At 40.0% G+C, this 72089-nt stretch overlaps 3 protein-coding genes across 3 annotated transcripts; all 3 read left to right on the plus strand.

The window, feature by feature from the left end:
* Nucleotides 1-12255: 12255 nt before the first annotated feature.
* On the plus strand, nt 12256-19266 carry LOC115922247. Its single transcript, XM_030980751.1, has 2 exons — nt 12256-14601; nt 14655-19266. The coding sequence occupies exon 2, from the start codon at nt 14888-14890 to the stop codon at nt 18758-18760; it is 3873 nt and encodes a 1290-aa protein (XP_030836611.1). The 5' UTR covers nt 12256-14601; nt 14655-14887; the 3' UTR covers nt 18761-19266.
* Nucleotides 19267-28875: 9609 nt separating this feature from the next.
* Nucleotides 28876-32095, plus strand: LOC115922366. Its single transcript, XM_030981291.1, has 3 exons — nt 28876-28930; nt 30971-31102; nt 31444-32095. Exons 2-3 carry the CDS (start codon nt 31053-31055, stop codon nt 32093-32095), a joined length of 702 nt encoding a protein of 233 aa, XP_030837151.1. The 5' UTR covers nt 28876-28930; nt 30971-31052.
* A 109-nt stretch (nt 32096-32204) lies between these two features.
* Nucleotides 32205-44855, plus strand: LOC100891861. The gene is made up of 3 exons (XM_030981292.1): nt 32205-32284; nt 40845-40991; nt 41357-44855. The coding sequence occupies exons 1-3, from the start codon at nt 32205-32207 to the stop codon at nt 42294-42296; spliced, it is 1167 nt and encodes a 388-aa protein (XP_030837152.1). The 3' UTR covers nt 42297-44855.
* Nucleotides 44856-72089: the final 27234 nt, after the last annotated feature.

Consider the following 72089-nt stretch of genomic DNA (forward strand, 5'->3'; position numbering starts at 1 on the left):
ACTTAATTAATGATAATATAAATAATGTTTTTGTTATGCAAAGAAAAATAACATGTGCGCTTGTAAAATTACTTTAGTATAATTTGTAAAATGTTGTCTGTAATTTTTATATAATTTGTATTTTTCTTGGTGAAAATAGTCCCAAATAAATGTTTAAGATCTTGAATCTTAAAAAAAAAGCTCATATCATACCAGTTTGTAAAATGTTATTTATTTGTTATTAATAACCATGGTTACTGGGATTATAGAACTGTTTTAACCATGGTTACTGGGAATTTTACAGAAATAGTTGAAGTTTATGAATGCAATTTCGACCAATCAAATGGCTGGATTTCTTAAGTGAGGTATATAACAGCTATTATTTTATACCATGTATCCTTTATCAAGGTGTTTGATATCCACAAACTTTCAAAGTTTCATTTTATACTATCTCAATGTAGTTAATTTTTGGAACGACATTTCTGCTGACATTGTTGAGGCATCATCAGTCAATGTTTTGCAATCCAAACTCAATGACCACTGGAAACCGAAGTGTAATACGTTGGAACCTAAAATAAATGTTTGAACTAAATTTTGACCCTGTGTATATAAAGGATTGAATTGATGAGCTTTATTGTATAAACTGGCCCCACATTGTATAAACTGGCCCCATGGAAGACCAGCAGCAACAATATAGTTGCAGCTGAAAATGGGCTACCAGCCGTATACGGTCCCTTTACTCTGTGTGATTACTTTATATGTATTTCTATCTGATTTTATTATACGGAAATAAAGACAACAACAACAACAGTATGCTACCATCAGGAACAGACCTGTTGAATGGCATTTTGCAGGTCTTTAGACTTACTGGGCGTCACCGTAGGTAATTTAAAAATACTCTGCCCTTTCCCTTTCTTACCCCCACCGCCCCAGGGAAGACAAAAAAGCTTTAAAATAATGAGAAAGCCATAAGTATTGGTTTCGTTTTCCCCAGTCAAATATTCAATACAATATTCTTCCCAAAACACAGGCCTCAAACATTAAACATTGTGACTGGTTCGAACTGGAATTTTTGGAACATCGGTAATAGTCTAGCAACCAAGGGCCCTATATTTGTCTTTAAAACTGACTAGCATTTTGGATGGTCGTAATTGGGGCTATAAAACATAAGGACGTCTTCATTTCTTTAAACATGTACTTTAAGTATTTTAACCTAGCCACAACTGCTTGACCTCTGAGAAATGCTCCAATCCGTATAGATCTAGATATTTACTTTGTTCATTTAAAAAAAATAAAATGAGTCTAAAATTGCAGACTAATTGTCTAGACACAAGGGGAATCCCCGTTTGTCATCGAATGTATGCGCAGTTACGAATTACGACTCACGTCATACCCACGTCACGTCATACCAGGAATATGTGAGTTTAAAGCGGAAGCTAGCAGCCAAAGTTGGCAGCCAAACTGATATCGATAACGCATACGGGTAGGTCTATGGTTGAACAATATGAACGCACTCCGTTTGGCTGCTGATCGTAGTCTCCGCAAGGATTTGTTGTTGTTGTTGTTTTAGTTTATAGGCGTTTGTCATTTAGAAGTGAATATTTACGCCTCTTCTCTTAGGATTTTTATTCCTTTAAAATTAGATTTACTTTTTGTAATATATAGACTTGGATAGATGGGACACGGTACATTGTGTCAAGCTTCTCAACTCAGCCTAATGCTGAGCCTAGGCCCTCCGACAATAGGCTAGTCGTCTCCACCGCGTTTCTTCAAAATTTTGTCCGAAAACCAATAAAAAACAGATTATATACATGAAGATTCTAAACGTTAACATAGGCAGTTCTCTCTTCTAATTTCTTTTTTTTCCCCCTTTTTTTCTTTCTCACTCTTCTTCTTCATGTATTACTCACTATAAAAAGCGAAACATATTGGGCTCAAATAATTATGTGCGGTGCAAGGTGGTTAGTAGGAGACACGGATAGGAGTAGTCTCTGGTCTAGTCGTTGTTTTTCTCCTTAAATTATAAGAGATAAAAATTTGTTATTTTGATAATTAAGAGGGATAATATGAGTATTTTAAACAATTTAAATCAAAAATATTCAAATTGTAACAACATTAAAGTGAGAATTAAGCATAAGAAAGGTCAAAATTAGACAAAAGTAATATATTCGTGTTCTTCTCTTGATGAAGACTTTTTTTACTCTTCATCTGATTGGATATGTAATAAATGTACTTTTGATGAATTACCGTTTTATTCAGAAATCACTGCTGAGGAACCTGAAAACATTAATCATGTAAATGATGCAAGAAGTATATTTTGTGAGAAAGGGTTAGTAAATAAAAAAATTGGCAAGGCTTTGTAATATCTCATTTAAACGTTAGAAGTCTCCGAAACAAGTCGGACCATATTTGTCATTATTTATCCGATAATATGATTGATGTTTTTACTGTGTCAGAGAACTGGCTTGATGAAACTATTGAAACACAACAGTTGAATATAGATGGATATGTTTTTGAACGGAAAGATCGAAATGCTAGTGGCGGTGGAATTGGATGTTATATCAAAGGCTCAATTTATTACACTAGAAGGTCTGATCTTGAACAGGGAAATCTAGAAGTGTTATGGATAGAGATCAAATTGAAGCAATCACAACCATGGTTTGTGTGTATTGTATACAGACCTCCAAATAGTACAATGGACTTTTTTGAAACGTTAGAAAATAATATAGAAAGAGCTAATGATATTACATCCAACATCATCGTCCTAGGTGACCTAAATTGTAACATTCTTGTCAAAAACACACTTTCTAGAAGAATACAGAACTTATGTGATTGTTTTAATTTCCGTCAGCTTATTAGCAAACCAACCAGAGTAACGCCCACCAGTCGATCTTGTATTGATCTTATTTTTGTACCGTCCGTTGAGAGTGACTTCCATTCAGATGTAATTTCTTTGGGATTAGTGATCATTCTTTAGAGTATGTTAACCTGAAGAAGGAGTGTATTCCGAAAAAGCCAGCTATTAGTAAGTTTAGATCTTTTCGTAAATTTGACCAAGCTAAGTTTGTGAGTGACGGGGAAAAACTTCCTTGGTCTAACTTTTACAAAGGCAATGATGTTGAATCTTTATGGGAATATTTCAAATCGAGCTTTAATCAGTTGCGTAATAAACATGCTCCTATTGTTAGTGTTCGTAGAAAAATCAATGGATCACCGTGGATAACGGGTGATTATTTGAAATTAGCTCGTGAACGTGACTTTTTAAAGGCGATATTTGATAAATCCGGAAATGAAGATGAGTGGAATAAATATAAAAAGAAGAGAAATGCTGTAAATAATCTTAACAAAAAACTTAAAAGAGAATACTATTTTTCTTAGTTTAATGAGCACCTTGGTGATCCCCGCAAAACTTGGAAAACATTAAAGAAAGTGTCATTTGAGAAGAAATCGGGAGATAGAATCGAGCTGATAAAGGATGGATATGTAATTGATGATTCTGAGTGTATTGCATCAATATTCAATGAATATTTCACTCAAACTTCTAGTCGATATGATACTGAACATACCTTTAATGAATTACATGGGTTAACTGATAACATCTTTTCGTGTGTTTCTATAGGAGAGAATTTTGTTCTCAAAGAGCTTTCCAAATTATCTATTTTTAAATCGAGTGGTATTGACAATCTACATCCACGTCTTTTGAAGCTTGCTTCACCATTCATTACAAAACCACTTACACATTTGTTAAATTGTTCACTCTCCACTGGTTCTGTTCCTGTTGAATGGAAGAGCGCAAGGGTAACGCCTATTTTTAAGGGCGGAGACAAGAAAAGTCCATCCAACTATCGTCCGATTTCGGTTCTTTCACATATTGTTAAAATTTTAGAAAAGGCAGTACACTCCCAATTGTATGATTTTCTCAATGATATTGCTCTTCTCAGTGATAGGCAATCGGGCTTTCGACCGCTTTATTCAACAGGAACGGCGCTAGTTGATGTAAATGATTTCTTACTAAGGGGGATAGACAGGGCCAGGGGTCTTATCTCCGGTGCATTATTTTTGGACTTAAAACGTGCGTTCGATTCGGTGAATCACGATATTTTACTCTACAAATTAGACAAGTATGGTGTAAAAGGAAAAGAATTGGCCTGGTTTAAAAGTTACTTAAGTGATCGATTACAATGTGTCGTGGTTAAAGGTGCTCAGTCTGGATTTAGAGGTGCAAATACTGGAATCCCACAGGGATCAATATTGGGCCCCCTTTTTTTTTTACTGTTTTTATTAATGACCTCTGTAATTTGCCCTATTGTGAAAATACTAAGATATGTTTATACGCCGATGATGTGGCAATATTTTGCCAAGGCAATGAAATTGCCCTTGTTGAGAAAACGCTTAAATGTGAGTTTAAAAAAATAGTTGATCACATTGAAAAAGATGACTTAATGTTGAATATCAAGAAGTGTAAGATCATGTTATTTGGGACAAGAAAACAAATCAAAAATCAAAGTGTACGCTTGATTTACAGAGATAATGTTATAGAAGTTGTAAATGAATTTAAATATCTTGGTGTATTATTTGATAATTGTTTAAAGTGGGATATACATAATATATCGAAAACTGTCTCCAAAATATCTAGGACCATATCATGTATAAAACGAATTAAATATTATTTGCCGAAAAGAATTTTAAAATTGTTATATGATAGTTTAATATTGTCACATATTGACTACGGTATTGTTTTGTGGGGATGTTCAGCAAAGTGTCATTTGGAAAAGTTACAAAAGTTACAAAATCGTTATGCCCGTTTAATACTAAACGTAGATATTTTGACACCTCGTATTATATTATTATCATGTCTAAGATGGCAATCAGTTGTTCAGAGAGTGCAATACCAATTTAGAATATGGATGTATAAGGTGATTAATAATAAAATGCCGAAATATATTAAGGATATCGTGTGCTATCGACCGATAAACGTTTATACCAGATATGCAACTACCTGTCCTCTGTTCATTAAAAAACACAAAACCGAGTATTTCAAAAGATCTTTCTGTTATCAAGGCTCCGTTATATGGAATGCATTACCCCCTTCTTTACGTTTATTAAACTCACTAGATTCATTTAAAAAACACTGCAAACTCCTTTCTCTCACATAGTTTAAAATAGTACTTACATGAATATTTTACCCCCCCCCCCTCCCCATTTATTTCAATATTTTATCTTGTTTAATTTTTGTGTTCATTATAACTTATGTATGTTTATATATTTTGTAAAAATGTTTTTGTTGATACAGGGCCCCTTGGTCGAGCAGTTTTTATAACTGAAAGGGCTACCCTGTCAAAATATAACGACAAATAAATAAATAAATAAATAAAATCCTTATAATTATGTTTATCATTACAATTTAAATTTCATATGACATTGGAGAGTCGACCCCCTCCTAGACAGACACACACACACACACAAAAAAAAAAAAAAAATATGTACAACACATACCTTACGAGTTATGCGTAATACAAAGTTTTGGTATGGGGTCATGAATTTGGTTCAAATGAACATATTATTGGAAGTATATGTGAGCCTACAATATTCAGTGATCGTTGTCGTGGTTGAAATCGAGTCTAAAGTTATGAAATTGTAAATAATAAACATTTTATGTTGAATAGCTCCCTCTCAAGGTCAGGATATTAATTAAGCTATAAAACAATGTTTATTGACTAAAATCGATTTGCTATTCCCGTTTGGAAATTATATATCAGAACTACATATTCTGTAATTTTCATGGTCGCAGCTACCATTGCACGGCCGTAGGCGTTATTTGAAATTTATCAAAATTTACCGGGAGCACCGGTAAATTTTTATATTCAATTTTTCTCAAATAAAGCAGAAGTGTTTTAGGGGCTAATTTTTTTAGTGCCCTTAATACATCCACAGGGCTTCCAAATATATCAAAATTGTAAAGAACCACTATCCACCCAATTTTCGACATTTCCCAAAACTTTGTATTACCTTTAAAGCTTATCTGCCGTAGTTTACAGGAGGGATTAGAGCGCCCTGCGAGGTCACTGGAAAGGTGGTTATCTCATCAACTCAGCTCTCAGTTAACATAAGAAAAAGAGGATCATGGGAGACCAATGGTCACCGATTAGGCATTGTTTGTTATATAGAGGGCACAAGTAGCTACAAGTAGTGCAGTGAGCCTTTAAGCTCAGTTTTGTTCTTGATAATGGCCCAAATTTACTTAAATTAGACCTTTTTAATGTCGACTGCTACAATTTGTGCACCCCGCATTCGATGAGGTATATAATAATCTACATTTCATGTGAGTTTCAACTCATTTAAAGCAAATGGGAATTATCGGCGAATGTATTACCCCCCCCCCCCCCCCCCCCCCCCCCCTTCTATATACTCTACACATTCTATGCGCTGATATTCGCTCAAATTAGACCTTTTTAATGTCGGCTGCTACAATTGAACAGCGTCGATTTTTTTCCCCCTCCTTTTTTCTGCTTCCATATAAAATTATTAAAAAACTTGAATTCGGCGTAAATATTCATAATTGAATGACACACGCCCTTAAGACTAAAACAACAACAACAACAACAATCCTTGCGGAGACTACGATCAGCAGCCAAACGGAGTGCGTTCATATTGTTCAACACAGTGTCCGTATGCGTGATCGATATCAGTTTGGCTGCCAACTTTGGCTGCTAGCTTCCTCTTGGTCACGTACCTGTCCGTACCAGGGGTTGCAAGCCTATAGACTTCGAACAAATCTGCTAAGGAACAGGTAAAAGACATTTTTTTTGCAGCTTATCTTTCTTAGATACTAAAACACGTTATATAATCAGCGACAATCCAATTCTAAAAAACTCTAATCTTGTTCAATTTGATTTATTCATAAAATTAAAAGCTGGTTGGGTGCAATGCAAACATCTTCACTGGCAGTCATTTTTGTGCGTCATGATATGCCATGCCATGGTATGGTGACCATTGTTTACAAACACCGGGGCGTGGCGCATGGCCAGCAATCGTTTATCATTATCCGAATACCATGGTATAACAGTTTGCAATGTGCTATGAAAAATTGAAAGGTCTAAACTATAGACTCGTATTATAAATGTTGCTTTTATACATTCCACCATGTGTTGGGAAAAAAAGAACAGGAAAAAGATAAAAACATGAAAGCTATGCATGATCATGATGATGCTGTCATCTTGTAGTTCTGATGCATGTTGTGAATTTTATGTTCAGTTTTCGTCGACCGACCAGATCGAATGAGTATATATTGGTCAATACTTGTTTCTTTATAGATCGTGTCTGTCTATCAGATTCAAGCTTCAACTGTACTCTGTACTCTACCTTGCAGCATTGCTGTCAAGCAGTACTACTACTAGGTGATGGAAAAGGAACAAGACAGGGAGAGCTCTCTACCCAAATATGAAAGGTATACCGGTAACCTATTTCAAATTCAAAGAGTAATTTTGATGTATTCAGCAAAGACTCATTTATTGTATCATTAACATTTCATCTGCTTTGTACAAACATGTACCAGTTGGCAGTTGTTTATGTAAGAGCTAGAAACCAAAATTCTTTGTAATTTTAAAATCACCCAATATTTTTCAAATAAAATCTTCCCATAGAGTTCTATTCATGATGTTTGATTTTTTTTAATGAACTTTTGAAAATGTCAATTTCTGATTCATAAGGAAAGAATTGTCAGTGAAATTAGCTTTGGTGACTTAATAGTGGTACATGTAAACGATGAGGGTAATCAGAACTAAATTTCATTTTGAAATTTCATCTATTTCTTTGCAGAGATGACAAAGAACATGGGCTAATCACAGGGAAGCCTCCAAACCAAGATCATGGGCAGCCCAAGAACAAGCGACCCCCTCCAGATCCTGCCAAATTCGAGCGCAACTATGATCCTCCACCTTTAGACCACAACAACAATGCTGATGTCGAGGAGAGAGACGTAGGAGTGGAGCAGTTCTCAATGCCCAAGAGCCTGATCTCCTCTCAGCTGGATGAAAAGTTATCTCAGCCTACCAGCCTCTCGTCAAAGGATGGTCGGGTACCACTTCCACCTCTCCCAGATGTTGAGGGGGACATCATGGAAGCAGTGGAAATGCCAAACACACACCTGTCAGAAGGGAACCAGTTCTCGATGCCCAAGAGCCTCTCCTCCCAGCCGGATAAGATTCTACCTCGTCCTTTTGAAGGCAATAGATCAAGTAAAAGAGTCAGCAGGAGGCCTCTGAACCGCAACAAGTTGACAAGAGCAAAGGGAATGCAGTATGGAAGAGAGCTACAGAAGCTGAAACGGGAGGTCGCCTCTTTGAAAGCAAAGAGGGAGAGGAATACATCTGCTGGCCTCGATGGTGGCAATGCTGATAAAAGAGGAACAACCCCCTGGCAGATCTTCATACCGGTATATGACGATCTGAAAATGATGCTCAGAGATTTCACCAGGGTGTATTTGCCCCAGATGACATGTTGGAGTATCACGATAGCAGTAGGGTACATCTGTGGTAGGAGTGACTTCTAACACAACAAACCCGAGCTGCAATGCAGTAGACCCAAAGTGTGAAATCCTATTTGGGTCTATTAAAGAGGGTTTATTAAAGAGGAACTAGGATTTCGGGGTTAATGTTGTCGACCTTCACGTGGTGACCCTGTTAACTGACTACTGTCAAACTAACGACAACCGATAACTATCAAGAACAGAGACTGCTAAACTAATCAGAACCTGGCTTCTAATACAAATCATTGGCCTAGCCTGATTTATGCTGCTTCATACAGAAAATATTCTCTGTGTGAAGGCAAACTTTGTTCAAGATTAAATAAGAATTTTAAAATTCAATGCAGTTGTTCACTTTCCATGTCTCTAAGCATATGTGTCTAGGATAAGAGAAATTATGAAGAGGTGACTCGAGATTTAAAAGGAGGGGAGTAAAAAGAGAGAGGGAAAGTGACAGACAGACAGACAGGGAGAGACTGAGACAGGGAGAGCAATAGAGAGAGAATCAGATAAAGATCGAGAGACAGAGACAGGGAGAAAATGAAATGAAAAGAGAGAGATGTGAGTGGAAGAGAGAAAAAGCGGTGGGAGGGTATGACTCAGATGAAAAAAACAAAGATAGATAGAAAATTGGAGAGAGCGAGGGGAGGGGGGGGGGGGGGGAAGGGAGGGAGGTAAAGTAAAAAAAAGAAAAAATTGGAGATCGCTTTGTTTAACAATGTAAAATCTGAGATGCATGGCCATACATGTTATCAGTGTCTGTGATATGGTGTTATATTGCATGAAGCCCTAAAATTGCACTTCAAAATGATCATGAAGTGCCTCAAAAAATTCAAAATCTTTGGGTGACCGGTTTTACCATACTCATTTTCCCAAATAGACTGTAGTGTTATAAAAGATGTTAGGAAAACCAATTTTTACATTTTGATTTCCAATCATAAATATCTTGGTAATCAGACAGGCAATCAGTCATGGGGTTCCTGACTGACCTAAAGGTTTATAATTATCATTGCAGCATGAGCTAAATCCAGGATTTTGTTTGAGAATCTGAGACAAAGTTACCCAATCCCTTTAAAAATGAAAATAATGACATTTTCCTGATAAACCCATGTCAGTATATTTCCCTTGCAAACAGCTCTCTATTACTCTTGCATTGAAAACAAAATCAGGAATTGTTCTTTTCTTCTAAACCAACTATAAATTAGATAATTCTCAGCAAAATACAGAAAAAGAACTGCTTGCTCGAATGAGAAGTCACAAAGTTATCAATTTGTATGTGATCGATGACCACAGCTTCATATATTTCACACTTTTCTTGCCCTTGATTAGGCTTTCCTCCAAATTTCTTTGATCAGCATCTAATTTTTTCCCTGCTTTTTATACAATTTGATGATATAAGAATAAATTCCACTGTGCAGTCACATTATGTACCATGCAAATGAAGTTATAGGTGTACACTGCAGTACTGCTGTACTGAAAAACAACAAACAAATCAATGTACAATATACACTTTTATATACTATTATCAATTAATGACATGACTAGGTATATCACTCATACAAATTAAATAATGCATGGAAGAGAATTCAATCGCACATAAATTACAACGACAGTAGACAGGATTATACTTATCAATAATAACAATTATCAACAAAAGCTTTTCTTACTATCTGGTGATTAAAATATTTATTGAAGGAAAAAAAAAAGCCTCCATACCGATTTGAATCGTTCGTCATTCACAATCATGTATAGGGGTTGTTTGGATGACTAAAAAATTTAAACAAAATAAAAGAAGCTAGCTGAGATTCATAATTAATGAAAAGTCCCACCATAACTATATCAGTACATGGCAAGAAAGGGAGAGAGAGAGAGAGAGGGGAGGGAGAGAGGGGTGTAAACAAGATGCAATTCTTTCCCTTCCTTATTCCCTCTCTCTCTTTCTCTCTCTCTCTCTCTCTCTTTCTCCTCCCCCTCTCCCCACAGGCCCCACTTTCCTGAAGTTATATTTTGCTTGAAATAAATAAGAGCGCTATGGAAAACTGAAACTAAAAAATGACAAAGCTATCAATGACAATGCAGGTTTCGTTTTCACCATAAGGTACACAATAAAATATTCATACAATATTCTCCCAAACACAGGCCTCAAATTACTGTCCAACGAACTGCAATTTCCTATAGCACGTTCGCCATAGTCTAACAACCAAAACAGTAATGTATTTTCCATTGACAGGCCAACTTAAAACATAAATGGCTGTACGTGGAATATTATTCTGATAAAAAGAGCCGTCATGGAACACAATTAAACGTAATTGAGGCCGTAGTAAACTAAAAAGATACGGATTCTGTCTATATAACATGGCGATTTTGTTTACAAACACCGGGGGCACAGTGCCATTATCCGAATACCGTAGTGATACCAGTCGTGCCATGACAAAAAATCAAAGGCCTTTTAGCGGCATTAAACCAAAACAGTACACCAAGTCTGAAGTTGAAGACTCTCAGGCCAAATAGGAATTATTCATGATTTAGTTCCACGAAAAATGTTATAATTACTGTTTGTTGGTAAGCAGATACTATCTGCCTTAACAACAATTTGTATAATATGAATCAATCTCTGGTTGGTCATTCACGGCGGCTTTCAAGCCCACAAGTACATAGTAACAATCTCCCCATTGGACAATTATTAGACTTGGGGCATATTATATGCAAATTATTCCCAAGTATACTAATTCTAAGAATAATAATGATTTGCCAAGCACTAATCCTACTAGCATCTGAAAGAAAGAAGAAAGTTTCACCGTCAAAAAGTTGTTCATACCGTCTGGATCGAAAAGTTACTGAAGTTGTGGAAATCAGGAGGTCAAAAAACAATATTGGTGAGTTAAAATATCGTTTTATACATGAATAATTATCACTTTAAAGTTTGTAACATATTAATTTAACCCCAAAGGGGATAAAAGTTTCAACATTGCAAGAGTTGCCTCTTTGTGTATCCTGCAGTCAGTGCACTCTGTGTGTGCACAGAGTTTAGTCGAGCATAAGTTAAGATTAAGTTTATTTATTACATGTTATATAATATATGTCAAGTCTCATTTATACTAACAAGATAAGTCGTATTTACGGCAAAAGACAATGAGATTAATATCAATGCTTAATTAGTTATATTAATCACAGTGTTGAAGTATTACACACGTACGTTATACTCTACGTTATCGCTCTTGAATCTGCATATTCGTGTATACGACGTGTTTTACGATTAGTTGATTTCTTGAGCATCTTTACGATCTTATCTGCGATACAGTTTATGGATGCGTGAATAAACGAAATCTTTGAACATTTATACGCAAGTGTGATTGGACAGTTATTACGGAGTGCGTTCCGATGTTTTCCTAATAACCCTCAGCTGTAGCTTAACATGTGCAAAAAGCGACATGCCTAAACTTATTTTCTGTAATTGTCATGTAGATCGACTCGTATTATCAATGTGGCTTTTATATACATTCCTTTTTGTGTTTTCTTAATTCCATCCATAAAGACGAAAAAGAGAAAAAGAGGAAATCCATGGGTCATCTCGGAATGCCGATGGGGATGTTTATGTTCACTTTTCTTCGATCAGAATAAATTATAAAATTGATCAATTCTTCATATATCATGTCTGTGCCTATCAAAATCAGGCTTCAACTGTAGTCTGTACTCTTAGTAGGAGACCAGCCTGCAGGTCCCGTGACCAAACTCGGGGAACAAAGGTTTGAAAGTGTGTTTGTGTTCCCTGATGAATACCGAACAATTTTGACTTGGGCTGCCCCCTTGAAAATGTCAGGCATTTCCGGGAAGGGTCAATTAAGGTCAAACAGGGGTCAAAATTCAAAAATATTCCGATCGTGTCGATATGCATATCAAATTACTCGTCTCAACATGGTGATTCCAAAAATGTACAGTTTGTTAGACCTCCGACCTTAAATGAGGGCGCTGTGGTGAAAAACGTCGAAAGGTCAACGAACTTTTGACTGGTGGTCAAATTCACCAACACAGTTAACATTGTCCGATTCGAATGATTTTAGCGTCTAATAATATGTTTTCTGACATGGCAAATTCAACTATACAACTTTCAAAAGTAAAATTGCTTACCTTGACCATGAAAATTCTAAATGGCTGTTACAAGATTAACATAAATTAGCCCAAAACAACAAATTATTAAATGTTTGTCACCGAAACGTCACAAACAATTGAAACAATCCATTTACAAAAATTAAAAAAAATTTGATTATGTGTATCCTTTTTTCTTTAGAACACTTGTCTGATATAATATTGTACAGTATATCATATAACGTGTATACGGTAGGTAAATGATGATGATGGGCTGTGAATATCTGCAGCAATGTAGCTTCAACAACGTGTTCCCTTATTTGGGTAAAAGTTTGTGGATGCAATGAAACTGACGTTATCCGCTTGGTAAGTACCTCATTGTAAATTTCTTCCTTTTTTCATGTTATTGGACCAAAGATAACAAAAAGTTAATATTTACAAAACAATTGATGGCTTAAATAAGGTTTCAAGCCAGAGACCATATGGCAATATTATTACATTCCTCAAGGTAGTAATATTAATTGAGTATACAGGACACATACTACTCTGAATCATTGCGACCTTGTTTCATGCTTGATGAAAATCGGTTGATTTACTTGGTCTTCTCTGACCTTTGCTTGATGGAATTGTAACAGGCGAATGGACTTGATTTACTTTTCTTTACATTTCCTCATGGAATTAGCAGAGTCTGTATAAGAATTACATGTCATCTTTCACCAATTCTTGGCATAAACATGTATTAGTCATTTTTTTAAAGTCTATTTACCTGAATTCCTGTGTTTCAGTTAAGTGTGCCATACATGATACAGAGATACCAAGTTAAGAGACCAGCTAGGCGTGAGACTCGGTAGGTCTGGGTTGGTATCGCGAGCATCCATATTGATCTACTGAAGATCTTAAGATCGTTTCAAGCAATGCGCGCTTATAGCTAGCTTATGTGCATGCGATATACAATACCATGCTACCGACTCGCGCGGCCGGCGTCCACACTATAGATGATAGAGCGCCGCACGTGTATCATATTCGCTTTTCAGCTAGGCGGCGGCCGGTAGCTTGCCAATGGGCAATGGTTACTCCCCCCCCCCCTTTTTTTTTCCCTCCCGGTCTGGCCCTGAGGCGTGAGAAATTGGTTGCGGCGCGTATGAGCGTGACTCTCGTGCCTAATGCGTGAGACCTCGTAGGTCTCATGATACAACTTCCATCTTGCAAATTGATGCTATCTTAAATATATCTTGGATTTTAATGGTAAGTAATTCACACTTCTTATACTTATGGTAATAACATGCAGTGGAATTACAGGAGAACTGGTAATACAAAATCTTGTTGAGAGAATGCACATTTCTAATTCTTACCACCATAAGCTTGCTGACTTGGACCAAGTTTTATCCACCAGAGAATTGCTAAAATCAGGTCCTGAGATGGTAGTAATTTTTTCTGTATCATGACGTCCACATACTAGTAATTTTTTTACAAACATTTCTTCTGTGCATTGATGTAAAGTGAATATATGATTAAGATCCCTATAGGATCAAGACTAACATCTGCTTTGTATTTTCATATTTTATCTAACCAGCATTAAGATCTGGGAACAATGTCAGCACCAAAGTCGACACCAGTAGTGAAGCCTCAATCAAACAGAAAAAGGAAACGAGAGGAAAAAGCTGGACTATGTGTTTTGTGTAATGAACAATGCCATGAAGATAAAAGCAACATTTCTCCTGAAGCATGGGAACGCATGAAGGGCAAAGCACAAGATTGGAAAGGGTTGCATAAATTTGGAACTGTTTATGATTCAGTCAATTGGGATGCAGGACCGAATGGTGTCTATTTTCATAAGGCATGCAGGACTGCATTGGCAGCTCAACGTGGACTTCAACAAGCAATAAGAAAAAGAGACCAAGAACAGAAACAAACATTGGACACACAAGAAACGCATGCAAAAGACCAGCAGCAAGATGGACGATCTTCACGTAGCACTGGTCTCCTTCATGAAAAGAATCTGTGCATTTGGTGTATGAAACCAGAGGACTTGAAAAATTCCAAAACATTATGTATTATCCAACAGTGGAATGCGTGGAACACCTTCAAGTCACATACAATACACTTGAAAGATGACCAGATGAGAGAAAGAATTTTAACTGTCATAGATTCTACCACTGATCCCTTTGCGTCAGAAATACGCTATCATCGTTCCTGCTGGATGAAGTATGTCAAGCGTCACTACAGACATTCTGATTCATCTGGTGACCGAATGCACTTACAGAACGTGCGACTTACAGAGGTTAGACAGATGTTTTTATGCATGTTCGTACAGTTGTGCTTGAGATGAATGAGCCAAGAACATTACAGGGTCTTCTGGTTGATTATAACCAAATGAGTGCAAACTTTGGTTTTGAAACTGTGATGAAAACCAGCACTATAAAACAAATGCTTCAGAATGAATTCAAAGACAACATTGGATTCCACGATCGTTTCCACAAGAACCAGAGCACAATTGTCTATGATGCATCTGCTGGTGGAAGTTTCATTGAAGCAGCCATTTATTCTTGGGGAATAAGTGATGAACAGTTACTAAACAATGTCGCAAGGCGTCTGAAAAAGAAGTTTACAGAAGAAGTGGGTTTATCTTGGCCTCTCCGTGTTGATGAGCTTGAAGATATTGAAGAACCCCATGAACTTTTGCGCCAACTTCTGACATGGCTCAAGGATCCTGATTCCAATGACTTTACTGAAGCATGCCATGATCCACAGACTGCTGCTTTGGCATCCCTCTTGTTTTCGTTCATCACCGGCAAACGCACGTCCTTCCAAACAAAGTTATCAGTGACTCTTCATGGATTAACTCGGAGTCGTGAAATCATTGACATCTTGAAACAATTTGCTCTTGGAATAAGTTACAAAGATGTTCTTGCTCTATATGAAGCTTGGGCCATGGATGATATCAAAGCAAATGTTGCTTGTCCTGACGAGTTAGCAGATGGTTTTCCAGGAACAGGTATCCTAGATAACGATGATTTCAAAGATGATACATTGACAGGGGCCGATACATCTCATCGGACCAATGTTATGTTTGTACAACCTAATGATGTTACATCATTAGACCCGGAGGAGGGTCGTCCCACACTTCAATTGACCAAGTCTGAAGATTTGACAGATTTAAGTACTTTACAACACAAGATTCATCCTTACAAAACAGTCAAACGCGGCCAGCCAGCAGTTCGTCAGGAAATTGATATCTCACTTCAAACAAGTGATGAGCAAAGAAAGCGAGGTGTTATGCATGTGTTGGCCCGTCTGGATATTGCAGGGAAGAACATACCAGCTGATGAACAGAAAGTTGGAAGTTTCACTGGGTTCCAGGCTAATATCCATGAGTATGTGGTGAAAAGTACAGCATACTATTTTCTAACATTTCCAAAGCCACCTCAGAAGTCAGTGGTTCACGAGGTTATGTGTCGCATGGTCAACGCAGCCGAGTGCAAGTCAATGCCATTTATTCAGCTAGTAGGCGACCAACCAGTCTATGCCCTTATTGTTCAGCTGAAAAATGAGAATCCTGAGAAATTTAAACTTATCCTTCCATTCTTGGGTCCATTCCACGCTCACATTTCCTTCATATCGGCGATAAACAAGCGGTTCCATGGCTCAGGTTTATCCGAAATTCTTGTGGCAGCTGATATAATTTCAGAAGGATCAGTTGACCAAGCACTTCGTGGTAAACACTACAGCAGAGGTATAAGGTGCCTTTCACTTATGTATGAGGTGCTCATTCGCAGGATTATTTTCCGCGGGGTCAGCGAGGGACTGAAGCTATCATCGGAGCTCGAATCAAAGTTGAAAGTTCTTAGAAGTCCACCCAATAGCTCAAAAGAACAACTACAGGCCATCTCAGATGATCTCATGATGGATGCAGAGTTCAAGTCCTTTGTAGAAAGAGCATTTGAGAGTGTTGAGAAATCAGACAGCCCCATGGCAAGGTTCTGGTTGAGCTTCATGGAAATGGTTGAAATACTGATCATGAACATATACGCCCTGAGGACACAGGATTGGGATTCATTCAAATCATCCCTCCGAATGATGATGCCATGGCTGCGGATATATGACAATGATAAATACAGCAGATGGCTTGTAGAATTCTGGCTTGAGATCAGCAGTCTTCCCGAAGAAAAAGAGAGGTATATGCGAGATGGCCTATTCGCACAATCGATGACCGGGAAACCATACTCATGCTTACCCCTGGATCTCTGGATAGAAATGACCATGAATAAAGGGTCGAAGATGAAGGCAGGTTGGAAGCGCATCTTAAAAAATGAAAAGATGTTGTTGACTCACACAAGAACCGTCAATTCTGTGAATAGAGTTAGAAGTTCACTACATGCATTGGCAAACCTCACCAAATCATCTGAAGGTCACAGAGAGAACTCCACAACGAGGTTGTTGCTGGATGAGCGTGGTGTACAAGATCTAGACAATTGCATCACAGAATTTGATTGTGACCCATTCGACCTTACACAGCCTATCTTGAGGTCGCTCCAGTCTGGAATGGTCGCATCAGATGCTCTTGTGAAAGACTTTGACTCAGCACATGAGGATGGGGAGACTCTAGTGCAATCATTCTTCAAAGACCGCATGTTCTCTGGTGATAAACAGTTTGATGCCACCATACACAGAAACAGCAGACACAGCTTCAGCAAACCACCAGTTATCAAAGACGCATCAAAGCAGAAGGTCACAAAAACAGATGCTATGGAAAACAAAGCCATGGCCGAGATCATCACTTTGGCACAAGAGTTAGATGATGGTCTAGTGCTTTCTGAAGTCATGAAATACCGCGTGACAGAAGAGTGTCTCCCAATCTTCAATGTAAATGGAACAATGCGCAAAGGGCAAAAATCTAAACTGGCACAGAAGTTCAACTTTATTGATTTGGAGTTCCGGGATAGATACATTGCCCTAGTAGATATGGGATTCATTTGGAGGCTATCAACCCCATCTGTTGAGGATAGAGAGAAGCGAGACGAAAGTGCTTACACGTGGGGCGATTATGCTGCTAAAATGTTTAACCTTGTTCTCCAACGCCATCCTACGGCGTCCCAGATCATATTTGTAAATGACCCATATGATCTACAACACAGCATCAAAGATAGTGAACATGAAAGGCGAACAGGTGAATTGCCTTTTGTTGGAGGGACCAGGAATATTTTCATCAAGAGAAATGATGAACTGCCATCCCCTAGGCACTTCAACAACATGTTCAAGAACCCAGGAAACAAAATTCGTCTCCAGCAATTTTTGAAGACTGAGTTCAAAACCCTGTTACTCCAACATCCAGATACCAGATTTATTTACTCTGTGAGGGAACGCTGTAGTGATTTGTCCACTGATGAGGAGGTAGTTGAGTTGACATGTCAGCATATGGAAGCAGACACCATTCTTTTGTACATATATTCCCAACTAAGAAAGTCTGGAGTAAAAGATGCCGTTGTCATTGATGCAGAAGACACAGATGTGTTGGTCTTAGTTTCGTATGTGGCACATCAAATTGAAGGTATGCTAGGACTAAAAAGGAAGAAAAGCATAATTGATTGTGCAACACTCCTTGATAAGGATATCAGTGATGTCATTATCCCCTTTCACATCCACACTGGTGCAGATGCTATTTCCAGTTTCTATGGCCGTGGAAAACCATCAGTCTTTGACAGCGCAATGAAGTCAAAAGAGGCACGAGAGCTACTTAGAGGGCTTGGGAAATGTCTCCCAGTGACATCACAAACTCTTAAACAGATGGAGCAGTATACCATCAAATACATATACAAGGACAAATCAAGCAAGACACTTGCAGAAGCTCGGGCCAACAAGTGGGAGGGGATGAAGAAGAAATCGACTCTCAGGATTCCTCCCGATACAGATTCACATAATTTGAAGGTAACACGGGCCAACTATCAGGCATTCATCATGTTAAACTTTATGAATCCAGATGCTCCATCATCTCCCCTTCAGCATGGTTGGAGCTTGAGAGAGGGCAAATGTTTGCCAATACGGTATTCCCAGCCGGCACTACCTAAACGTCTAAGAGATATGACAAACCGCACTGTAGACTACACTGATTCAGATACTAGTGATTGCAACAGTGTTTCTGACTCTGATTCTGATGTATCTGACATTGAGTAGGATGATGAACTGTGCAACAAAGCCAGGTAAGCACAATGGGACAGTGTGTTTAAAAATACTTTTGTTGTTGGCCAAGACTTTTGGTATCCCTTTTGGCAGCCATTTTGAATTTTCATGGTCAAGGTAAGCAATTTTACTTTTGAAAGTTGTATAGTTGAATTTGCCATGTCAGAAAACATATTATTAGACGCTAAAATCATTCGAATCGGACAATGTTAACTGTGTTGGTGAATTTGACCACCAGTCAAAAGTTCGTTGACCTTTCGACGTTTTTCACCACAGCGCCCTCATTTAAGGTCGGAGGTCTAACAAACTGTACATTTTTGGAATCACCATGTTGAGACGAGTAATTTGATATGCATATCGACACGATCGGAATATTTTTGAATTTTGACCCCTGTTTGACCTTAATTGACCCCTCCCGGAAATGCCTGACATTTTCAAGGGGGCAGCCCAAGTCAAAATTGTTCGGTATTCATCAGGGAACACAAAAACACTTTCAAACCTTTGTTCCCCGAGTTTGGTCACGGGACCTACAGGCTGGTCTCCTACTATCTACCTTGCAGCATTGCTGTCAAGCGGTACTATAGATGAAGGAAAAGGAACAGGGCCGGAAGAGCTCTCTTCCCAGGTATGAAAGGTATAAACCGTTTCAAAGAGCATTTTAATGTATTCAGCTAAGCCTCAATGTAGATGTAAACTCGCGGACTGCTATTCGTAAGGACCGCTATTCATAACGTGGAAATTCCTATACGTGAATGACCGCTGTTCATAAAACGGAAAGGGGGTCACTATTCATAAAGGCATAAAGACCGTTATTCATAACCTCTTTTTGTATTATGAATAGCGACCCTCATTTCGTATTATTATTACGAAATGAGGGTCGCTATTCATAATAAAGAGAAGAAGGTATACAGCGGCCCTCTTCTCGTATTATGAATAGGGACCCCTACTGAATAATGGCCCGATTTTGTATTATGAATAGCGTACCTCTTCTCATTATCATGAATAGTGATCCTCTTCTTCGATTATGAATAGCGGGCCTTAATGAATAATGACCCTTTTCTCAAATTATGAATAGCGATCCTTATGAATAGCGGTCCTTACAAATAGCGAGCGGACCAAATGTAGATAACCGCATTTCATTTAATTGTATCATTGACATTTCAGTTGCTTTGTACAAAAAATTACGAGTTGGCAGTTGTTTAAGAAGAGCTAGAAACCAAATGTCTTTGTTACTTTAAAACGTCACCTAATATTTGTTCAAATAAAATCTTCTTATACAGTCGTATTCATGATATTGAACTTGTGTTGTTGGTGAATTTTTGCAAATTTCAATTCCTGACTATGTGACAAGGAAAGAATTGTCAATGAAATTAAACTTGGTGACTTTATAGTTGTACATGACATGATACCTGCAATCAGAGCTGTATTTCATTTTCAAATTTCATCTATCTTTGCAGAGATTATGGAGAGCACGGTCCAATCATGATCATTGAGCAGCCAAGAACAAGCGACCCCCTCCAGATCCTGCAAACTTCGGGCTTAATGGTGATCCTCCACCATTAGACCACACACGAAATGCTGATGTCAAGGTGAGAGGCTGTACTACTTGTCCAGTAGAAGACGTAGGAGTGGGAGACCAATCACAATCTTCAAAGATGGAAGGCATCGCTGGAATGCCTCATGGCCTTCACCCATCTCTTTGGATTGACAACCTGTCTCTATGGGATGATGAGATGGAAGAGGACGAGATGTTATCTCAGCCTACCAGCCTCTCGTCGAAGGATGGTTGGGCACCTCTTCCACCTCTTCCACCCAAGATGTTGAGGGGGGCATCATGCAAGCAGTGGGAATGCCAAACACACACTTGTCAAGAGGGGAGCAGTTCTCAAGGCCCAAGAGCCTCTCCTCCCAGCTGGATGAGAAGTTTTCTCAGCCTACCAGCCTCTCGTCGGAGGATGGTTGGGCACCCCTTCCACTTCAAGATGTTGAGGGGGACATCATGCAAACATTGGAAATACCAACCACAGACCTGTCAAGAGGGGAGCAGTTCTCAAGGCCCAAGAGCCTCTCCTCCCAGCTGGATGAGGAGTTTTCACAGCCTACCAGCCTCTCGTCGGAGGATGGTTGGGCACCCCGTCCACCTCTTAAAGATGTTGAGGGGGACATCATGCAAGCAGTGGAAATACCAACCATACATCTGCCAGGAGGGGAGCAGCTCGCAATGCCCAAGAGCCTCTCCTCCAAGCTGAATAAGATTCTACATAAATGTACTAAATTTTGGAATTCTCTTGAATCTCATTTAATAAACGTACACTCTGCAATGCATTAGACCCCAAAACTAGACAATGTGAAATCCAAATTTGGGTCAAAGAAGAACCAGGATTTAATTCACTTACCGCCGTTTAAATCAAAACTAAACTATGGAATGCTCTTGAATCTCATTTTATAAACGTACACTTCCAAAATACCTTTCAATCTTAGTTCACATAACCTTTGTAAATAATTTATGTACTAGCTTTACGCTTCCATTTTCCCATCGTTGACAATGTATATAAATATTTTGTTGTGTCTACGTTACTTTATTTACTTGTTTACCGTTTGTAATGTGCTGTATATATATTACATCTTTGCATTTGTATGAAATGAATTGATGAATTGATGAATTGAAACTTGTCTCACTGGGGATGATGTGGTGATCCCTGTCAACCGACGGCTTCCAGGCTAACGGACAACCATCAAGAACAAGGACAGCTATAGACTCATCAGAACTAAATAATACAACTCAGTAGCATAGCCTGATTTATGCTGCTTCTTACAAGAATCTTTCTTGTGTGAAGGCTCACTTTATTCAATAATTAAAGATAAGAATTTAAAAATTCAATTCAGTTGTTTATTTTCCATGTCTGTAAAGATATGTATGTTGATAAGAGAAATTGTGAAGAAGTGGCTTGTGATTTAAAGGGAGGGGAGTAAAGAGAGAGAGAGAGAGAGAGAGAGAGAGAGAGCGCGAAAGGGGGACAGTGGAGAGGAGAGAGAGAGAGAGAGAGAGGCAGAGACAGACGAAGAGAGAGTGACCACAATAAATATGTAAATAAATAGAGAATGGGGAGAAAGAGATGGACAAGTTTGAGAGTGTGGAAGGAGAGGGTTATAGAGACGGAAAAATACAGGAACGAGAAGAGGGGACAAAATTGGATTTATCGAAAATTGCATGTATCTTCAGCTAATGCTTTATAGCATGTATCCTTACAATATCAAATCTCAGCTGCAAGCAAATTTATCAAGGTGTTTGACTTTAAAATATCCACTTGACACTATCTGAATGTAGTTAATTCTTGGAACGATCTGTCTGCTGACATTGTTTAGGCATCACCAGTCATTTTTTAGTCCATACTCAACCAATGGAATTGGAAACTGAAGTGTAGGCTAATAAGTTCGAACCTAAATGTTTGAAGAAAAATTTGATCAGTGTGAGGATTGATTTGATGAGCTTGATATTAACAGGAACAGACCTGTTGAATGTCCTTCTACAAATCTCTAGACTTACTGGCCGTTATCATTGGTAATTTAAAGCAAGTCTTCCTTTTCCCTCTCTTACTCCCCCCCCCCCCTCCCTCCCCCCGGGCCCCCTCTCTTCCTAGTGTAAAGAGCTGAAGTTATATTTTGTTTGAAAAAAATGAGAGCGCTTCTGGAAAAACGGAAAACTACTACATGAGAAAGCTTTAAAATATTGGTTTCATTTTCACCAGTAAGGTACACAATAAAGTATTCTTACGATATTCTCCCAAACACTGGCCTCAAATTATTATTCACGTTGACGTTGTGACATAGTCTAACAACCAAGACAGTATTATGTCTTTTCCATTCAAGCCAATGATTAAAGGTGTAATATTAATCTAATAAAAAGAGTCGTCATGAAACACAATAAAACGGAACTGCCTCAGTTAGAGGTAGGCTAGAAAGATACTTACTGATTCTGTCTAAATGCCATGGCGATTTGGAGCCACAAAGGCCCTACATTATGACCTAGTTTGTCTCTAAAACAGACTGCATGGCCCGCATGGGTATTTTGGGTCGTCCTAATTGGGGTTATAAAATTTAGGGTCATTATCATTTCTTTTTACATGTACTTCAAGATACCTAGCCACAACTGCCTGATCTCTGAGAAATGCTCCAATCTGTAAAGATTTAGATATTTACTTTACTTTGTTCATTTAAAATATATAAAAATGAGTCTCGAATTGCAGACTAATTGTCTAGACGCAAGGGGAATCCCCGTTTGTCATTGAATTTGTGCGAAGCCACAATGCACAACCCAGCTTCACGTCATCGTTCGTTCAATTCAAGCCTATACTGCGAACAAATCTGATAAAGAACAGGTAAAAGACATATATTTTGCAGCTTATCATTCTTAGATACTACAACACGTTATATAATAAGCGACAATCCAATTCTAAAGAACTCTGATCTTGTTCAATTTGATTTATTCCTAAAAGCTGGTTGGGTGCAAACACCCTGGCAGCCATTTTTGTGCGTCATGCCATGCCATGGTGACCATGGTGTTTACAAACACCGGGGCGTGGCGAATACTGTGGTATAAGCCGGTATACCAGTTATGCAAAGTGCTATGAAAACTTGAAAGGTCTAAACTTATTATCTGTAATTGTCATGTAGACTCGTATTATAAATGTTGCTTTTATATATTCCACTTTGTGTTGGCTTTATTCCGTCCATAAAGAGGGGGAAAAAGAACAAGAAAAAGATAAAAACATGAAAGCTATGCATTATGCTGTCATCTTGTAGTTCTGATGCATGATGGGAAGTTTATGTTCAGTTTTCGTCGACCGACCAGATCGAATAAGTATAATATATTGGTCAATACTTGTTTCTTTATAGATCGTGTCTGTCTAGCAGATTCAAGCTTCAACTGTACTCTGTAGTCTGTACTCTACCTTGCAGTATATCGCTGTCATGCAGTACTAGATGATGGAAAAGGAACATGACAGGGAGAGCTCTCTACTCAAGTATGAAAGGTATATAAACCTGTTTCAAAGAGTAATTTTTAATGTATTCAGCTAAGACGCATTTATTGTATCATTAACATTTCAGCAAAAAGTACCATTTGGCAGTTAGTAATGAAAGAGCTAGATACCAAATGTTTTTTTATTTTAAAATCACCTAACATTTTAAAAATAAATTCTTCAGTACAGTCATATTTATGATATTGAATTTTTGTTGTTGATGATTTTTTGCAAATTTCAATTTTTTACTGTGAAAAGAAAGGAATTGTAAGAGAAATTTGCTTAGGTGACTTTATAATTGTACAGAATGTTTTATTTTAAGCCATGTTCTATCTCAACCTAATAAGTATCAGCTAAGTTATTTTAGGGACGTTGTGCTCCAAACATTTTTGTTTGTTTATGCACTGTTCCTACTACTTATTATATCTTGATGTAACCCACTAAATTGTATTATCTGTAAACAGTTATTTTACATGTTGAATAAATTAAACAAACAAACCAACAAATATATAAATGAAAACTGCAATTAGAACTAAATTTCATTTTGAAATATTATCTATCTTTGCAGAGATTATGGAGAGCACGGTCCAATCGCAGGGAAGCCTCCCAACCAAGATCGTGGGCAGACCAAGAACAAGCGACCCCCTCCAGATCCTGCCAACGTCGAGCTTAATGATTCTCCACCATTCGACCACGACAACAATGCTGATGTCAAGGAGAGAGGCTATATTAGTCCCCCAGTAGTAGATTTAGAACTGGGGGACCAGCCGCAATCTTCAAAGATGAAAGACATCGCTGGGTTGCCTCATGGCGATGATGGGATGGAGGAGGAAGAGAAGTTATCTCAGCCTACCAGTCTCTCGTCGAAGGATGGTTGGGTACCTCTTACACCTCTTCCAGATGTTGAGGGCTTCATCATGCAAGCAGTGGGAATGCCAAACACACACCTGTCAGGAGGGGAGCAGCTCTCAATGCCCAAGAGCCTCTCCTCCCAGCTGGATGAGAAGTTATCTCAGCCTACCAGCCTCTCATCGGACGATGGTGGGGTACTCCTAGCTCCTCTCTCTGATGATGAGGGGGGCAACATGCAAGCAGTGGAAATGCCAAACAAACACCTGTCAGGAGGGGAGCAGTTCTCAAGGCCCAAGAGCCTCTCCTCCCAGCTGGATGAGAAGTTATCTCAGCCTACCAGCCTCTCATCGGACGATGGTGGGGTACTCCTAGCTCCTCTCCCTGATGATGAAGGGGACATCATGCAAGCTGTGGAAATACCAACCATACACCTGTCAGGAGGGGAGCAGTTCTCAAGGCTCAAGAGCCTCTCCTCCCAGCCGGATGAGATTCTACCTCGTCCTTTTCAAGGCAATAGATCGAGTAAATAGGTCAGCAGGAGGTCTTTAAACTGCTACAAGTTGACCAGAGCAAAGGGAAGGCAGTATGGAAGAGAGCTACAGAAGCTGAGAAGGGAGGTCGCCTCTTTGAAAGCAAAGAGGGAGAGGAATACATCTGCTGGCCTCGATGGTGGCAATGCTGATAAAAGAGGCGCAATCCCCTGGCAGATCTTCAGACCAGTATATGACGATCTGAAAATGATGCTCAGAGATTTCACCAGGGTGTATTTGCCCCAGATGACATGTTGGAGTATCACGATAGCAGTAGGGGTACATCTGTGGTAGGAGTGACTTCTAACATGTCAAACCCGAGCTGCAATGCATTAGACCCAAAATGTGAAATCCGATTTTGGGTCTAAGAGGAACCAGAAACCAGAAACCAGGATTTCAAGGACGGGGTTATGTTGTCGACCTTCACGTGGTGACCCTGTTAACTGACTAATGTCAAACTAACGACAACCGATAACTATCAAGAACAGAGACTGCTTAACTAATCAGAACCTGGCTTCTAATACAAATCATTGGCCTAGCCTGATTTATGCTGCTTCATACAGAAAATATTCTCTGTGTGAAGGCGAACTTTGTTCAAGATTAAATAAGAATTTTAAAATTCAATGCAGTTGTTCACTTTCCATGTCTCTAAGCATATGTGTCTAGGATAAGAGAAATTATGAAGAGGTGACTTGAAATTTAAAAGGAGGGGAGTAAAAAGAGAGAGGGAAAGTGACAGACAGACAGACAGGGAGAGACTGAGACAGGGAGAGCAATAGAGATAGAATCAGATAAAGATCGAGAGACAGAGACAGGGAGAAAGAGAAATGAAAAGAGAGAAAAAGTGGTGGGAGGGTAGGATTCAGAAGAAAAAACAGAGATATATAGAGAATTGGAGAGAGCGAGGGTAGGGGGGGGGGAAGAAAGGGAGGGAGGTAAAGTAAAAAAAGAAAAAATTGGAGATGGCTTTATTAAAGGCATCATTTAACAATGTAAAATCTGAGATGCATGTGTTATCAGTGTCTGTGATATGGTGTAATATTGAAGCCCTAAAATTGCACTTCTAAATGATCATGAAGTGCCTCAAAAATTAGAAATCTTTGGGTGACCGTTTTTACCATACTCATTTTCCCCAATAGACTAGTGTTATAGGAAAACGAATTTTTAAATTTGGGTTTCCAATCATAAATATCTTGATAATCAGACAGGCGATCAGCTTGCAAAAGTCATGGGGTTCCTGACTGACCTAAAGGTTTATTATTATCATTGCAGACTGACCTAAAGGTTTATAATTATCATTGCAGCATGAGCTAAATCCAGGATTTTGTTTGAGAATCTGAGACAAAGTTATCCAATCCCTTTAAAAATGAAAATAATGACATTTTCCTGATAAACCCATGTCAGTATATTTCCCTTGCAAACAGCTCTCTATTACTCTTGCATTGAAAACATAATCAGGAATTTTTCTTTTCTTCTAAACCAACTATTGATTAGATAATTTTCAGCAAAAGACAGAAAAGAGCTGCTTGATTAGGGTTTCCTCAAAATTTCTTTGATCAGCATCTAATTTTCCCCCTGCTTTTATACAATTTGATGAGATAAGAATGAACTTCCACTGTACAGTCACATTGCCTACCATGACAATGAAATTCAATGTACATGCACTGCAGTTCTACAGTATTTCAAATCAAACAAATCAATGTACAGTGTGCCCTTTTATATAATACAACTGTATTTCTTTATTAGACGCGTCGCATAAATGTCAACGAGAGGAGGCAAGATTACATTTATCAATAATAACAGTTATCAACAAAAGGTTTTCATGCGATCTGATGACTAATTCAGTTGTGTGGCCCTGACCTATATATTTGCTTGGTATTGTGTAATATACTATTTTGTTTGGAAAGAAACTGTGTCCATACGAATTTGAATTGTTTGTCACTCACCACAATTTCATAGTGGTTGTTTGGATGAGTATTAAAAATGTAGAAACAGTTACAGAAACTAACTGAAATTCATGAATATAAAAAAAGTCCCAGAATATATTTCAGTACATATGGACAGTCACAAGTCTTAGAACAACTTATAAAATATGTTGAATTAAACCTAAAAACTCATCTTTTCAAAACTGCTTTCCTGTAGATCTATTTGTATCGTCTAACGCATCTTTCTATTGTGTATTTTCATGTTCAAAGGGGGAGGGAGGGAGGGAGGGTGGGAGGGAGGGAGAGAAAGACGAAGCAGTGGGAGAGAGGGGAAGGAGAGAAGGGAAAGGGGAGAGGAGAGGGGGGGGGGGGTTACAAGAAATATGCAAATAAATAGAGAAAGGGGAGTAAGGGAGAAAGAGATGGACACTTTTGAGAGTGTGGAAGGATAGGGTTATGGAGACGGAGAAATACAGGAACGAGAAGAGGGAACAAAATTGGATTCATGGAAAATTGCATGTATCTTCAAATAATACTTTATAGCATGCATCCTTACAATATAAAATCTCAGCTGCAAGCAAATTTATCAAGGTGTCTGACTTTAAAAGTTCCACTTGACACTATCTGAATGTAGTTAATTTTTAGAACGATCTGTCTGCTGACATTGTTTAGGCATCATCAGTCAATTTTTTAGTCCATACTCAAACAATGGAATTGGAAACTGAAGTGTAGGCTAATAAGTTCGAACCTAAATGTTTGAAGAAAAATTTGATCAGTGTGTGAGGATTGATTTGACGAGCTTGATATTAACAGGAACAAATCTAGTGAATGGCCTTCTACAAATCTCTAGACTTACTCACTGGCCGTTATCATACAGGTAATTTAAAGCAAGTCTTCCTTTTCCCTCTCTTACTCCCCCCCCCCCCCACCCGCCCCGGGCCCCTCTCTTCCTTGTGTAAGGAGCTGAAGTTATATTTTGTTTGAAAGAAATGAGAGCGCTTAACCCTTATAAAAAAAAAATCCATGGTAACCATGTTTTTTTTGGTCCAAATTACTATTCACCATGGTAACCATGTTACCATGTTTCCCATGGTTCTGAAAAATGGAAAACTAAAAATAATGAGAAAGCTTTAAAATATTGGTTTCGTTTTCACCAGTAAGGTACACAATAAAATCTTCTTAAAATATTCTCCCAAACACAGGCCTCAAATCATTATCAATGTTGTGACTGGTTTGAACGTTCATAGTCTAACAACCAAGACAGTATTATGTCTCTTCCATTCAAGCCAACTCAAAACACTAATGGTCCCGCTAATGGTCAAACGTGGAATATTAATCTAATAAAAAGAGTCGCCGTGAAACACAATGAAACGGAAGTGCCTCAGAGGTACATGTAGGCTAGAAAGATACTTACTGATTCTGTCTAAATGCGGTCAAATGCGATTTGGAGCCACAAAGGCCCTATAATGACCTAGTTTGTCTCTAAAACAGACTCAATGACTGCATGGGTATTTTGGGGTCGTCCTAAATGGGGTTATAAAATTTAGGGTCGTCATCATTTCTTTATACATGTTATTCAAGTAACCTAGCCAAAACTGCCTGATCTCTGAGAAATGCTCCTATCTGTAAAGATTTAGATATTTATTTTACTTTGTTCATTAAAAATATATAAAATGGGTCTCGAATTGCAGACTAATTGTCTAGACGCAAGGGGAATCCCCGTTTGTCATTGATTTTGTGCGAAGCCACTACCCACGTCCACGTCATCGTTCGTTTCAAAGCCTATACTCCCTATCCTGTACTCCCTATCCTGCGAACAAATCTGATAAAGAACAGGTAAAATACATTTATTTTGCAGCTTATCTATTCTTAGATTCTACAACACATTTAAAGTATGAATTAACGTTTTTTTAATCAGCGATAATCCATATCCCAAGAACCGGCCCTGGCCTGGCCTGCGCCTGGCAGCCATCTTTAATATGCGTCATGCCATTGTGTTTACAAACACCGGGGCAGCTGCAGTGCAGTGCCACTGTATCACTGGCAGTGGTGCAGTGCAGTATGCTGGAGGATATTTTGGATTCAGCAGCATTTAGGTTCAGGCCCAGGGCCAATGTGGCAAGGAAAGTTGGCTCTATAACATAAAAACAGGCAGAGGATGGCAAATCTGGTACTCTGAGCTGACTGCCACATTTCTTGAGATAGATCTAATTCTTATTTCAAATTTTGTATGAAGGTCCATCATGATCATCTAGTCAATGGAGATTGCGATATTTCTAGTTGTATCATTATCCGAATACCGTAGTATAGATATAATAACTGCTACGAGAGGGATAGTTTTTTTTATGGGCTCAAGGGGACGTTAAATCCTGTTATCACCCCGAGGCGTGACTCGATGTTAAAGCAGTCTTTGCATCTTTTACCGAATTCACAAAAAAACCTACAATCAATTCTTACCTTGTCCTTTTCTTGAGTAAAGTCTGGTTAAAACATCACAGAAAATCTGAGACACTCTCTTTAAATCTTCGCTGGAAAGTTGCCTGAATGCTACAATCATTTGGGAATTGCACACACACTGCACTGTATTTTATATCCACGCTCGCGCAAATATACTTTTTACACGTAAACCAATGGCAATCTCACCAATATTTGTTTATGCGGCCCTTTAACTTGGGCATACAAGCATCTTTTAAAAGATTATTGACCGGTAGGCGGGTAGGCGGGCATGCAGGCATCTTTTAAGAGACTACTGACCAGTAGGCGGGCATGGCTAAAATCACGATTCCAATTTCGACCAATCAAATGGCTAGATTTCTAAAGAGAGGTATATAATTATATAATATGGACTGGCCTTGATGACTCTATACGTGTCCGCGCACCTACCCCCTGGACATCAATTCCTGAATAACCACCCCAGTCAACAACATATTATTTCCAAAAACTAGACTCATATTGCCCGTAGTCAAAGGACAAGGGTGATATATAAGGGTCTTGTGAGGGCAATATATGTGGTATCTCCCGAAAGTTAAGCCAGTCAATATTGTTAATGTCAGCCAAATCAGACATCTAGAGCAAATACATAAATCAACCATGACAGTCTCATAGAACTGAACAAACTTTGTCAACCAGCACTGCTTGACGAAATTTTTGATACACTGCAAACAGTGAGCCTTGGTGTGATATTATTACATCACAGTAGAGTGCGCGCAAAGTGCGCAATGAAAATGACAAAATACAGTGCGGTCAATACAAGACACTAGTAGGCGGTGTCACACAGACGCCAAAAATCCGGATTTTAGTTATCCTCTTAATTGCTGTCTGTCATTAATTATCCCATTAAAAATCCTCTAACGAAGCAAGAAAATTCTCTCTTGAAAGGATTTTTCAAGGGAATTTTTAAGGGATTTTTCTGTGTGACACCGCCTTATATTTTCACTCGTCTCTACACGCAAAGTCGCAAAGTCTATACATACAGGGAGACCAGGGAAAATACAAAGAATATACCCCTCTGTTCTCACTCCTAGTGAAAACTAGGGAATACGGTTTTGTAAATGACCAGCTCAGATGTCTGATACAGGTAATATTAACCAATATACCAGTTTTGCAAAGTTTTATGACAAATTCAAAGGCCTAAACTTATTATCTGTAATTGTTATGTAGACTCGTATTATGAATATTTTTTTTATATACATTTCCTCTTTGTGTTTCCTTTATTCCATCCATAAAGAGGAAAAAGAAAAAAGAGGAAAAAGTTCACATGTGGAAAGCCATGCTACTGTGTGTAATAGCTGCATGATGGAAACTCGAAAGTTTCTGTTCAGTTTTCATTGACCAGATCGAATGAATTACAATTGATCAATACTTGTTTCTTTATAGATCGTGTCTGCCCAGCAGATTTAAGCTTCAACTGTAGTCTGTACTCTACCTTGCAGCATCGTTGTCAAGCGGCCGGTACTAGATGAAAGAAAAGGAACAGGATAGGGAGGGCTCTCGTCCCAAGTATGAAAGGTATAACATTTTTCAAAAATTATTTTTAATGTATTCAGCTAAGACTCATTTATTGTATCATTAACGTTTCAGTGGCTTCGTACAAAAATGTACCAGGTGTAATTTACTTAGGAAAGAGCTAGAAACCAAATATCTTTGTTATTTTAAAATCACTTAATATTTTCAAATAATATCTTCCCATACAGTCATATTCATGATATTGAAATTTTGCAAATTTCAATTCCTGACTGAGAAGGAAATAATTGTCAATGAAATTAGCTTTGGTGACTTTATAGTTGTACATGTAAAATGGTAGGCAATCAGAACTAAAATTCATTTTCAAATTTCATCTATCTCTTCAGAGATGACAAAGAACATGGGTTAATCACAGGGAAGCCTCCAAACCAAGATCATGGGCAACCCAAGAACAAGCGACCCCCTCCAGATCCTGCCAACTTCGAGCACAATGGTGATCCTCCACCTTTAGACCACAACAACAATGCAGATGTCGTGGAGAGAGACATAGGAGTGGAGCAGTTCTCAATGCCCAAGAGCCTGATCTCTGAGCTGGATGAGAAGTTATCTCGGCCTACCAGCCTCTCATCGAAGGATGGTCAGGTACCACTTCCAGACGTTGAGGGGGACATCATGCAAGCAGTGGAAATGTCAACCACAGACCTGTCAGGATCGGGAGAGCAGTTCTCAATGCCCAAGAGCCTCACCTCCCAGCTGGATAAGATTCTATTTTGTCCTTTTCAAGCAAGTAGATCAAGTAACAGAGTCAGCAGGAGGTATTTGAGCTGCATCAAATTCACAAGAGCATCTGGAGTGCAGTGTGGAAGAGAGCTACAGAAGCTGAGAATGGAGGTTGATTGCCTGAAGGCCAATGCAGATAAAAGAGGTACAGTCCCCTGGCAAATCTACGTATATGACGATCTGAAGAAGACGCTTGTAGGATTCATGGCATGTTTGATTATCACAATAGTAGTAGGATACGTCATGCAACTGTGGTAGGAATGAGTAGCCTCCAAGATTTGAGCTGGAATTGGTCTCTGAGGTTGCTGTGAGTTGTTTGAGGGCATCGTCATCCTCCTGTGCAGTGTTAAAAGCATTGAAATCAATGATGGAGGTTGATCTGATAGGGTTGACGATGCCTTATTCTAGGATGTGGTGGAATTCAGGTAATGTTGAACCCGGCAGTTTGTAAGTTACAAGGACTGGGTGATGTAGGAGGGCCTCTGGTCTAGCTTGATGTGCTGTGAGACAGAGTGTTTACCCTCTAGTTGTGTTATGTCTGGAAATTGAGAGATTTATATGTAGTATGTATGAGGTTTGTTAGCGGTTTGCCCCAATTGCTGATAGAAGGTCGGACAATGCTTAATTCTAGCAATTCTTCGAGTTCAGGTCAGGTAATGTTGTACCTGTCTGTTGATGAGGACGGGGTGAGTGTTTTCCCTCTAGTACACTGGTTGTGTGATGTCTGGAAATTGGTAAAGAAGAGATTTGTAAGTAGTATGTACGAGGTTTGTTAGCGGTTTGCCCCAATTGCTGATAGAAGGTCGGATGATGCTTAATTCTAGCAATTTTTCGAGTTCAGGTCAGGTAATGTTGTACCTGTCGGTTGATGAGGACGGGGTGATGTAGGGGGGCCTCTGGTCTAGCTTGATGTGCTGTGAGACAGAGTGTTTGCCCCCTAGTTGTGTTATGTCTGGAAATTGAGAGATTTGTAAGTAGTATGTACAAGGTTTGTTAGCGGTTTGCCCCAATTGCTGATAGAAGGTCGGATGATGCTTAATTCTAGCAATTCTTCGAGTTCAGGTCAGGTAATGTTGTACCTGTCAGTTGATGAGGACGGGGTGGTGTAGGGGTGACGTAGGAGGGCCTCTGGTCTAGCTTGATGTGCTGTGAGACAGAGTGTTTGCCCCCTAGTTGTGTTATGTCTGGAAATTGAGAGATTTGTAAGTAGTATGTACAAGGTTTGTTAGCGGTTTGCCCCAATTGCTGATAGAAGGTCGGATGATGCTTAATTCTAGCAATTCTTCGAGTTCAGGTCAGGTAATGTTGTACCTGTCAGTTGATGAGGACGGGGTGGTGTAGGGGTGACGTAGGAGGGCCTCTGGTCTAGCTTGATGTGCTGTGAGACAGAGTGTTTGCCCTCTAGTTGTGTTATGTCTGGAAATTGAGAGATTTGTAAGTAGTATGTACAAGGTTTGTTAGCGGTTTGCCCCAATTGCTGATAGAAGGTCGGATGATGCTTAATTCTAGCAATTCTTCGAGTTCAGGTCAGGTAATGTTGTACCTGTCTGTTGGTAAGTGATGAGGACGGGGCGATGTAGGAGAGCCTCTGGTCTTGATGTGCTGTGAGACAGAGTGTTTTCCTTCTAGTTGTGTTATATGTCTGGAAATTGAGAGATTTGTAAGTAGTATGTACGAGGTTTGTTAGCGGTTCGCCCCAATTGCTGATAGAAGGTCGGATGATGCTTAATTCTAGCAATTCTTCAAGTTCAGGTCAGGTAATGTTGTACCTGTCGGTTGATGAGGACGGGGTGATGTAGGAGGGCCTCTGGTCTAGCTTGATGTGCTGTGAGACAGAGTGTTTGCCCTCTAGTACACTGGTTGTGTGATGTCTGGAAATTGAGAGATTTGTAAGTAGTATGTACAAGGTTTGTTAGCGGTTTGCCCCAATTGCTGATAGAAGGTCGGATGATGCTTAATTCTAGCAATTCTTCGAGTTCAGGTCAGGTAATGTTGTACCTGTCGGTTGATGAGGACGGGGTGATGTCGGAGGGCCTCTGGTCTAGCTTGATGTGCTGTGAGACAGAGTGTTTGCCCTCTAGTACACTGGTTGTGTTATGTCTGGAAATTGAGAGATTTGTAAGTAGTATGTACGAGGTTTGTTAGCGGTTTGCCCCAATTGCGGATAGAAGGTCGGACAATGCTTAATTCTAGCAATTCTTCGAGTTCAGGTCAGGTAATGTTGTACCTGTCGGTTGATGCGGACGGGGTAATGTAGGAAGGCCTCTGGTCTTGATGTTTGCCGTCACGTAGACTGGTTGTGTGATGTCTGCAAATTGGTCAAGATGAGATGTAAGATGAGTTGAATGTAGAGAATTTAGATGTATGAATATTCTCCAAGTGAGACGAAGGAGATTGAGATAGAAGAAATCTGCTCCTAGTGAATGCATGAAACAAATTGAGACGTGTAGAGACGATTGAAGTGTCGATTCAATGAGAAAAGTTTGAGAAGTCTATTTTTGAGCTGCCGTGTAGACCCAAAATGTGAAATCTGATTTTGGGTCTAAGAGGAATCAGGATTTCAATGGGAGGGGTTCATGTTGTCGACCTTCACGTGGTGAGCCCTGTCAACTGACTGCTGTCAGGCTAACAGACAACCATTTACAAAACAGAAAGCAATATGTATTGCTTATGTTGATCTATAATTTATTACCAAATTCATGTGGTGTCTAGCAAGGATCTATTCTTGACGGTCCTTTGTTATTTTTTATTTATGTTAATGATATTTCAAACACATCTAACTTTTTACAGTACATCCTATTTGCCGATGACACTAATGTATTTTATTCTGATTCCAACTTTCATTCCCTCATTGATACCAGGAATAATGAATTACCAACATTTTCTGTATGATTGAATGCAACAATTATCATTAAATTTGAAAAAGACAAACTATTCATTCTCAGAATGTAAAATCTGATGAACCCCCTAAAGTGGATGGTGTGGTTATTGAACAAACTGAAAGTACTAAATTTCTTGGACTTTATCGTAGGCATATACTCTTTAATTTTGTCACTATGTTCCTTTGAATATCTTATTTATTCTGTACAATACTATGATATTACCTTTTATTTCATATTGTAATTCGATATGGGCAAACACTATAAGCACAACAATACGGATATTATTTATTTGTTACAAAAGAAAGCAATCTGTGTTGCACAAATGTTGGTTACCGTGATCACACAATCGGTTATTCTATAGTTTGAAAACATTAACAGTTAGATATCAATTTTCTACAAACTGCCATTTTTATGTTTTATGCCTTCAGAATAAACAGCTCCCTGTGTCATTGTCTATTATGTTCTAATTGAATGAAGATATCCACTCCTATATACGCATACCCTACAATTAAACAATCTACTGATTTCCATTTGTGCAATCCAAAAACCGTTCTAGCCCTTAAATCTATTCGCCACACTGGCCCAGATGTATGGAATTCTTTTCCCATTGATACCCGTAATGCGCTTTCACTGTACTTCTTCAAAAAAATTGGTCAAAGCTTTTCTTCTTTCACAGTACATATATGTTGCATAACAGATATTTCAATTCTATGTTACCGTAATGAATATGTATTATCATGTAAACCAGTTATCAATGTCATGTTGTTGTTATAATTTACAAAAACCTCTTTTGTAATAATTAAGATTGATTTACTCAGTAGTTAAATGAAATGTGCCTTTTTTGTATATCTCAGCATTTAGATACAAATAGCCCCATATCATTATTGTTTCTCTATCTATCCCTCTCTTACTCTCTCTCTCTCTCTCTCTCTCTCTCTCAGTTTTTGCAATTTTGTGCCTGTTTGTATTATCATATCATATTTTGCTCTCACTGTAATCACAAGTTAAAGAGCTGCATGCACTTCATGTGCACACTTATCAATACATTGCACAAATCAAATAAAAAACTTAGTAGCATAGTCTGATTTATGGTGCTTCATACAGAAAAAATTCTTTCTTGTGTGAAGGCGAACTTTGTTCAAGAATAAATAAAAAAAAATTAAAATTCAATGCAGTTGTTCATGATTTTCCATGTTTCTAAGCATATGTATCTAGGATAAGAGAAATGATGAAGAAGCCACTCAAGATTTAAAAGGAGGGGAGTAAAGAGAGAGAGAGAGAGAGAGAGAGAGAGAGAGAGAGAAAGTGACGGACAGACAGGAGAGACTGAGACAGGGAGAGATTCAGACAAAGATAGAGAGATAGAGTCAGGGATGAAAAGAGATGAAAAGAGAAAGATATGAGTGGAAGAGAGAAAAAGAGGTGTGAGGGTTAGATTCAGAATAAGAAAAAGGGAGATAAAAAGAGAAATATTGGAGGGAGGGGGAGAAAGGAGAGAGAAAGGTAAAGTAAAAAAGAAAGAATTGGAGATGGCTTTATTAAAAATGAAAATAATGACATTTTCCTGATAAACCCATGTCAGTATATTTCCCTTGCAAACAGCTCTCTATTACTCTTACATTGAAAACAAAATCAGGAATTTTTCTTTTCTCCTAAAGCAACTATTGATTAGATAATTTTCAGCAAAAGACAGAAAAAAGTTGCTTGCTAAGTAACAAAGTTATCAATTTGTATGTGATTGATAACCACATATTTATAAATTTCACACTTTTCTTGCTCTTAATTAGGGTTTCCTCAAAATTTCTTTGATCAGCATCTAATTTTTCTTCTGCTTTTATACAATTTGATGAGATAAGAATGAACTTCCACTGTACAGTCACATTGTCTACCATGAAAATGAAATTCAATGTACATGCACTGCAGTTCTACGGTATTTCAAATCAACAAACAAATCAATGTACAGTGTGCCCTTTTATATAATACAACTGTATTTCTTTATTAGACGCGTCACATAAATGTCAACGAGAGGAGGCAAGATTACATTTATCAATAATAACAGTTATCAACAAAAGGTTTTCATGCGATCTGATGACTAATTCAGTTGTGTGGCCCTGACCTATATATTTGCTTGGTATTGTGTAATATACTATTTTGTTTGGAAAGAAACTGTGTCCATACGAATTTGAATTGTTTGTCACTCACCACAATTTCATAGTGGTTGTTTGGATGAGTATTAAAAATGTAGAAACAGTTACAGAAACTAACTGAAATTCATGAATATAAAAAAAGTCCCAGAATATATTTCAGTACATATGGACAGTCACAAGTCTTAGAACAACTTATAAAATATGTTGAATTAAACCTAAAAACTCATCTTTTCAAAACTGCTTTCCTGTAGATCTATTTGTATCGTCTAACGCATCTTTCTATTGTGTATTTTCATGTTCAAAGGGGGAGGGAGGGAGGGAGGGTGGGAGGGAGGGAGAGAAAGACGAAGCAGTGGGAGAGAGGGGAAGGAGAGAAGGGAAAGGGGAGAGGAGGGGGGGGGGGGTTACAAGAAATATGCAAATAAATAGAGAAAGGGGAGTAAGGGAGAAAGAGATGGACACTTTTGAGAGTGTGGAAGGAGAGGGTTATAGAGACGGAGAAATACAGGAACGAGAAGAGGGAACAAAATTGGATTCATGGAAAATTGCATGTATCTTCAAATAATACTTTATAGCATGCATCCTTACAATATAAAATCTCAGCTGCAAGCAAATTTATCAAGGTGTCTGACTTTAAAAGTTCCACTTGACACTATCTGAATGTAGTTAATTTTTAGAACGATCTGTCTGCTGACATTGTTTAGGCATCATCAGTCAATTTTTTAGTCCATACTCAAACAATGGAATTGGAAACTGAAGTGTAGGCTAATAAGTTCGAACCTAAATGTTTGAAGAAAAATTTGATCAGTGTGTGAGGATTGATTTGATGAGCTTGATATTAACAGGAACAAATCTAGTGAATGGCCTTCTACAAATCTCTAGACTTACTGGCCGTTATCATTGGTAATTTAAAGCAAGTCTTCCTTTTCCCTCTCTTACTCCCCCCCCCCCCCCCCCCACCCGCCCCGGGCCCCTCTCTTCCTTGTGTAAGGAGCTGAAGTTATATTTTGTTTGAAAGAAATGAGAGCGCTTAACCCTTATAAAAAAAAAATCCATGGTAACCATGTTTTTTTTGGTCCAAATTACTATTCACCATGGTAACCATGTTACCATGTTTCCCATGGTTCTGAAAAATGGAAAACTAAAAATAATGAGAAAGCTTTAAAATATTGGTTTCGTTTTCACCAGTAAGGTACACAATAAAATCTTCTTAAAATATTCTCCCAAACACAGGCCTCAAATCATTATCAACGTTGTGACTGGTTTGGACGGTCATAGTCTAACAACCAAGACAGTATTATGTCTTTTCCATTCAAGCCAACTCAAAACACTAATGGTCCCGCTAATGGTTAAACGTGGAATATTAATCTAATAAAAAGAGTCGCCGTGAAACACAATAAAACGGAAGTGCCTCAGTTAGAGGTACATGTAGGCTAGAAAGATACTTACTGATGCTGTCTAAATGCCATGGCGATTTGGAGCCACAAAGGCCCTATAATGACCTAGTTTGTCTCTAAAAAACAGACTGCATGGGTATTTTGGGTCGTCCTAATTGGGGTTATAAAATTTAGGGTCATCATCATTTCTTTATACATGTACTTCAAGTAACCTAGCCACAACTGCCTGATCTCTTAGAAATGCTCCAATCTGGAAAGATCAAGGTATTTACTTTGTTCATTTAAAATATACCACAGGAGTCTTGAACTGCAGACTAATTGTCTAGACGCAAGGGGAATCCCCGTTCGTCATTGAAGTTGGGCGAAGCCACAACCCAGCTCCACGTCATCGTTCGTGAAAAAAATCTTATAAAGAACAGGTAAAAGACATTTATTTTGCAGCTTATATATCTTAGATAGTAAAACACATTTCAAGTATAAATTTAACGTTTTTTAATCAGCGACAATCCAAATCCAAAGAACTCCGATTTATTTGATAAAGGCTTGTTACAGAACCTGGCCTGGCAGCCATTTTTATGCGTCATGGCTGAAGCTCATGTTTACAAACACCGGCCGGGGCGCGTTATTTTTTTCTGCGGCACAGATTGGGATTAGGTGCGTGTTGAGCCTATGGGAAAGTTTAGGGTCAGGGTTAGGGTTAGGGTTAGAGTTAAATCAAGACCTCTTTAAAAAAAAAAAGCCCAAATCTGTGCCGCAGAAAAAATTAAGTGACGCCACCGGGGCGGCGCGCGCGGCGCAGTGTATATATGCCACTGTATCCACTGGCAGTGCATGCAGTGCAGTTACGTTACTCCACTATAGTATGCTGGAGGATTATTTGAATTCAGAAGCATTCAGGGGCAATGCGGCAAGGAAAATCGGCTCTATAACATAAAAACAGGCAGAAGATGACAAATCTGGTATCAAATTATTAATACAAAGTTTTGGTATGGGGTCATGTCATGAAGCTGCCCCCAGTGTTTCGTCTTCCGGGTCAATGCCTCAACGGTCACATTTTGATTTCTAGTCTGAGCTGCGCAGGATGGCATGAGTGCACTCTGCCGCAGTCAACATTTCTTAATGGATTTCTTATTTTCTTTCGAATTTTGTATGGAGATGTATCTTAGTTAAATCTACACATCTTTAGTGTTTGGTGGTGCTGCCACCTGTCTTCAAAGGCCATAAACTGCCACATTTCTTGAGAGATTTTTTTCAAATTTTGTATGGAGGTCCATCATAGTTTACTCTAGACCTCTACATATTTAGTTATGCTCCCCCCCCCCCCAGTGTTCAATCTTTTATAGGGTCAAATGTTGCATGTTATGGGATCTATCTTGTGTCGCTCTGCATGTCACATTTCTTGACACATTTCTTTCAATTTTTTTATAGAGATGCATTATACTCTAATCTACACACATATTGTTTTGGTGATGCTGCTCCAAGTCTTGACAATAGCTAGTCCAAGCCACTAGTGCATGGCGATCTCTACGTCACACTTTTGTTTGAGTGATCTTTGTCCCTCCTTCGAACATAAGGATGACACAAAAATCGCTGCCAGTGCCGGGGGATACATTCGCATTGCGCGGCAACGGAGATTGCAATATTTCTAGTTGTTATCATCCGAATATCGTATACATAAAATGACGACTGCTATGAGAGGGATAGTTGTTTTTATAGGCTCATGAAGATGTTACATTCTGATATCAACCCGAGGCGTGCCTCAAATATTAAAGCTTTATATCTTTATTTACCGAATTCACAAACAAATCTACAAAGAATTCTTACCTTATCCTTTTCTTGAGTAAAGACTGGTTAAAACATCACAGAAAATCTGAGACACTCTCTGTAAATCTTCACTGGAAAGTTGCCTAAATATTACAATCATTTTAGAATCGCACACACACACTGCACTGTATTTTGTATCTGCGCTGGGGATATCTCACCAAAATTTATTTATGCGGCCCATTAAACGGGGCATGCAGGCATCTTTTAAAAGACTATTGACCGGTAGGGGGCATGGCTAAAATCATGACTCCAATTTTGACCAATCAAATGGCTAGATTTCTAAAGAGAGGTATATAATAACCAATATACTATGAAAAATTCAATGGCCTAAACTTGCTATCTGTAATTGTCATGTCTCGTATTATATAAGTTGCTTTTATACATTCCTCTTTGTGTTGGCTCTATTCCATCCATAAAGAGGAAAAAGATAAGAAGTAAAAAGCCAAGGTGCTGTCATCTTGTAGTACTGATGCATGATGTGGAAGTGGTTATTTTACCTGACTGCTAAGAAAACATAAATGCTTGTAAGTATAAGCAACCAGACGGCCGACTGCTTTAGGTCCTCTCCGAGGGACCTAGTAATGAGGATTAATGCCTTACCAAAGGGCACTAGCGCATCAACTTGGTTTTGAAACCGGATTGTGAGACCACTGCTCTACCGACTGAGCTATCGCTCCTCCTTACATGATGGGAAGTTTATGTTCAGTTTTCGTCGACTAGAATGTATTATAATTGATCAATACTTATTTCTTTATAGATCGTGTCTACCTAGCAGATTCAAGCTTCAACTGTACTCTGTACTCTACCTTGCAGTGTTGCTGTCGAGCAGTACGTACAAGCTGATGATGGAAAAGGAACAGGAAAGGGAAGAGGAAAGGGAGAGCTATCCTCCCAAGTATGAAAGGTACTATATACACCTGTTTCAAAGAGCATTTTTAATGTATTCAGCTGAGACTATTATCATATAATTAACATTTCATCTGCTTTGTACAAAAATGTACCAGTTGGCATTTGTTTATCTGAAAGAGCTAGAAACCAAATGTCTTTGTAATTTTAAAATCCCCTAATATTTTTCAAACATAATCTGCCAATACAGTCTTATTCATGATATTGAATTTTTGATGTTGATGAATTTTTGCAAATTTCAATTCCTGGCTGACAAGGAAATAATTGTCAATAAAATTTGCTTTAAGTACTTTATAGTTGTACATGTAAATGATACCGGCAATTAGAACTAAATTTCATTTCAAAATTTATCTATCTTTGCAGTGATTATGGAGAGCACGGTCCAATCGCAGGGAAGCCTCCCAACCAAGATCGTGGGCAGCCGAAGAACAAGCAACCCCCTCCAGATCTTGCCAACTTCGAGCAAAACGGTGATTCTCCACCATTCAACCAAAACAACAACGCTGATGTCAAGGATAGAGGCTGTACTACTCCCCCAGGAGTAGACATAGCTGTAGGAGACAAGCCACAATCTTCAAGGATAGAAGACATCGCTGGATTGCCTCATGGCGATCACCCATCTCTTAGGATTGAAAACATGTCTCCATTGAATGATGGGATGAAGGAGGGAGAGAAGTTATCTCAGCCTACCAGCCTCTTGTCGAAGGATGGTAAGGTACCCCTTCCACCTCTCCCGGATGTTGAGGAGGGCATCTTGCAAGCAGTGGAAATGCCAAACACACACCTATCAGGAGGGGAGCAGTTCTCAATGCCCAAGAGCCTCTCCTCCCAGCTGGATGAGGAGTTTTCTCAGCCTACCAGCCTCTCGTCAAAGGATGGTAACGTACCCCTTCCTCCTCTCCCTGATGTTGAGGGGGACATACCAAACACACACCTGTCAGAAGGGGAGCAGTTTTCAATGCCCAAGAGTCTCACATCCCAGATGGATAAGATAAGAGTCAAAAGAGTCAGCAGCAGGCAGTTGAACCGCAACAAGTTCACAAGAGCATCTGGAAGGCAAGGTGGAAGAGAGCTAAAGAACCGGAGAAGGGAGGTTGACCGCCTGAATGTAATGAGGGATAGGAATACATCTGGTGGCCTCAATGGTGCCAATGCCGATAGAAGAGGCACAATCCCCTGGCAGATCTACGTATATAACGATCTGAAGAAGATGCTCGTAGAATTCACCAGGGTGTATTTGCCCAAAATGGCATGTTGGAGTATCACGCTAGCTTTAGGATACATCTGTGGTAGGAATGAGTAGCTGCTAGTAGGTCGGATAACGCCTAATTCTAGCATGCTGTGGTCGAATACAGATCTGGCAATGTTGTACCTGTCGGTTGCTAAGAGACGTGGACGGGCTAATCATGATGCAGGATAGCCTCCGGTCTCGATGTGCTGTGTGACAGAGTGGTTGATGTTTGCCCTCTCGTAGACTGGTGTGAAGTCTGGAAATCGGTCTAGAAGAGATTTGCAAGCGGTTTGCCCAATTGCTGCTAGTAGTTCGGATAATGCCTAGTTCTAGCATGTGGTCGAATTCAGATCTGGCAATGTTGTACCTGTCGGTTGCTAAGGACGTGGACGGGCTGATCATGATGCAGGATAGCCTCCGGTCTCGATGTGCTGTGTGACAGAGTGGTTGATGTTTGCCCTCTCGTAGACTGGTGTGAAGTCTGGAAATCGGTCTAGAAGAGATTTGCAAGCGGTTTGCCCAATTGCTGCTAGTAGGTCGGATAATGCCTAGTTCTAGCATGTGGTCGAATTCAGATCTGGCAATGTTGTACCTGTCGGTTGCTAAGGACGTGGACGGGCTGATCATGATGCAGGATAGCCTCCGGTCTCGATGTGCTGTGTGACAGAGTGGTTGATGTTTGCCCTCTCGTAGACTGGTGTGAAGTCTGGAAATCGGTCTAGAAGAGATTTGCAAGCGGTTTGCCCAATTGCTGCTAGTAGGTCAGATAATACCTAATTCTAGCATGCTGTGGTCGAATTCATATCGGGCAATGTTGTACCTAACAGTTGCTAATACAGTAGACGTGGATGGGCTGATGCAGTATGGCCTCTGGAGTCTGGTACGTCTCAATGTGCTGTGTGACAGAGTGGTTGATGTTTACACTCTAGCTGGCTAGCTGGCTGTGTGAAGTCTGGAAATTGGTCAAGTGAGATTTGTATGCGAATTGCCCAATTGATGCTAGAAGGTTGGATGATGCCTAATTGTGGTCAAATTTAAATTGGGCAATGTTGTACCTGTCGGTTGCTAAGAGACCAGGAAGGACATGAAAAAGGATGTCCACCAGTCTCGAAGTGCATGTGTTACAGAGTGTATGATGTTGGCCCTCTCGTAGACTGGTTGTGTTAAGTCTGGAAATCGGTCAAGAAGAGATTTGTAAAAGGTTTCTAAGCGCGGTTTGCCCAATTGCTGCTAGAAGGTCGGGTGATTCCTAATTCTGGCTTGTGGTCGAATTCAGATTTGGCAATGTTGTACCTGTCGGATGCTAAGAGACTGGGAAGGACATGAAAAAGGATGTCCACCAGTCTCGAAGTGCATGTGTGACAGAGTGTATGATGTTTGCCTCTCGTAGACTGGTTGTGTTAAGTCTGGAAATCGGTCAAGAAGAGATTTGTAAAAGGTTTGTAAGCGGTTTGCCCAATTGCTGCTAGCTGGTTGGATGAAGCCTAATTCTAGCATGTGGTCGAATTCAGATCAATCAATGTTTCCTGTCGGTCGCCATAAAGAGACGTGGACAGGCTTGTAGGTGGGCCTCCCGTCTCAATGTGCTGTGTGACAGAGTGTTTTATGTTGCCCTCTTGTAGACTGGTTGTGTGAAGTCTGGAAATTGGTCAAGATGAGATTTGTAAGCGGTTTGCCCAATTGCTGCTAGCTCGTTGGATGAAGCCTAATTCATGCGGTCGAATTCAGATCAGTCAATGTTACCTGTCGGTTGCCATAAAGAGACGTGGACAGGCTTGTAGGTTGGCCTCCAGTCTCAATGTGCTGTGTGGCAGAGTGTTTTATGTTGCCCTCTCGTAGACTAGCTGGCTGTGTGAAGTCTGGAAATCGGTCAAGATGAGATTTGTAAGCGGTTTGCCCAATTGCTGCTAGCTGGTTGGATGAAGCCTAATTCTAGCATGTGGTCGAATTCAGATCAATCAATGTTTCCTGTCGGTCGCCATAAAGAGACGTGGACAGGCTTGTAGGTGGGCCTCCCGTCTCAATGTGCTGTGTGACAGAGTGTTTTATGTTGCCCTCTTGTAGACTGGTTGTGTGAAGTCTGGAAATCGGTCAAGATGAGATTTGTAAGCGGTTTGCCCAATTGCTGCTTGAAGGTTGGATGATGCCTAATTCTACCATGTGGTCGAATTCAGATCAGTCAATGTTACCTGTCCGTCGCCATAAAGAGACGTGGACAGGCTTGTAGGTGGGCCTCCCGTCTCAATGTGCTGTGTGACAGAGTGTTTTATGTTGCCCTCTTGTAGACTGGTTGTGTGAAGTCTGGAAATTGGTCAAGATGAGATTTGTAAGCGGTTTGCCCAATCGCTGCTAGAAGGTTGGATGAAGCCCAATTCTAGCATGTGGTCGTATTCAGATCAGTCAATGTTACCTGTCGGTCGCCATAAAGAGACGTGGACAGGCTTGTAGGTGGGCCTCCCGTCTCAATGTGCTGTGTGACAGAGTGTTTTATGTTGCCCTCTTGTAGACTGGTTGTGTGAAGTCTGGAAATTGGTCAAGATGAGATTTGTAAGCGGTTTGCCCAATCGCTGCTAGAAGGTTGGATGATGCCTAATTCTAGCATGTTGTCGAATTCAGGTCAGTCAATGTTACCTGTCGCTCCCCATAAAGAGACGTGGACAGGCTAGTATAGGTGGCCTCCCGTCTCAATGTGCTGTGTGACAGAGTGTTTTATGTTGCCCTCTCTTAGACTAGCTGGCTGTGTGAAGTCTGGAAATCGGTCAAGATGAGATTTGTAAGCGGTTTGCCCAAAAGCTGCTAGCTGGTTGGGTGAAGCCTTATTATAGCATGTGGTCGATTTCATATTGGGCAATTATGTTTCCTGTCGGTCGCCATAAAGAGACGTGGACAGGCTTGTAGGTGGGCCTCCCGTCTCAATGTGCTGTGTGACAGAGTGTTTTATGTTGCCCTCTTCTAGACTGGTTGTGTGAAGTCTGGAAATCGGTCAAGATGAGATTTGTAAGCGGTTTGCCCAATTGCTGCTAGCTGGTTGGATGATGCCTAATTCTAGCATGTGGTCGAATTCAGATCAGTCAATGTTACCTGTCGGTCGCCATAAAGAGACGTGGACAGGCTTGTAGGTGGGCCTCCCGTCTCAATGTGCTGTGTGACAGAGTGTTTTATGTTGCCCTCTTGTAGACTGGTTGTGTGAAGTCTGGAAATCGGTCAAGATGAGATTTGTAAGCGGTTTGCCCAATTGCTGCTAGCTGGTTGGATGATGCCTAATTCTAGCATGTGGTCGAATTCAGATCAGTCAATGTTACCTGTCGGTCGCCATAAAGAGACGTGGACAGGCTTGTAGGTGGGCCTCCCGTCTCAATGTGCTGTGTGACAGAGTGTTTTATGTTGCCCTCTTGTAGACTGGTTGTGTGAAGTCTAGAAATCGGTCAAGATGAGATTTGTAAGCGGTTTGCCCAATTGCTGCTAGCTGGTTGGATGAAGCCTAATTCTAGCATGTGGTCGAATTCAGATCAATTAATGTTACCTGTCGGTCGCCATAAAGAGACGTGGACAGGCTTGTAGGTGGGCCTCCCGTCTCAATGTGCTGTGTGACAGAGTGTTTTATGTTGCCCTCTTGTAGACTGGTTGTGTGAAGTCTGGAAATTGGTCAAGATGAGATTTGTAAGCGTTTTGCCCAATAGCTGCTATAGCTGGTTGGATGAAGCCTAATTATAGCATGTGGTCGAATTCAGATCAGTCAATGTTACCTGTAGGTCGCCATGAAGAGACGTGGACAGGCTTGTAGGTGGGCCTCCCGTCTCAATGTGCTGTGTGACAGAGTGTTTTATGTTGCCCTCTCTTAGACTAGCTGGCTGTGTGAAGTCTGGAAATTGGTCAAGATGAGATTTGTAAGCGGTTTGCCCAATAGCTGCTATAGCTGGTTGGATGAAGCCTAATTATAGCATGTGGTCGAATTCAGATCAGTCAATGTTACCTGTCGGTCGCCATGAAGAGACGTGGACAGGCTTGTAGGTGGGCCTCCCGTCTCAATGTGCTGTGTGACAGAGTGTTTTATGTTGCCCTCTCTTAGACTAGCTGGCTGTGTGAAGTCTGGAAATTGGTCAAGATGAGATTTGTAAGCGGTTTGCCCAATTGCTGCTAGAAGGTTGGATGATGCCTAATTCTAGCATGTGGTCGAATTCAGATCAATTAATGTTACCTGTCGGTCGCCATAAAGAGACGTGGACAGGCTTGTAGGTGGGCCTCCCGTCTCAATGTGCTGTGTGACAGAGTGTTTTATGTTGCCCTCTTGTAGACTGGTTGTGTGAAGTCTGGAAATTGGTCAAGATGAGATTTGTAAGCGGTTTGCCCATTTGCTGCTAGCTCGTTGGATGAAGCCTAATTCATGCGGTCGAATTCAGATCAGTCAATGTTACCTGTCGGTTGCCATAAAGAGACGTGGACAGGCTTGTAGGTTGGCCTCCAGTCTCAATGTGCTGTGTGGCAGAGTGTTTTATGTTGCCCTCTCGTAGACTGGTTGTGTGAAGTCTGGAAATCGGTCAAGATGAGATTTGTAAGCGGTTTGCCCAATTGCTGCTAGCTGGTTGGATGAAGCCTAATTCTAGCATGTGGTCGAATTCAGATCAATCAATGTTTCCTGTCGGTCGCCATAAAGAGACGTGGACAGGCTTGTAGGTGGGCCTCCCGTCTCAATGTGCTGTGTGACAGAGTGTTTTATGTTGCCCTCTTGTAGACTGGTTGTGTGAAGTCTGGAAATCGGTCAAGATGAGATTTGTAAGCGGTTTGCCCAATTGCTGCTTGAAGGTTGGATGATGCCTAATTCTACCATGTGGTCGAATTCAGATCAGTCAATGTTACCTGTCGGTCGCCATAAAGAGACGTGGACAGGCTTGTAGGTGGGCCTCCCGTCTCAATGTTCTGTGTGACAGAGTGTTTTATGTTGCCCTCTTGTAGACTGGTTGTGTGAAGTCTGGAAATTGGTCAAGATGAGATTTGTAAGCGGTTTGCCCAATCGCTGCTAGAAGGTTGGATGAAGCCCAATTCTAGCATGTGGTCGTATTCAGATCAGTCAATGTTACCTGTCGGTCGCCATAAAGAGACGTGGACAGGCTTGTAGGTGGGCCTCCCGTCTCAATGTGCTGTGTGACAGAGTGTTTTATGTTGCCCTCTTGTAGACTGGTTGTGTGAAGTCTGGAAATGGGTCAAGAAGAGATTTGTTAGCGGTTTGCCCAATTGCTGCTAGCTGGTTGGATGATGCCTAATTCTAGCATGTGGTCGAATTCAGATCGATCAATGTTACCTGTCGGTCGCCATGAAGAGACGTGGACAGGCTTGTAGGTGGGCCTCCCGTCTCAATGTGCTGTGTGACAGAGTGTTTTATGTTGCCCTCTTGTAGACTGGTTGTGTGAAGTCTGGAAATCGGTCAAGATGAGATTTGTAAGCGGTTTGCCCAATTGCTGCTAGCTGGTTGGATGAAGCCTAATTCTAGCATGTGGTCGAATTCAGATCAATTAATGTTACCTGTCGGTCGCCATAAAGAGACGTGGACAGGCTTGTAGGTGGGCCTCCCGTCTCAATGTGCTGTGTGACAGAGTGTTTTATGTTGCCCTCTTGTAGACTGGTTGTGTGAAGTCTGGAAATGGGTCAAGAAGATGATTAGTTAGCGGTTTGCCCAATTGCTGCTAGCTGGTTGGATGATGCCTAATTCTAGCATGTGGTCGAATTCAGATCAATCAATGTTACCTGTCGCTCCCCATAAAGAGACGTGGACAGGATAGTATAGGTGGCCTACCGTCTCAATGTGCTGTGTGACAGAGTGTTTTATGTTGCCCTCTTGTAGACTGGTTGTGTGAAGTCTGGAAATTGGTCGAGATGAGATTTGTAAGCGGTTTGCCCAATTGCTGCTAGCTGGATGGATGAAGCCTAATTCTAGCATGTGGTCGAATTTAGATCAGTCAATGTTTCCTGTCGGTCGCCATAAAGAGACGTGGGCAGGCTTGTAGGTGGGCCTCCCGTCTCAATGTGCTGTGTGACAGAGTGTTTTATGTTGCCCTCTTGTAGACTGGTTGTGTGAAGTCTGGAAATCGGTCAAGAAGAGATTTGTTAGCGGTTTGCCCAATTGCTGCTAGCTGGTTGGATGATGCCTAATTCTAGCATGTGTTCGAATTCAGATCAATCAATGTTACCTGTCGCTCCCCATAAAGAGACGTGGACAGGCTAGTATAGGTGGCCTCCCGTCTCAATGTGCTGTGTGACAGAGTGTTTTATGTTGCCCTCTTGTAGACTGGTTGTGTGAAGTCTGGAAATTGGTCAAGATGAGATTTGTAAGCGGTTTGCCCAATTGCTGCTAGCTGGTTGGATGAAGCCTAATTCGAGCATGTAGTCGAATTCAGAACGGGCTATGTTGGGGACGGCCGGGCTGATGTAGGAGGGCCTATAATTATATAGCTCTGGTCTCGATGTATTGTGCGATAGAGTGTTTGCCTCCTCGCAGAGTTGTAAGTGGTCTCTAACTTAGAAAAGGACATCTCATTTAACCTCATACATGAAAGCCAGGAAATAATGAATAATTACAGATAAGGCGAAATATTTTAATGAAAAATTTATCCATGCATAGACACATATCAAGCACGTAGTATTGGATCAGGTGGAGCTGACTTTATGGAATATTATGCAACAGATTCTTCTTTGAATATTGAATATATTGTTCATGTACTTCTTAAAAGTTATACTCTGCCGGCCATGATAACTTGCAAATTTGTATTGAAGGATGTAATTACTATTGTCACCCCTCTTGTGCATATTTGCAATCTTTCTTTACCTATCTATGCTTGTTCCATCATTTAAACTTTGCCAAAGTTATACCAATATATAACAAGATAATTTGTCATTATAATGTCAAATTATCCATATCAACTTTCTCGAAGATTTTAGAAAGACCGGCCGGCCGTGTACAGAATTGATGTATGCATGGCTTAATTACAATAAATACAACAAAATTTGTTCAACGAAAATCAGTTTGGTTTCATATAATTCCATTCCATAGTTCTTTCTTTAGCACAGTACGTAGTACGACAGAGTTTCAAATGCCGTGCCTAATCGTAATCATGACTGTATTGGGAGTATTTATGGACCTTAATTAGCAATACATTTGTCACCCTTGACCACACATGTACAATACTTATACATAAACACACTTGGACTACCTCTCCAGTGGATTAATGATTATGTACAAAACAGAAAGCAATGTATATATCATGTAAATATGTTGAATCTAATGTTAACCAATTTCATGTGGTGTCTAGCTCGCAAGGATCTATTCTTGGTCCTTTGTTATTCTTAATTTATGTTAATGGTATTTCAAACACATCTGACTTTTTACAGTACATCCTATTTGCCGATGATACTAATGTATTTTTATTCTGATTCCAACTTTCATTCCCTCATTGATACCATATTACCAACCTAACCCTGACCCTAACCCTAACCCATTTTCATAATGTAAAATCTGGTGAATCTCCAATGGAAATTAAAGTGGATGGTGTGGTTATTGAAAAAACTGAAAGTACTAAAAAATTTGGACTCCTGAGTTTTTATCATTAAACTCTGCAATGTAATGATCATGTTAAATATATTGCAGCAATTAAGAATATCATGTTATGTACGTAGGCATACTCTTTAATATTGTCACTATATGTTCCTTCGAATATCTTATTTATTCTGTACAACCCATGATATTACCTTTTATTTCATATTGTAATTTGATATGGGCAAACACTAGGCACAATTAATGCGGATATTATTTATTTGTTACAAAAGAAAGCAATCTGTGTTGCACAAATGCTGGTTAATTACCGTGATCACACAATCCTTTATTCTATAGTTTGAAAACAACAGTTGATGATATCAATTTTCTACAAACTGCCATTTTTATGTTTTTCGCCTTAAAAAAAACAGCTCCCTGTGTCATTTTCTAATTCAGTTCCAATTTAATGAAGATATCTACTTCTACCCTACAAGACAATCTACTAAATTCCATTCGTGCAATCAAAAACTGTTCTTGATCGATCCATTCGCCACAGACCCAGATGTATATGGAATTCTTTCCCCATTGATACTCGTAATGCATTTTCACTGTTCTTTTTCAAAAAATTAGTCGGAGCTTAATTTTCTTCCTCCACAGTACACGTGTGTTGCATGACAGATATTTCAATTCTATGTTATTGTAATAAATATGTAGTATCAGTAATGTCATTTCGTTGTTATTTCACTCGGTAATGGCCAAGGCAGTTAATTTATATAGTACTCCATTTCTAACAAAAACCTCTTCTGTAATAAGATTTATTTACTCAGTAGTTAAATGAAATATGCCTTCTTTGTATATCTCAGCATTTATATACAAGTAGCCGCATATTTCAATTCCATGTTTCCGTAATGTATTTCACTTGGTAATAACAGGGGCAGTAAATTTATATACTAGTACTTATTTTCTTACAAAAACCTTTTGTTATATACTCCAGGGATTTACTCAGTACGGTAGTTAAATGAAATATGTTTTCTTTGTATATCTCAGCATTTGTATACAAGTAGCCGCATATAAATTGTTTCTCTATCTCTCCGTCTTCTAAAGCAAGTCAGTTTTTATCAGTTGTTATCATTTTGTGCTTGTTTATATTGTCATAGTTTGCTGTCACTGTAATCGCAAGTTAAAGAGCTGCATGCACTTAATGCGCACACTTATCAATACATTTAATCAAATCAAATCAAAAACTGAGTGGCGTAGTCTGATTTATGATCCTTCATACAGAAAAAGTTCTTTCTTGTGTGAAGGCTGACACTGTTCAAGAATAATTAAGAATTTTAAAATTCAATTCTGTTGTTAATTTTCTATGTCTCTAAGCAATTGTATCTAGGATAATAAAAATGATGAAGAAGTGACTTGGGATTAAAAAGGAGGGGAGTAAACAGAGAGAGAGAGAGAGAGAAAGGGACAGACATACAGACAGGAATTAAGAGAAAGAGAGAGATAGACAGAACAGACAAAGAGAGACAGAGACAGGGAGAAAGAGAGATGAAAAGAGACAAATGTGAATGGAAGAAAGAAAAGTTGATGTCGGTAAGATTCAGAGGTTAAAAAACAGATAGAAAGAGAGGGGAGAGAGAATTAGAGATGGCTTTACTACAAATAAAAATGACATTTTTCCTGATAAACCCATGTGAGTTTCCCTTGCAAACTGTTCTCGATTACACTTGCATTGAAAACAAAATCAGGAATTTTTCTTTTCTCCTAAACCAACTATTAATTAGATTGTTCTCAGTAAAAGACAGAAAAAGAGCTGCTTGCTGGAATGATAAGTAACAAAGTTATCAATTTGTATGTGATTAATGACCACAGCTTCATAAATTTCACATTTTTCTTGCCCTTGATTAGGGTTTCCTCAAAATTTCTATGATTAGCATCTAATTTTGTCCCTGCTTTATAATAAAGACAATTTGATGATATAAGAATGAACTTCCACTGTACAATCACATTGTGTATACCATGCAAATAAAATTAAAGGTATACAATGCAGTACTTAAAAACAACAAACGTATCAATGAAAATATATACAATATTATATTTATAAAAATCAAAATGTATCAATATATATCATTTAAATAATGATTATTTCTTTATTAGATGCATAAATAATAAATGATCATATAATAACAATACAAAAAATAATTTGGAAGAGAATATCAATTACATATATTAATCAATGCAGTAACAATTTACACTTATTCAATAATAACAATTATCAACAAAAGGTTTAAAATCTAAACAAAATAAAAGCTAGCTGAGATATATTAATAAAAAGCCCCACCATAAATCAGTACAATCATGTATAGGGGGTTTGGATGAGTAAAATGTAAACAAAATTACAGAAGCTAGCTGAGATTCATAATTAATGAAAAGTCCCACCATATATCAGTACATGTTTAAAGGGGGAAGGAGCAAGAAAGGGAGATAGGGATAGAAAGAAGAGACAGGGGGAGAGGGAGAGAGAGAGAGAGAGAGAGAGAGGGGGGGGGGGGGGGGGGGGGGGAGGGAGAGAGGGGTTTAAACAAGATGCAATTCTTTCCCTTCCTTACTTCCTCCCCCCCCTCTCTCTCTCTCTCTTTCTCCTCTCCCTCCCCCACAGGCCCCACTTTCCTGAAGTTATATTTTGCTTTAAATAAATAAGAGCACTATGGAAAACTGAAACTAAAAAATGAGAAAGCTATGGCAATGCATGTTTCGTTTTCACCATATTAAAAGGTACACAATAAAATATTCATACAATATTCTCCCAAACACAGGCCTCGAATCACTGTCCAACGAACTGCAATTTCCTAGCACGTTCGCCAAAGTCTAACAACCAAAACAGTAATGTATTTTCCAATGACAGGCCTGGCTGTACGTGGAATATTATTCTAATAAAAAGAGCCATCATGGAACACAATTAAACGTAATTGAGGCCGTGGTAAACTAAAAAGATAAGGATTATGTCCATATAACATGGCGATTTTGTTTACAAACACCGGGGGCACAGTGCCATTATCCGAATACCGTAGTGATACCAGTCGTGCCATGACAAAAAAATCAAAGGCCTTTTAGCGGCATGAAACCAAAACAGTATACACCAAGTCTGAAGTTGAAGACTCTCAGGCCAAATAGGAATTATTCATGATTTAGTTCCACGAAAAATGTTATAATTACTGTTTGTTGGTAAGCAGATACTATCTGCCTTAACAACAATTTGTATAATATGAATCAATCTCTGGTTGGTCATTCACGGCGGCTTTCAAGCCCACAAGTACATAGTAACAATCTCCCCATTGGACAATTATTAGACTTGGGGCATATTATATGCAAATTATTTCCAAGTATACTAAATTCTAAGAATAATAATGATGGTAAGAGGACACTTTTTTTTTTTGGGGGGGGGGGGGGGGGAGTCCAAAAAAAAAATCACACCGACTAAGCCAGCTGAAAAGTCGCTCAGTGGGGGGGGGGGGGGGGGTAAAAGGACACTTTTTTTTTTTTGTATCGAAATTTGAAAATTTGGCATTTTGTTCGGTTGGGGGGGGGGGGGTAAGGTCACCTTTTTTAGGTCAGTCATTGGTATAATTTTTTTTATTTTTTATTTTTTTTATTACAAAAGAAAACAAAAAATCAAAAGGGGGGGGGGTTCACAAAAATCATACACAAAACATACACATAAAAAAAAATCAAGGGGGGGGGTTTACCCCCCCCCCCCCCCTGCGTACGCGCCTGGTTATATTAATCACAGTGTTGAAGTATTACACACGCACGTTATACTCTACGTTATCGCTCTTGAATCTGCATATTCGTATACGAATTCTTGAGCATCTTAACGAACATAATTATCTGCGATAAGTTCAGGATGCGTGATAGTTTTGAACATTAATACGCGAGTGTGATTGGACAGTTATTACGGAGTGCGTTCCGATGTTTTCCTAATAACCCTCAGCTGTAGCTTAAAATGTGCAAAAAGCTACGGGCCTAAACTTATTTTCTGTAATTGTCATGTCGATCGACTCGTATTATCAATGTGGCTTTTATACATTCTTTTTTGTGTTGACTTAATTCCATCCATAAAGACGAAAAAGAGAAAAAGAGGAAAGCCATGGGTCATCTCGTAATGCCGATGGGAATGTTTATGTTCACTTTTCTTCGATCAGAATAAATTATAAAATTGATCAATTCTTCATATATCATGTCTGTGCCTATCAAAATCAGGCTTCAACTGTAGTCTGTACTCTACCTTGCAGCATCGCTGCCAAGCGGTACTATAGATGAAGGAAAAGGAACAGGACAGGGAGAGCTCTCTTCCCAAGTATGAAAGGTATAAACTGTTTCAAATAGCATTTTAATGTATTCAGCTAAGCCTCAATGTAGATGTAAACTCGCGGACTGCTATTCGTAAGGACCGCTATTCATAACGTGGAAATTCCTATACGTGAATGACCGCTGTTCATAAAACGGAAAGGGGGTCACTATTCATAAAGGCATAAAGACCGTTATTCATCACCTCTTTTTGTATTATGCATAGCGACCCTCATTTCGTATTATTATTACGAAATTAAAAGGTCGCTATTCATAATATAAGAAGAAGGTGAATAGCGGCCCTCTTCTCGTATTATGAATAGGGACCCCTGTGAATAACGACCCTGATTTTGTATTATGAATAGCGTACCTCTTCTAATATCATGAATAGCGACCCTCTTCTTCGATTATGGATAGCGGTCTTTAAGAATAGCGAGCGGACCCCATGTAGATAAGCACATTTCATTTATTGTATCATTGACATTTCAATGTACACGAATGTACGAGTTGACAGTTGTTAAAGAGGAGCTAGAAACCAAATATCTTTGTTACTTTAAAACTTCACCTAATATTTGTTCAAATAAAATCTTCGTATACAGTCATATTCATGATATTTGATTTTTGTTGTTAATGAATTAATTCCCGACTGTGTGACAAGGAAAGAATTGTCAATTAAATTAACTTTGGTGACTCTATACGTATCCGCGCACCTACCCCCTGGACATCAATTCCTGAATAACCACCCCAGTCAACAACATTACTCCCTAGGACAACTACCCCTAAGACAATTCCCCCGGACAATTCCCCCAAGACAACTTCCCCCCTAAGGCAATTTCCCCTATACCCTCGGACAGCTACCCCCGGACAACTACCCCCTAGGATAGTTGTCCGGGGGTAGTTGTCCTAGAGGATGGTTGTCATTAGGGGGTAGTTGTCTGGGGGGTAGTTGTCCGAGGGTAGTTGGCCTAGGGCCTAGGGGTAGTTGTCTAGGGTTAGTTGCCCGGGGGTAGTTGTCCCGAGGGTAGTCGTCCTAGAGGATGGCTGCCCTAGCGGGTAGTTATCGTAGGGGTATAGTTGAATGGGGCTGGTTATCCGGAGGTGGATGTCGAGGGGGTAGGTGTCCTATAGAACCTACCTTAGTACATGTAAATGATACCGGCAATCAGAGCTGTATTTCATTTTAAAATGTCATCTATCTTTGCAGAGATTATGGAGAGCACGGTCCAATCATGATCATTGAGCAGCCCAAGAACAAGCGACCCCCTCCAGATCCTGCAAACTTCGGGCTTAATGGTGATCCTCCACCATTAGACCACACACGAAATGCTGATGTCAAGGTGAGAGGCTGTACTACTTGTCCAGTAGAAGGCATAGGAGTGGGAGACCAATCACAATCTTCAAAGATGGAAGACATCGCTGGAATGCCTCATGGCCTTCACCCATCTCTTTGGATTGACAACCTGTCTCCATGGGATGATGAGATGGAGGAGGAAGAGATGTTATCTCAGCCTACCAGCCTCTCGTCGAAGGATGGTTGGGCACCTCTTCCACCTCTTCAAGATGTTGAGGGGGACATCATGCAAACATTGGAAATACCAACCACAGACCTGTCAAGAGGGGAGCAGCTCTCAAGGCCCAAGAGCCTCTCCTCCCAGCTGGATGAGAAGTTATCTCAGCCTACCAGCCTCTCGTCGGAGGATGGTTGGGCACCCCTTCCACCTCTTAAAGATGTTGAGGGGGACATCATGCAAGCAGTGGAAATACCAACCATACACCTGTCAGGAGGGGAGCAGCTCGCAATGCTCAAGAGCCTCTACTCCAAGCTGAATAAGATTCTACATAAATGTACTAAATTGTGGAATTCTCTTGAATCTCATTTTATAAACGTACACTCTGCAATGCATTAGACCCCAAAACTAGACAATGTGAAATCCAAATTTGAGTCAAAGAAGAACCAGGATTTAATTCACTTACCGCCGTTTAAATTAAAACTAAACTATGGAATGCTCTGGAATCTCATTTTATGAACGTACACTTCCAAAATACCTTTCAATCTTAGTTCACATAACCTTTGTAAATAATTATGTACTAGCTTTACGCTTCCATTTTCCCCATCGTTGACAATGTATATCAATATTTTGTTGTGTCTACGTATCTTTATTTACTTGTTTACCGTTTGTAATGTGCTGTATATATTACATCTTTGCATTTGTATGAAATGAATTGATGAATTGAAACTTGTCTCACTGGGGTTGACGTGATGATCCCTGTCAACCGACGGCTGTCAGGCTAACGGACAACCATCAAGAACAAGGACAGCTAGACTCATCAGAACTAAATAATACAACTCAGTGGCATAGCCTGATTTATGCTGCTTCTTACAAGAATCTTTCTTGTGTGAAGGCTCACTTTATTCAATAATTAAAGATAAGAATTTAAAAATTCAATTCAGTTAAAAATATGTATGTTGATAAGAGAAATTGTGAAGAAGTGGCTTGGGATTTAAAGGGAGGGGAGTAAAGAGAGAGAGAGAGAGCGAAAGGGGGACAGTGGAGAGGAGAGAGAGAGAGAGAGAGAGAGAGGCAGAGACAGACGAAGAGAGAGTGACCACAATAAATATGTAAATAAATAGAGAATGGGGAGAAAGAGATGGACAAGTTTGAGAGTGTGGAAGGAGAGGGTTATAGAGACGGGAAAATACAGGAACGAGAAGAGGGGACAAAAGTGGATTTATCGAAAATTGCATGTATCTTCAGCTAATGCTTTATAGCATGTATCCTTACAATATCAAATCTCAGCTGCAAGCAAATTTATCAAGGTGTTTGACTTTAAAATATCCACTTGACACTATCTGAATGTAGTTAATTCTTGGAACGATCTGTCTGCTGACATTGTTTAGGCATCACCAGTCATTTTTTAGTCCATACTCAACCAATGGAATTGGAAACTGAAGTGTAGGCTAATAAGTTCGAACCTAAATGTTTGAAGAAAAATTTGATCAGTGTGAGGATTGATTTGATGAGCTTGATATTAACAGGAACAGACCTGTTGAATGTCCTTCTACAAATCTCTAGACTTACTGGCCGTTATCATTGGTAATATAAAGCAAATCTTCCTTTTCCCTCTCTTACCCCCCCCCCCCCCTCCCCCTCCCCGGCCCCCTCTCTTCCTTGTGTAAGGAGCTGAAGTTACATTTTGTTTGAAAGAAATGAGAGCGCTTCTGGAAAAATGGAAAACTAAAAATAATGAGAAAGCTGGTTTCATTTTCACCAGTAAGGTACACAAAAAAGTATTCTTACAATATTCTCCCAAACACTGGCCTCAAATGTATTATCAACGTTGTGACATAGTACAAGACAGTATTATGTCTTTTCCATTCAAGCCAATGGTTAAACGTGGAATATTAATCTAATAAAAAGAGTCGTCATGAAACACAATAAAACGGAACTGCCTCAGTTAGAGGTAGGCTAGAAAGATACTTACTGATTCTGTCTAAATGCCATGGCGATATAGAGCCACAAAGGCCCTATATGACCTAGTTAACTTTGTCTCTAAAACAGACTGCATGGGCATTTTGGGTCGTCCTAATTAGGGTTATCAAATTTAGGGTCATCATCATTTCGTTATACATGTACTTCAAGTAACCTAGCCACATCTGCCTGATCTCTTAGAAATGCTCCAATCTGTAAAGATCTAGATATTTACTTTGTTCATTTAAAATATACCAAAGGAGTCTTGAATTGCAGACTAATTGTCTTGACGCAAGGGGAATCCCGTTTGTCATTGAAGTTGGGTGAAGCCACAACCCAGCTCTAGTTCCACGTCATCGTTCGTGAACAAATCTGATAAAGAACAGGTAAAAGACATTTATTTTGCAGCTTATATATCTTAGATACTACAACACACCTTAAGTATGAATTTAACGTGTTTTAATCAGCGACAATCCAAATCCAAAGAACTCTGATTTATTTGATAAAAGCTTGTTACAAATCAACCTGCCTGGCAGCCATTTTTATGCGTCATGGCTGAAGCTCATGTTTACAAACACCGGGGCGGGGCGGGGCGGCGCGCGGCGCAGTGTAGTGCCACTGTATCCACCGGCAGTGCAGTTACTCCACTAGTATGCTGGAGGATACTTTGAATTCAGAAGCATTCAGGGGCATAAAAACAGGCAGAAGATGGCAAATCTGATATCAAATTATTAATACAAAGTTTTGGTATGGGGTCATGTCATGAAGCTGCCCCCAGTGTCTTTTACAGTGTCAACGCCTCAACGGTCACATTTTGATTTTTAGTCTGAGCTGCGGTCTACTGCAACATTTCTCGACAGATTTCTTTCAAATTGTATATGAAAGTATATGTTAATAAAATCTATGCACCTATAGTTTTTGGTGATGCTGCTGCCAGTGTCCCATATTTTATAGGGTCAAAGGTCACATGGCATGAGTGCACTCTGCCGCAGACAACATTTCTTGATGGTGCTGCCACCTGTCTCCATAGGCCATATTTTTTTGCCCGTCTTTGGTGCGCTCTAACTGCCACATTTCTTGAGAGATTTCTTTCAAATTTGGTATGGAGGTCCATCATAGTTTACTCTAGACCTCTACATATGTAGTTATGCTGCCCCCCCCCCAGTGTTCAATCTTTTATAGGGTCAAATGTTGCATTTTAGGGGATCTATCTTGTGTTTCTCTGCATGTCACATTTCTTCACACATTTCTTTCAAATTTGTTATAGAGATGCATTAAACTCTAATCTACACACATATTGTTTTGGTGCGCGCTGCTCCATGTCTTGACAATAGCTAGTCCGAGCCACTAGTGCATGGCGATCTCTACGTCATCTTTTTGTTTGAGGGAGGGGAGAGGTGATCTTTGTCCCTCCTTTAAACATAAGGGGCTCGTTCCTAGAAACCAGCGACAAGACAGTCATAACTTTATCCGCCAACTACGGAGATGTCTCTGATCTTCCTAAACCGTTTCACGAAGAGCTTACTAGCTAGTATCTTGTGAGATCGATACTATCGGCGAGAAGAGGAGCCGAGACTAAAATTAGCCTTAGTCGCAATACCACCGGATTATTACAAAAGTAATATTAGGAAAAATGCAATTATTTAAATGAATTAGTAATAAAAAAGATTTAAAATGATACCAAGAAATAATAGATGCAATATACTTCCAAATTTGTGTAGATTATACAATAGAAGTACTTGTAAAATATAATTGTGAGTATTTCATTACATGACCGGGGAATCAGTTTTGTTCTTGAGATGGGTACCCCCCGGATATTTTCGTTTGATAGTTTATAAAAATACACCAATATATTATTCTTAGAAAAATACGATGTAATGAAATTTGTTTCCAATGTTTAGGTGTCGGATGAATAATCAAATGACAAAACTTCAACGTTCCAGATAGAATTTGTCTCGAAGGCAATATGGGTCTGAAAAGTAAAGAATACGCTTCGAACTATGGCCTGCCTGCCGTGGCAGATTACCCATCCCTTTGAGGATTTTACAATATGTAAAGAAACGCTTATAATCAGTTTATAAAAGTAGGAAAATCCTAAAGTATAAACATGGCATATTTTCAAAAGATTTTCTAATGTAAAGAAATGACAACTTTTTGTTTAAAGTAGATATTCATTGATTTTAAAAACTAACTTTATTTTCATTATTGCAAAGTTGAAACTTTGATTCGACAAGGTTATCAAAATTCAATGCTTGGAAACATTCGAAGTAATGATTATTATAAATTACAAAACGCTTAAATACAGCCCCGGCATAGCACCTGAAGAGCTCTCCGAACGCTGCTGAGATGTGTGAGATCACAGTATGGACATGACTTGCACAAGCAGACGATGTCCCATGACATCTCACCAGGCGCGCCGGAAGCAGTTTGGGATGGGGGGGGGGGGGGGCAAACATTCCAGGGGGCTCATATTCCAGGGGCAGTGACGTAATAAGAAAAAAAGTTCGGAAGGGGGGGGGGGGGGCAGACGAAAAATCTGCATCACCACCAGTCTTACATGTTACATGCAGGTCCCGCGGAACGTTTTCGAAAGTGGAGTATTATCGATCAGGTAGAGCGTAAATTGGCGTGGGGTCCAGGGCATGAGCCTCGGCAGGGGGTCAAGAGGCTGAGCCCCCTGAAGCTTAGGGGTTTTAGGTATTTAATTACGGTCAGATGATCATCCAGGGGCCCTCTGTAAGGCAATTGACGTGTTCGAAGGGGGGGGGGGGGGAGAGCCCCCAGAAGCTCAGAGGTTTTAATATTTAACTACGGTCAGCTGAGCATCCAGGGGCCGTCTTAGGGCCCTTGGTGTGGTCCAGGGGGCAGAGCCCTCGGAAGCTCAGGGATTTTAGGTATTTAATTACGGTCAGATGAGCATCCAGGGGCCCGCCTTAGGGCCCTTGGTGGGGTCCAGGGGGAAGAGCCCCCGGAAGCTAAAGGGTTTTAGGTATTTAATTAAGGTCAGATGAGCATCCAGGGGGCCGCCTTAGGGCCCTTGGTGGGGTCCAGGGGGCAAAGCCCGGTAGCTCAGGGGTTTGAGGTATTTAATTACGGTCAGCTGAGCATCCAGGGGCCCGCCTTAGGGCCCTTGGTGGGGTCTAGGGGGCAGAGCCCCCGGAAGCTCAGGGGTTTTAGGTATTTAATTACGGTCAGATGAGCATCCAGGGGCCCGCCTTAAAGCATATTGGGGTCCAGGGGGCTGAGCCCCTGGAAGCTCGGGGGTTTTAGGTATTTAATTACGGTCAGATGAGCATCCAGGGACCCGCCTTAGGTCCCTTGGTGGGGTTCGGGGGCAGAGCCCCCGTAAGCACTGGGGTTTTAAGCATTTAATTACGGTCAGATGAGCATTTTTTATACCTTATTTGTGACATTGGCAGGTCACTTATTTTTTTCTCCGTCTTTCTTTCTTTTTCTCTTTTACATACTTTATTTAAAAAGGGGGGGGGGGGCTCGAGCCCAGCCACTTTGCAGACCATGACATAAAGGCTTCTTAATAAGCATATTTCGCCTGACTGTAATTCGGGAATTTCTTATTTTCCAACAAACGCATAAAAAGGTATGACTTACAAAAAAAATGGAGAAAAAATGCCGGAAAATCATGTCACAACATCAACATTTGTAAATCACTTGTTTCGGATAAAAAATACATCACCCCCCCCCCCCCCCCCATCAGTACGCCAGCGTTCAGGGGCTCATGTCTTCTCACCCCTATAACAAAAAAACGGACACGCTTTCCCATTCTCGCACAATATGCGCGTATCGCTATTATAGAGACCTCCATTGATAAATACCGTATAGGTGGCATGCGCAATGTTTATGAAATTTAATTCCTGTGAACTTTCCTTTTTCTTTTAAATGGAATTGTATATGTGATTTAATTCAGGTTTTTATTAGGTGGTCTGTCAACGACAGATCACCTATTGATTTCGTTAGAATTTTCTTTCTTTATTCTTTCTTTATTCTTTATTCTTTATTTTTATTTTTTCCGTACACTTTTTTGTCCACACGTTTACTCGAAATAAACATGGTCAATTGCCTTCAAATTTCTGTCAGTCATCAAGCCCTATGATTTCAAGTGAAATTAACTTTTTCAAGGTCACTAGGTCATCGTGACGTCATCCAGGCGCCATTTTGTAAAAGTCAGGTCATTATCATATCTCGATAACGAGTCATCAAAAATCAACCATATTTAATATACATCAACTTCAGGTCAAAGTTCAACTAAAAATGTCAACAAATTTCGCGCGCGCACCTCGACGCGCACGTACGCGCGTATCAAAATTTTAAAATGCTCCAATTCGTTTAAATTTTTTTTTGCACACGTTTCAGGCCATTGTAAGCATTTTCAAAATTTGCGCGAAAGCACTTTTTTTTACGCATTTCCGCGCGTAACCGTGCGTTCTGACATTTTACAACATAGAAACGCCAAATTTTCTCTATCAACATGTTAACCACATTTTTCCAAGCATTTTGATACCGTGTTCACCTTTTTCCGACCAGTAATAACGCAATTAGCGTCTGTCAAAGTTGAACGCACGCGCCGACCTGCGCTATCTGTATCCACAATACATGTGCAAAAACATGCCTATACAAAATTCATTGTAACTCTTCAGAATGGATAGATACCCCCCGATTTCTTCATATTTAAATAGATTATGAGTTGGAGATATGATTTCATGTCTCATTCGACCCTCAATTAACTCATGACGTCATCATAATGGCCTCCGAACTCAAAATTTTAATTTGCATATTATGACGTCAGCAGATTTTTAGAAAATTGATTGTATCTCTGTAAATATTGATCAATTTTCTTTCAAATTTTGATATGTTCTAACTGATAATATTTTCTACAAATGCAGTCATCACGATATTTCATTTTGACAATGGTATCATGGCGTATTTTTGCGATTAAAGGAGGCATGTCAATTTTTCACATTTTGCGTGTATTCTCTATGGGACATGACTTTTTCTCAAAACTGGATTCTACATTTTCGTCTTTCGCGAGCAATATCTCCGTCGTTTTATCTTTGTTTACGCTGAGCTTTGAGTATGTTGTAGCTGAGACAATAAGCTATCACAAGTGTGCCCTTTATTTTTCGATCAGATGCCGGGATCATGCTCATATTTCACTTACAAAGTGGGATTTGAGAATTCAATTTTCAGTTTACGTGTAATCTCTATTGGAAATGTTTTGGTATATCGGTAACGCACTTGACTTCCGACCTCGAGGTCCCTGGTTCGAGTCCGGGCGTTTCCAACAATTTTTTTTCTTCACTTTTTTTTCTTTTTGACCTTTCACTGTGCCATCTCCTTTGAATATTAAAACACGTACAATCGCAAATAATGTAATAAACAACCATATTTACTTTAATATTACCCTATTATCACTTGATCCATTAATTTTGGCGTGTAATCCTTATGGGAGATGACTTTTTCTCAAATCTGGATTCTACATTCTTGTCTTTTGCGAGCAATATCGCCGTTATTTCGGCTTGATTTTTGTTGATTGTTGAGTATGTTGTAGCTGAGACTATATACTATCTAAATGTTCTCTCATTTTTTTCAGTCTGATGTCATCGTGGTCTGTTGATGATAATCATCTGGCGAACAGAGCAACAAGACCAAGCTCTGTAATTATTAGGATCTCTGTCCAGTAGTGCCGTGTTTGTGCCATCGAACTGGATCGACCAAATCAATTGATTCATAATATATGTATATGCAATATTTTTTCCCGTAACATGAGAGTAATTTTAATAGTTTCAAACTATTAATTAAATGTATTGTTAACTGTAACTGTATAATTGTTATAAATGGGGGCACGCTACAAGAGTCCTATCTCGCACCCCGGGGCAACGTGTCTGACACGGCCGGTTGTAGCAACTACTCCGAAGATCAAGATTACAGTAATCTTGATCTAAGGAGACACGAACGAACGATGATAATCATCAACATCATCATCATCATCATAATCGTCATCCCCATTACTATCAAGATCATCATCATCATGATCATCATGATGATCATCATTGTTTACATGTCTATATAACTTCTCCCTTTCTCAATATAGTAAATATTATAATCTATATCATAAGACTTGAAGACAGACCACCTAATTCATCCCCATGACGAATTAAATTTCTAGTTATTGTTACGTTCTTTTTTATTACAAATACAAACCATGTTTACTCCTTTACTTTTTTCTTTTTTTTTCTGGAGGGGGGGGGGGGGGGGGGGGGCGTTTTGGGGGGGCAAAAATGCGTTTTGCCCCCACTTTTTTGACTGGGGGGCAACTGCCCCCCTGCCCTCCCCCCCCCCCCCCCCCCCCCCCTTCCGGCGCCTATGCATCTCACACATTTTCAGTGCCTGTATTTTTATCTTCTCTTGAGTTCTTTCTCTTATTTCACTACCGTCAGGCTAAATGTATAATATATTGCCTCACTCAAATGCAGCGATACAAAAATAAAGGAATCTGTCGCTTGTAAACAAATAAGACGCCATTGTATATTCAGCTGCACACACCGGGGTGCGCGTTTCCGTTTTACACCCTGCCCTAGGCTTTTCGGCAAGAAATTACACGAAACATGCTGTATCCGAAGTCTAAGTTTGTTTATATCGACGTCAAGAATAGCGAAGCCAAAGCTTATGTACAATTTCAATTGGGGATGCGAGGGTCTTCTTGTTCAAGACGGTTTTCCCGATATATTATTGTTTTGTTATCGCTGGGCTAAATTTTGCGAGCTGATCACGCATCCTCACGCTCTTAGAGTATTGCGTATTAATGGATAAAAATAAATGATACGACTAGGAAGATCAACTAGTTAGTATAGAGAGTTAGCTAGCGCTACGTGACGTTTTCAGAGTTCTGGTGGTGTGCAGAGCGCCGAGGCAAGATGTGGACGACTAGACTCCGAATACCAGTCGGTTTGTAAAATTTTATTGGAGAAAAGCCTAGGGCAGGGTGTAAAACGGAAACGCGCCACCGGGGTATGTTCGGCGTTTCAAGAGGGAACAAATGCCGTCCTTATTATCATTCCGGGGGGTTTTCAATTTGAAAGTCTGGTTTCTTTGATTGTTAATTAACCCCTATCCTGTGTATTTACAAGCAAAAGATTTTAGTTCTCAGAATCGGGTCATGTCCCCTTTTGAATGGTTTGACATGACATTTATATACACTAAACTCATTATAATTTGAGAAATAATAGCTTTGCAATTATGTTCATTCTCTATGGGATGTCGTCTGCTTGGGTAGTGTTGGTCCATATAGTGCCGTCATTACATCGTTATTACATCGTTATTTTCCCGCGAACCTCTCGTATATCCCAGCTGCTATGGAGGTGGTTGTATTTATATTTTTTATAAATCACCCGAGATGTAGTTGACCTAAAACTTGTCCGATGGCCATCTGTTAGCTTACCAGTTTCTAGTGATACATTAGTTGACATATTTGTGATTTTCTTTGAATTTCACCTTTAAGTGAATGTGAAGAACGATCATAGCAGAATTTATTGTCCTTTCTTGCTAGCCATAGTCTACCCAATAAATGACATGTGATGGCGCTGGCCATCGACTAAATAGTTACGACAGAGATATGACGGTGTTGAAGGCGTCATAACTCCTTAGTCAGGAAGTTGTCCTTGATGTTAGCAAAGAGGGCTTCGTGAAACACGTAGCGGACAAGTTGCTCACTAACGCTGATTTAGTCAAGAAGTTAGACTTATGACGGTTTCTAGGAACGGGCCCCAGGATGACACAAAAATTGCTGCCAGTGCCGGGGGATACATTCGCATTGCGCGACAATCCTGATATCTACCCGAGGCGTGCCTTGAATATTAAAGCTTTATATCTTTTATATACCGAATTCACAAAAAAATCTTCAAAGAATTCTTACCTTATCCTTTTCTTGAGTGAAGACTGGTTAAAACATCACAACAAATCTGAGACACTCTCTGTAAATCTCTGCTGGAAAGTTGCCTGAATGTTACAATCATTTGGGAATCGCCCACACTCTGCACTGTATTTTGTATACGCACTTGTACAAATATATTTTTTGGAACAACTTTGGAATACCCCACCACTAAAATTGACAAAACGTTTGTAAGGCACCAAAAAGTTCACCAATGAAGCTAAATCTCGAGACTTAAGCTTTTTATTACTAAATAAACCTAATCCTTACCCTAACTCTAACCCTAACCATAACCCTATGTCTTTGACGTACTTTAATCCCATTGGTGGGGTATTCTAAACCAATGGGGATCTCACCAATATTTATTTATGCGGCCCGTTAACTTGGGCATGCAAGCATCTTTTAAAAGACTATTGACCGGTAGGCAGGAATGCAGGCATCTTTTAAAAGACTATTGACCGATAAGCGGGCATGGCTACAATCACGACTCCAATTTCGACTAATCAAATGGCTAGATTTCTAAAGAGAGGTATATAATCACAAATATACCAGTTTTGCAAAGTGCTATGAAAAATTCAAAGGCCTAAACTTATTATCTGTAATTGTCATGTAGACTCGTAATATTAATGTTTCTTTTATATACATTCCTCTTTGTGTATAGTAATAATGACTACTATGAGAGACATAGTTGTTTTTATACGCTCAAGGGGAGGTTACATGATCGTGCTATCGCCTCAAGGCGTGCCGATCGAGGGGTGATAGCACGATTATGTAACCTCCCCCAAGAGCCTATAAAAACAACTATGCCTCAAATATTAAAGGGTCATAGAATACATGTGCGACTTTAAAATCATGGTAATCAAGTTTGTTTACGCTATCAAGACCTAGTCTTAATAGGGTGTCTGATCACGCACCACTTGAGTTTGTGTGCTGAAATCTTTCCCTTGAGATTGCACGCATAAAAGAAAAAAGATGAAAAAGATAACAAGTGGAAAGCCATGGTGCTGTCATCTTGTAGCACTGATGCATGACGGTAAGGTAATGTTCAGTTTTCTTTTGACCAGATCGAATGAATTACAATTGATCAATACTTGTTTCTGTATAGATCGCGTCTGCCCAGCAGATTCAAGCTTCAACTGTAGTCTAGCTGTACTCTACCTTGCAGCATCGCTGTCAAGCATAAATGAAGGAAAAGGAACAGGAAAGGGAGAGCTCTCCATTCAAGTAGGTTATAACCTGTTTCAAAGCATTTGAATGTATTCAGCTAAGACTCATTTATTGTATCTTTAACATTTCAGCTGCTTTGTACAAAAATGTACAAGTTGTCATTTGTTTATGAAAGAGCTAGAAACCAAATGTCTTTTTAATTTTAAAATCACCTAATATTTTTCAAACAAAATCTATTCATGATATTGAATTTTTGTTGTTGATGAATTTTCGCAAATGTTAATTCCTGACTGACAAGGAAATAATTGTCAATGAAATTAGCTTTGGTGACTTTATAGTTGTACACAGAAATGATACCGGCAATCAGAACTAAATTTCATTAAAAAATTCATCTACCTTGCAGAGATTATGGAGAGCACGGTCCAATTGCAGAGAAGCCTCCCAACCAAGATCGTGGGCAGCCCAAGAACAAGCGACCCCCTCCAGATCCCGCCAACTTCGAGCAAAATGGTGGTTCTCCACCATTCAACCTAAACAACTACGCTGATGTCAAGGAGAGAGGCTGTACTCCCCCAGGAGTAGACATAGATGTAGGAGACGAACCACAATCTTCAATGATGGAAGACATCGCTGGATTGCCTCATGGTGATCACACATCTGTTAGGATTGACAACATGTCTCCATTGGATGATGGGATGAAGGAGCGAGAGAAGTTATGTCAGCCTACCAGCCTCTCGTCGAAGAATGGTAAGGTACCTCTTCCACCTCTCCCAGAGGAGTGCATCATGCCAGCAGTGGAAATGCCAACCTCACACCTATCAGGAGTTGAGCAGGTATCAATGCCCAAGAGCCTCTCCTCCCAGCTGCAGGAGGAGTTTTCACAGCCTACCAGCCTCATGTCAAAGGATGGTTGGGTACCACTTCCACATCTCCCAGATGATGAGGGGGGCATCATGAAAGCCGTGGAAATACCAACCACACACCTGTCAGGAGGGGAGCAGTTCTCAATGCCTAAGAGCCTCACCTCCAAGCTGGATAAAAAAAAATTTACTCCTTTTCCAGCAAGTAGATCAAGTAAAAGAGTCAGCAGGAGGCCTTTGAACTGCAACAAATTCACAAGAGCATCTGGAAGGCAGTGTGGAGGAGAGCTACAGAAGCTGAAAATGGAGGTTGACCGGCTGAAGGCAATGGTAGATAGAAAAAAATCCGGTGGCCTCGATGATGCCAATGCTGATAAAAGAGGCACAATCCCCTGGCAGATATATGTATACGACGATCTGAAGAAGATGCTTGTAGAATTCTCCAGGGTGTATTTGCCCCCAATGGCATGTTGGAGTATCATGATAGCACTATGGTGCATCTATGGTAAGAGTCAGTAGCTTCCAAGGCTTCTGACATGATCAAATTGAGCTGCAATGCTTTAAACCAAAAATGACAAGCACGCACTTGTCAGGAGGGGAGCAGTTCTCACTGACCAAGAGCCTCTCCTCCAAGCTGGATAAGACTGCTACCAACCTTTCGTCAGAGGTTGATAGGGTACTACCCACGCCTTCCATCTCTCAAGATGTTGATGGGGGGCATCACAAAAGCAGTGGAAATGACAAGCACGCACTTGTCAGGAGGGGAGCAGTTCTCACTGACCAAGAGCCTCTTCTCCAAGCTGGATAAGAATCTCAGCCTACCAACCTTTCGTCAGAGGTTGATTGGGTACTACCCACGCCTTCCATCTCTCAAGATGTTGATGGGGGGCATCACAAAAGCAGTGGAAATGACATGCAAGCACGCACTTGTCAGGAGGGGAGCAGTTCTCACTGACCAAGAGCCTCTCCTCCAAGCTGGATAAGACTGCTACCAACCTTTCGTCAGAGGTTGATTGGGTACTACCCACGCCTTCCATCTCTCAAGATGTTGATGGGGGGCATCACAAAAGCAGTGAAAATGACAAGCACGCACTTGTCAGGAGGGGAGCAGTTCTCACTGACCAAGAGCCTCTCCTCCAAGCTGGATAAGACTGCTACCAACCTTTCGTCAGAGGTTGATTGGGTACTATACCCACGCCTTTCATCTCTCAAGATGTTGATGGGGGGCATCACAAAAGCAGTGGAAATGACAAGCACGCACTTGTCAGGAGGGGAGCAGTTCTCACTGACCAAGAGCCTCTCCTCCAAGCTGGATAAGACTGCTACCAACCTTTCGTCAGAGGTTGATTGGGTACTACCCACGCCTTCCATCTCTCAAGATGTTGATGGGGGGCATCACAAAAGCAGTGGAAATGACAAGCACGCACTTGTCAGGAGGGGAGCAGTTCTCACTGACCAAGAGCCTCTCCTCCAAGCTGGATAAGACTGCTACCAACCTTTCGTCAGAGGTTGATTGGGTACTACCCACGCCTTCCATCTCTCAAGATGTTGATGGGGGGCATCACAAAAGCAGTGGAAATGACATGCAAGCACGCACTTGTCAGGAGGGGAGCAGTTCTCACTGACCAAGAGCCTCTCCTCCAAGCTGGATAAGACTGCTACCAACCTTTCGTCAGAGGTTGATTGGGTACTACCCACGCCTTCCATCTCTCAAGATGTTGATGGGGGGCATCACAAAAGCAGTGGAAATGACAAGCACGCACTTGTCAGGAGGGGAGCAGTTCTCACTGACCAAGAGCCTCTCCTCCAAGCTGGATAAGACTGCTACCAACCTTTCGTCAGAGGTTGATTGGGTACTACCCACGCCTTCCATCTCTCAAGATGTTGATGGGGGGCATCACAAAAGCAGTGGAAATGACAAGCACGCACTTGTCAGGAGGGGAGCAGTTCCTCACTGACCAAGAGCCTCTCCTCCAAGCTGGATAAGACTGCTACCAACCTTTCGTCAGAGGTTGATTGGGTACTATACCCACGCCTTTCATCTCTCAAGATGTTGATGGGGGGCATCACAAAAGCAGTGGAAATGACAAGCACGCACTTGTCAGGAGGGGAGCAGTTCTCACTGACCAAGAGCCTCTCCTCCAAGCTGGATAAGACTGCTACCAACCTTTCGTCAGAGGTTGATTGGGTACTACCCACGCCTTCCATCTCTCAAGATGTTGATGGGGGGCATCACAAAAGCAGTGGAAATGACAAGCACGCACTTGTCAGGAGGGGAGCAGTTCTCACTGACCAAGAGCCTCTCCTCCAAGCTGGATAAGACTGCTACCAACCTTTCGTCAGAGGTTGATTGGGTACTACCCACGCCTTCCATCTCTCAAGATGTTGCTGGGGGGCATCACAAAAGCAGTGGAAATGACAAGCACGCACTTGTCAGGAGGGGAGCAGTTCTCACTGACCAAGAGCCTCTCCTCCAAGCTGGATAAGACTGCTACCCACCTTTCGTCAGAGGTTGATTGGGTACTACCCACGCCTTCCATCTCTCAAGATGTTGATGGGGGGCATCACAAAAGCAGTGGAAATGACAAGCACGCACTTGTCAGGAGGGGAGCAGTTCTCACTGACCAAAAGCCTCTCCTCCAAGCTGGATAAGACTGCTACCAACCTTTCGTCAGAGGTTGATTGGGTACTACCCACGCCTTCCATCTCTCAAGATGTTGATGGGGGGCATCACAAAAGCAGTGGAAATGACAAGCACGCACTTGTCAGGAGGGGAGCAGTTCTCACTGACCAAGAGCCTCTCCTCCAAGCTGGATAAGACTGCTACCAACCTTTCGTCAGAGGTTGATTGGGTACTATACCCACGCCTTTCATCTCTCAAGATGTTGATGGGGGGCATCACAAAAGCAGTGGAAATGACAAGCACGCACTTGTCAGGAGGGGAGCAGTTCTCACTGACCAAGAGCCTCTCCTCCAAGCTGGATAAGACTGCTACCAACCTTTAGTCAGAGGTTGATTGGGTACTATACCCACGCCTTTCATCTCTCAAGATGTTGATGGGGGGCATCACAAAAGCAGTGGAAATGACAAGCACGCACTTGTCAGGAGGGGAGCAGTTCTCACTGACCAAGAGCCTCTCCTCCAAGCTGGATAAGACTGCTACCAACCTTTCGTCAGAGGTTGATTGGGTACTACCCACGCCTTCCATCTCTCAAGATGTTGATGGGGGGCATCACAAAAGCAGTGGAAATGACAAGCACGCACTTGTCAGGAGGGGAGCAGTTCTCACTGACCAAGAGCCTCTTCTCCAAGCTGGATAAGAATCTCAGCCTACCAACCTTTCGTCAGAGGTGTTGTGGTCGAGTGGATATGTGACCGGACTGTCGATTACAAGGTCTGCGGTTCGAGTCCCGCCACGGCACTAATGTCCTTTGGCAAGACATTGATCTACATTTGCCACACTCAACCCAGGTGATGTAATGGTCGCCTTGCTAAAGCCAGGTCAAAAATCGGGGCATCGCCAGGAGCGTCACAACGTGACAGACATGTGCGCTATATAAGAAGCCATTATTATTATATTATTATAATAATATTTTTTCTCCAACTTTCAAAGGCATTATAATGAATCTTTCATTTTTGTTAAGAGTAATAAGAAAAATAAAAACAAAAAGTTATGGGTATCAATAAACTTGATGACAAAAGTTAGATTGAAGAACAAACTTTATAAAAGGTTTTGTTGTAATCCATGATGAAAATGAAAACTAATATAAGAAGATTCAAAACAAAGTGTCATCTGAATTGAGAATTGAGAAAGGCAAAAAAAATGTATTTTTATCAAAGGTTTAATGATTGTAGAACTGACCTCAAGAAAACATGGCGATTGATTAATAATAAATTTAAAAAACGAAAACCCATCTTACCACAACACTTTATACACAAAGGAAGAACACTAAATGATTCGCAATTGATATCCAGTGTTTTAAACGATTTTTGAACCAAAACTAGCATCTTCCATTGATGCAACTACTTGTAAAGATTTAAATTTCTCCTCTTTTATGATATCTCCGATAAAGGGAAGTTTATTTCTGAAACCTATTAATGAAGATGAAATTTTGAAAATAATAATAATAATAATAATCTTTTAAAGTCCAGATATTGTTAAGTATGTCAGATATGTCATTACAAAACCCTTAGCTTATGTTTTTAATATCTCTCTTCAAATGGGAATAGTACCCTCACAACTAAAAGTATCCAAAATTATCCCAATCTTTCAAAAGGGGGATAAGCACACTATTGGTAATTATCGTCCTATATCACTTTTGTCATGCTTCTCAAAAATCATGGAGAGATTAGTCTATGATAGAATATATAATTTTGTTTCTAAACACCATATATTACATGATAATCAATTTGGATTTCGAACCCATTATTCTACTGACCATGCTTTCATATCTGTTCATGATATCATTTTTAATGCCTTAATTGTATTCAAAACAGTTTATATTTGGTGTCTTTAAGAAATTAGTTAATTATGGTACTAGAGGTATTGTGTTG

The sequence above is a fragment of the Strongylocentrotus purpuratus genome, unplaced genomic scaffold, assembly GCF_000002235.5.
Source record: "Strongylocentrotus purpuratus isolate Spur 01 unplaced genomic scaffold, Spur_5.0 spur5_scaffold_11, whole genome shotgun sequence".
NCBI classification, from domain to species: Eukaryota; Metazoa; Echinodermata; class Echinoidea; order Camarodonta; family Strongylocentrotidae; genus Strongylocentrotus; species Strongylocentrotus purpuratus.

Excerpts from the sequence above, each read along its gene's own strand:
- LOC115922247 (XM_030980751.1), top strand. The coding sequence starts at position 14,888 with ATGCATGTTCGTACAGTTGTGCTTGAGATGAATGAGCCAAGAACATTA.
- LOC115922366 (XM_030981291.1), top strand. The coding sequence starts at position 31,053 with ATGAAAGAAAAGGAACAGGATAGGGAGGGCTCTCGTCCCAAGTATGAA. Across the intron at positions 31,103-31,443 it reads TCTCGTCCCAAGTATGAAAG|AGATGACAAAGAACATGGGT; the intron begins GTATAACATTTT and ends CTATCTCTTCAG.
- LOC100891861 (XM_030981292.1), top strand. The coding sequence starts at position 32,205 with ATGGAGGTTGATCTGATAGGGTTGACGATGCCTTATTCTAGGATGTGG. Across the intron at positions 32,285-40,844 it reads AATGTTGAACCCGGCAGTTT|ATCGTGTCTACCTAGCAGAT; the intron begins GTAAGTTACAAG and ends ATTTCTTTATAG. Across the intron at positions 40,992-41,356 it reads TATCCTCCCAAGTATGAAAG|TGATTATGGAGAGCACGGTC; the intron begins GTACTATATACA and ends CTATCTTTGCAG.